Source organism: Cydia amplana, chromosome 18, assembly GCF_948474715.1.
Source record: "Cydia amplana chromosome 18, ilCydAmpl1.1, whole genome shotgun sequence".
Classification (NCBI taxonomy): domain Eukaryota; kingdom Metazoa; phylum Arthropoda; class Insecta; order Lepidoptera; family Tortricidae; genus Cydia; species Cydia amplana.
This window is the reverse complement of record NC_086086.1, coordinates 15,278,501-15,350,589: the sequence shown is the minus strand read 5'-3', so window position 1 is coordinate 15,350,589 and position 72,089 is coordinate 15,278,501. Positions and strand designations below refer to the sequence as shown.

Sequence of the window (72,089 nt, the reverse complement as noted above, 5' to 3'; positions counted from 1 at the left end):
TCTGACAAGATCTTATTTGTAGAGCCATAAGAGCGTGTCACATATTTTTGCGGCTTTCGAAGAGTAACATATATATTATTACATGCGTGCTTGTGAAACGCGCCCATCACCAAGATGATCCTCAAAGTCGTATCAAAACGTTCACACTGTATCAAGTTGTAAACTCTGAATGGGCTCCGGTATTACAATTTTGTTATTTACAAGTTGACCTATTGAGTACGCTGCCAAAAGAGTTGGAAATTTGGCAAGGAGGCTTTTTGACTTAAAAAATTGTTTCTACCATGATGGTGGCGAACAAGCATATATACTTACAGCCTATGGACGCCTGCAACTCAAGGGCGTTTTTTTTGTTGTCCCCTACACTTTTTTTTCAAATTTGGGATTTTTTATGTTATTTCTACTCAGAATCACGAGCTCTTTCTATCCTAATAGGAGAAAAAAAGTGTCCTAAAGTTTTTATTTCCATTACGTCACCATTTTTCATAGACTTTGTATGGCGGTCGCGGAATGGAAAGATCGAAAAATGTATGGAAATTTTGGGACACTTTTTTTCTCCTATTAGGATAGAAAGAGCTCGTGATTCTGAGTAGAAATAACATAAAAAATCCCAAATTTGAAAAAAAAGTGTAGGGGACAACAAAAAAAAACGCCCTCAAGCGCGTTGCTATCCATTTAAGTACCTATACAAGTATTTTATATACTGACAGATGTTAAGAGGTATTAGTTAATATATTATAAGGACAATGGTAAATATACCTTTAAGTAGTTACAAGTAAAATAAAATAAAAGGCTAACTGCGCAGCCATTATGGTTTATATTTTCCCGTGCTAAGGACCTAATACAAGGACCCGTCAAATACTATATCTTTAAATAAACCTGGCTTTAGAAAGTTTCATAATTATAACTAAACGAAGGTCAAGCCTACTGACATGTCAATAAACATTGTCATAGTTGTCATACCCATTGACACATATAAATAGCACAACAAACTTATATCTGCGGGCAACGAAACCTGAAACCAAACTCACCTCAAACAATTCTTTAACTAACCTTCACAGGCCGCGCTTTTCCGACCGCATTTACAACTTTGTTTTCATAAAGTCGCACGGAAATAAAAGAGCGTAAGTGTCAATAGAGAATGTATACTTTTAAGCTATTTTGGAGTAATAGTATGTGGTTCTTTGGGCGAAGCCTCTGGCTGACACGTTGAAAAAAAGGTCAAATGCCACTTGGTGATTATGCGGCTGAATAGAGCTGTGCCTTTTTATACCGGTGTTTAAAAGCTGAAACGAACCTTATTGTGATGAAAATAGAGTTGAATTTTAAATGCGAAAACGTATAATGTAGGTTATGTTCGGTTAATCAGCTTTTTAGGGCAATAGAATTAGGTAATAATTTGTGCTAAATATTAGGTATTAAAGCTGGAACGGTATCGGAAAGAGAAGAGTCGTGGAATGCTGGAATGTATTGGGTCCCATACATTTCACGATTCTTCTCTTTCCACAGACTTTATTTTGAGCCAAATAAACACAAAGAAAAAGTAATTTATTGAGCCCACTTTCCTTTAACGATATCCGGGATTCAAACTTCGAACGTTACTCACAAAGTTTGCGGATTTCTATAGGAATAAAAATTATGAGTCGTACCACAAAAGAACCTACTGCGAAATATTGGCTGAGTGAGCAATGTACGCGTATTGTTGGATTGTATTGGTGATTTTATGGTTCGGTCGACATTAAAGATGTGTATTTAGGTCTTATGACAATGGAATAAGGTGAAAAATGTCTAATATATTTGCCGTCGACTTATTTAATACGCTAGCTATTAACAAGCACATCTTTTGCTACACATCCTCATCTCTGGTGAAAACGCAACCCTATTACGGTATTGATGCAAATTTTATCGATATAGCGATTTATATACTAACAACTCGATTTATTGCAATGCCTTACGTTTAATTTAGACAATACGTTGTCTGCTAGTATCTGTAACTATAAAGGTGACAGTCCATTTCCAACCGCAGCTGCACTACTGTTCATTTTACTATTCAAATTGACAGTAACAGCGACGCGTTCAGTACCAGTAGTGCAGCTGCGGTCAGAAATGGACTGTCACCTTAATTATAACGCATAATAAGTTAGATAGTTCGCTTTAAGGATGACTCAGGCTAGACCAGACCGGGGCCGGGCCGGAGCTTCCGGTGCTTCGTTTTCTATGGAAAGCGACACGTAATCACCGATCAGCCGCCATAAAAAATGACATGTCGGACGCCTCGGCCCGGGTACGGCCCGGTCTAGAGTCAGTCATCCTTTAAGCTACCTACTTTTTATTAATTAGGGTTCCGTACCCAAAGGGTAAAAACGTGACCCTATTACTAAGACTCCGCTGTCCGTCCGTCCGTCCGTCCGTCCGTCCGTCCGTCCGTCCGTCTGTCACCAGGCTGTATCTCGCGAACCGTGATAGCTAGACAGTTGAAATTTTCACAGATGATGTATTTATGTTGCCGCTATAACAACAAATACTAAAAACAGAATAAAATAAAGATTTAAGTGGGGCTCCCATACAACAAACGTGATTTTTGACCGAAGTTAAGCAACGTCGGGCGGGGTCAGTACTTGGATTGGTGACCGTTTTTTTTGCTTATTTTGCTCTATTTTTTGTTGATGGTGCGGAACCCTCCGTGCGCGAGTCCGACTCGCACTTGGCCGGTTTTTTTTAGCAAGCGTCTGCGAGCAATATCATAAATTCTTGTAAGCATCCGTAGCTCATTCGGATCGGTGCACGACGATCCGAAAGGGCGCTAGTTCGAGTCTTGCCGGAAGCAGTTTTTTTTTTTCAATATTTTCTTTAAAATAGGTCACCTTTTTTAATATACCTACCTCAACTGATATAAAAAAATCTAGCGTACAACGTATTTCATGGAATACGGATACTTAAATTTAAATAAAAGCTTTTAATTTCCCCAGCAATGTTTTATTTCTATGACGCAGCCTCAGGTGGTAAAATAAAGCTCTTTGCTCACCCCTAATGGAAAATGGAAATTATTATCGCCATAAACGGGAACAATTGTAATCGGCTTAAAGTGCCGTAAAAATAAGTAATTTAAGCGAGAGATATTTTTTTAGAGTTCTTTAGGTTTCTTTAGATATTATAAAATAGAAGCCTACAAAGTGGGTTTAAAAAAAAACAACGGGTTGCACTCAGGGAGTGCCGGCAGAAGTGAAAACTCAATGACTAGTCCAAAATGCGCTATGTATAATTGAGGTTAACGCCATCTAGCGTTAGCGTTAATTACTTGAAACCCCTAAGCACATCACTGTTAGTACTCTAGTAGAAACTCACTAGATGGCATTTAAATCAATAAAGAAAAACGCAATGACCGTCTTACGGTCACGTGATCGTCTTACGCTGTCTCGAGTTCACTTCAAAAAACAGCAGCTACATTTTTCAGAAAAAAAATTTGACTGGTATATAGGTACAGTCAGCAGCAGAAGTTGCTAAGCGGGTAAGATGTTCGAAATGATCTTGACGCGACTTTATTTTTAAGAGAAAAGAGCTTGTCAAGGTATTGTGAACACCTCGCCCGCTTAGCAACTTCTGCTGCTGACTGTACCTATTGTTTATTTAAGTGTTCCTGCAACGAGAAAGCAAAGAACATTTAAAACAAATAAATTCTAATATGAATTTAATCCGGTTGTAAAATGTGAATTAATAAGTAGCAAAGATTTTGCTGCAAAGTCCTTATTTTGATCCCGAGCTATTTTGAGTGAAACATTCCATAGAATACCGCGCGTAGCGTTAGTACTGAGCGTAGTTTAATAATAAACTAACGTACCTACAGCTAGCAGTAGAATTTACTTAGCTACCTAAGTAATTTATATTTAGGACAATAATTGAAGCAAGTGAATAACATTTAAGACACTTCGACCCCTTACGTAAATCATCATCATCTTCCTCGCGTTGTCCCGGCATTTTGCCACGGCTCATGGGAGCCTGGGGTCCGCTTGGCAACTAATCCCAGTAATTGGCGTGGGCACTAGTTTTTACGAAAGCGACTGCCATCTGACCTTCCAACCCAGAGGGTAAACTAGGCCCGTATTGGGATTAGTCCGGTTTCCTCACGATGTTTTCCTTCACCGAAAAGCGCTTACGTAAATATCCTGAACCTGGTTGTGTAATAATATTGGTGACACTGAACTTAATCGAATGGAAACTACCCCTAATATAATATGAATAATGTTTTATACCCAATTACTCAATACTATTTAGTCTATTTACCTATGCCCCTTCCCCGTAACTTTTCAGTCCGCACTTCGCGTGTTGCCGACCCACGTCACTGGCCGAAAGCCAAAAAATTCTGCTGACTGGCACCTGACCCCCAAAAAGATCTATACAATTCTACGCCTTACGCTGTGGGAATAAGCATCAAAGTGTTTACATTATTATGAGGGTGTATGTAAGGCTTCGCTGTCAGGTGTTCTGGATATCGCGAAGCAAATACCTACGGCTTTACGGGTATCGTGTAACTTGGGATGTTGGCGCCGGTGAATTTTATTTTAGAGTACCTACGCTTGAAGGCATATTTAAGTGAGACTAAAATTATCTCCATACATTTGTACTTATTCTTCGGTGTCACCTTACAACCTAAAACACTCCGGCTCGCTTCAGTTACTAATAGGTCAATTCGTTGTAGGTGCGAGCGAGTTTCATTCTCTCGCCGAATCGGAATAAACCCAACACACCCCCCTATTCTCTGGCAGTGCAGTAGGTACTGTCGTCGTCGGATAGTGAAGTCTTGTTTTGAACTTAACTGCAAGCATGCCAAGCACGTTGGCCAAGAAAGACGACGCTCCGGTGCCAATCTCGCAAATTTTACGCTCATTAGGTTATTAGTTTAGTTAGCTAACTTCGGAGTTAGAACACGTAAGTGTAACATGAATCATGATATTAACAATGATATTATATAACCATAGATAGGTTATACTCATACTTGAGGAGCATAAAAAATACTTCCATATTTATTTGTGTGCCTACGAAGAAATCTCTTATTTTTGATTAATTTTCTCATTCCATCCACCTTTGTCACACTCGTTGTAAAACATAAGGTCGTCTCTTTCTCTTTCGGTGTGCGGGAGCTCGTTAGCACGTGCACATTTCTCGCTTGTCCAGCAGCGACTAAAGGCAACTTGTCCAATTTGTCACAAGTTAAGCTCTTCAATTTTGGAACGCCTATAACCTATCTTGAGTTATAAATCATTGGATATTAACTTTAGGTTATGTTCGATCCCACTTTAATAGGCTACATTCCTACTATTAGTCAAATCAGCTTCTTTTTTAGAACTGTCAAACGATTTGCTAATATGGAATTTATATGAAAACGAATGTAGTGACGTCACGGTAAACTCACCTACTTTTTATATTTCAATCCGATTTATTAAATACAAATTGTGTTTAAAAATAGCTGCTGTCTATATTTTTATAATAAAATAATTATCTGGTGCTTTATTTCGTGCACGGTTTGAAATAATTTATTTTTCTACTCCAGCACTTAAATGTGTCAATTAAATGACTGACAGTGATATCTAAAGCAATGTCATTTGAATGCTTTGTCTATAGGCTCATAAGATGACTGCTAGCAGTCATCTTATGAGTATAATACAACTGCTTTATTTTTTTTAAAGATACAAGTTCCGATCATCTTGATTGAAAGAGGTATGTTTTCATTTACAATAATAACTCTTTTTTTTTTTTAAATAATAACTCAATTTTTTTTAAATAATAACTCTTTTTTTTTAATAATAACTCTTTTTTTTTTAATAATAACTCTTTTTTTTTTTTTTTTTTTTTTTTTTTTTTTTTTTTTTTTTTTTTTTTTTTTTTTTTGCTGCAGCTGTCATAGAAAAAGTAATGTATGCAACAGCTCATAATTGGTTCTTAAAATTCTCGGGTCTTTTTTTACAAAACTCGACTACGTCTCGTTTTGTAACTTCGACCCTTGAATTTTAAGAACCCTTATTATATCACTGTTGCATAAACTACTATATAAGTACAGGAAACATCCTATTATAAGTTCTATATCCTGCATTAAACTCCCCTTCGCCTAGGGTTGCCATATGGAAGAATTAAATGTCCTGATAAAAACCAATCCGGACGAAGAGTGTAAAACCCTGTCATGTCCAGACAAATCCTGACGTATGGCAACCCTACCTTCGCCTCGCCTTCGCCTTTGTACTTCTTATAAATTTTATGTTATTTTTAAATGTCTTTTTGTATAATGAGTTTACTACCACTAAAGTTCTGATTGTTTGATCCATAATTCATACTATAATATCCGTCTGCCTGCCTCTTCATACTTAAGCCGCTGAACCGATTTAGAAAAAGCGGCCAAGTGCGAGTCGGACTCGCCCATGAAGGGTTCCGTATTTAGGCGATTTATGACGTATTAAAAAAAAACTACTTGCTAGATCTTGTTCAAACCAATTTTCGGTGGAAGTTTACATGGTAATGTACATCATATATTTTTTTTAGTTTTATCATTCTCTTATTTTAGAAGTTAGGGGGGGGGGGACACACATTTTACCACTTTGGAAGTGTCTCTCGCGCAAACTATTCAGTTTAGAAAAAAATGATATTAGGAACCTCAATATCATTTTTGAAGACCTATCCATAGATACCCCACACGTATGGGTTTGATGAAAAAAAAATTTTGAGTTTCAGTTCGAAGTATGGGGAACCCCAAAAATTAATTGTTTTTTTTCTATTTTTGTGTGAAAATCTTAATGCGGTTCACAGAATACATCTACTTACCAAGTTTCAACAGTATAGTTCTTATAGTTTCGGAGAAAAGTGGCTGTGACATACGGACGGACAGACAGACGGACAGACAGACATGACGAATCTATAAGGGTTCCTTTTTTTGCCATTTGGCTACGGAACCCTAAAAAAAGATCATTAAGCAAATAGTTTGAGACCCGATCGGCTCAACACGACTGCTGAAAACTCTTCCTTCGAGTAAAGGCAATTTTTCGATTGTATTATTACGTAGAAAATAATAAACTTTTTCTTCTTAAGTATCCTTATGCTTTTTGTACATTACGGTTATGTTATTTTATATGTTTGCCTACGGCAGAAAAGATAAAAGGATAAGTGCTTAATAACATGCTAACCATATGTAGGTAAAACACTAATAAGTCACCACAAAACACAACAAATATAGATTTTATTAAACAAAGAGCAACCCGCAGAGTCTGTGCGGAAAGAGAAGAGTGGCCGTATTTTTATCACTTGTCACCATGCCTGTCACGTTCTAACAAGTATGAAAGTGCGAAAGTGACGGGCATAGTGACAGGCGATAAAAATGGAACCATGCCGCGTGCGCATAGAATAGAATAGAATAGAAATATTTATTTGCTTAAACATGGTAATTGCATACAGATGACATAGGTAGATTTATCCTAGTTTTTCCGACAGATTCTATCAAAAGGGGCCCTAACAGTGAACAAACACACGCAACAAACAACTATCAGATGGTCTCTATCGAGTTACAGTAAATATTTATTTTCCTTGAGCGGCATTCGACTTATAAAAACTTGAGCGTGATTTGAGATCGATTGAAGTGTACTCACAGTCCATCATCATGCTTAATAGTTATATCACTAGAGTGACCCTTACGGTTAAAAGATAATTTAATGTACAAAAGGGAAGCCATTTCGTACCTATATGAAAATTTCATGAGTGTGAAGAGGCAGACTACAAATGAAAAACCTCGACCACTACCAAAACGTACCTAAGGTCTGCAGCAGACTCGAAAATACGAAGAGTTGTATTGAAGAAATATAGTGAGTGTTTATATATTATCTTGACATATTACTGATAGAAATGATAGAAACGCAAAATAGTTCACGCAATCATACCTATTTTATTTCTTAATTAAATTATTCCAAGGACATTTGATTCTGATTTTTGTCGCACTTTTAATATGGTCAATTAATTTGGTCATAACCGTGTTTTATCAATAGTGACAAACCGCGGTATTCGGAAAACAAGATCCGTTCTAGACTAGAGAACGATACGATATGTACTAGATACTTCGATCAACACGGGCTTCCGACACGTCGGAAGGGATAGGCCCAAGCGATATCTTAACATACGAATCATTCTGCCATTTTTCGCGGGGGGGAACGTACACACAGTCGCACTTCTCACACACTTACGTACAAAATCCAATCTGTAATGACGACACAAATACATAGAAAATAACACACTACACAGAAAAATCTTGCACACCTCGATCTGTTTTTTGTGTACGGACGAGTCACAAGTGTCACAACACGCACACTAACACATTTTCGTCAAAGAATGTTATTGTTTTCTGAGAGATGAGAAGTCGGATTTGTCGCTCGACCGATCCGCAATTTGTACCTACTGGGCGAGCAAAATCGATAAATCCAGCAATTACAAGAGACTAAAATATAATAATTGTGTTTAAATGTAATTAAACGTATGATATGTACAAATAATATTACATGTGAAATGTAACACCTTCTTTTTGTAAATTTCATGTCCCCGACCTCTTTTTACAACAAAAAAACCGAGCAATTAGGCATTTTTTCTGCTGCTGCGTTCACTCGCGCGACTGGACTCGTTCTAGTTAAAAATCTGAGCTCAACTAGTTTTATTACCCGCGCTAAATCAGTTGATCTTGTACCTAGGCAGAGGGGAAATAGTGCGAATGCCTCACCCTAATCCCTAATCCCTTCCGTGTGAATTCAGGAAAGGGGGGTGTAAAAATTAACGGGGAAATTTTTTATTTCGTTAGGTTTGCAGATGACATAGCAGCAATAGCTGAAAATTCTATAGAACTAGAGCAGCTGGTATCAGAAATGGATCACATATTTACAGAATTTGGACTTAAGATCAATATCAATAAAACAAAAACATTAATTACATCAGTTTTGATTGACAGATATGATTTGAACAAATACAAAAGAGAACCTATAAAAATCAGAAACACAGAAATTGAACAAAAAAGTAAAAAAAAAAAAGGTTTAAATATTTAGGTAGCATTATAACATGTAACTCCAGGTGTACTTCGGATATCATCACACGTATAGCCATAGCTAAAAAAGCTTTCAACACCAAAAAACACCTATTCAAAACGAAGATATCCCGAAATATAAGAAAGCGATTTATCAAGACCTACGTCTGGAGTATAGCGTTATACGGAAGCGAGACGTGTACATTAACCCAGCGTGATAGGGACAGATTGAACGCTTTTGAAATGTGGACATGGAGAAGAATGGAAGGTATAAGCTGGAAAGAGAGGAAAACAAATACGGAAGTATTGGATTTGGTAGGGGAAAAGAGATCCTTGCTGAAAACGATTGAGAACAGAAGGGGAAGCATGTTGGGGCACCTGATACGGCACGATACTTACATAAAGACTATAAGAATAGAAAAAAAGAGAGGCAGAGGAAGGCCGCTACGTGCGTTTTTGGACCAAGCCAACGAGGAGATCAACGTAGTGACGTATCAGGAGCTCAAAACAGTGGCAGAGAGAAGAACAGAATGGCGATTACTCCACCGACAAGAGCCAGGCTCTTAAAATTGTGATGATGATGAATCCCTTCCGTGTTGATCGAAGACTAGATACGTTGTAGTTTAGATTTCAACTAGTTCTCTTTTGCAGCTCAATTCGGGCATCAAATGTCACTTTTACGTTAAAATATCGTAATAATATCTTGTGGAAATCGTTCAAGAGTATCTCCAGAATCGCACAAATGTCAAATTTGACAGGCAAGATCTTAAACATATCGTTGTCGTATCTTGGTGATGTCTAATAGATATCTAATAGATGTCTAGTTCAAAATCCGAATCGGGCCCAAAGTGTTAAACGTCCTATAAAAAACAATATCAAATCAAAAACCAATTGTTTTAATTTAGAAAGTCTCTAGCTCTCCTGAACTGTAGTGATGGCGTTAGCATCAAAATCAGGACACTGCGGGCCTGGCCGCGAGCCAATAAGGACATTTTGGATACGGGCAATGGCCGGTTTTCGTGTGGGATTTACAGTCCGTTAACTTTCAGAATGACCTTCGGTTTTCGGGTAAAATCGGACGTTATCACGTTTTTAAATAGAAAATTACAGCGTCTTACTGATTTAGTTGCAAACCAACAACCAAACCAAAGAGTGCAGTCGTCTTTTCAACCATAAACTATAGAGTCTGTGTGGAAAAAACCGGCCAAGTGCGAGTCAGACTCGCGCACGGAGGGTTCCGCATCATCAACAAAAAATAGAGCAAAAAAATCATGTTTGTTGTATGGGAGCCCCCCTTAAATATTTATTTTATTTTATTTTTGGTATTTGTTGTTATAGCGGCAACATCATTTGTGAAAATTTCAACTGTCTATCTATCGCGGTTCATGAGATACAGCCTGGTGACAGACGGACGGATGGACGGACAGTGAAGTCTTAGTAATATGGTCCCGTTTTTTACCCTTTGGGTACGGAACCCTAAAAATCACGTTTGTTGTATGGGAGCCCCACTTAAATCTTTATTTTATTCTGTTTTTAGTACATATTTGTTGTTATAGCGGCAACAGAAATACATCATCTGTGAAAATTTCAACTGTCTAGCTATCACGGTTCGTGAGATACAGCCTGGTGACAGACGGACAGACGGACGGAAGGACACTCGGACAGAGGAGTCTTAGTAATAGGGTCCCGTTTTTACCCTTTGGGTACGGAACCCTAAAAAAAGAGTCGTGAAATGTAAGGGAGCCCATACATTTCACGACTCTTCTCTTTCCGCATAGACTCTATAGAGTAGTTAATTCCACCATAACTAGTAGGTAAATATTTAATTTCATACATAAAATCTTGGTTTTTCTAATAATTATCTGATGCTTTATTTCATGCATTGTGTGAAATAATTTATTTTAATATCTGGGTGACCGAGCTTCGCTCGGAAACGAGGGCATGGCATGAGTGGTGGGGATAACTGACAGAACGGGATAGTCTTATGTATCTTTCACTAGGAGTAGCAGAGAAAGCGCTATTATTGTTTGTCTTTGTCACAGTCTCATATTTTTTTATTCCCCACCGTAGTTTATGGTGGGATACAAACAATGCGTAAACGTCAAATTGGTGTGAAACATATGAACAGTGCAAAGATTATCAGGAAAAATATTGAAATCAGTGTTTCGTGTGCATGTAGTAGTACTTAAAAATTCAACAAATATGGTGAATTGCTCAGTTTTGCGCTGTACAAGTGACTGCCGGCAAAAACAGGACAACGTAACATTTCACAGGTAAATACAGTATTTTATACTTCGGTCACATTATCATGCTTAGTAACAGCATCCTACAATCTATATCAATTAAAATCTGAGTAGAAAAAGCATTTACAGTAAATAATAACTCGGGTAAAAAAATTAACCTATAAATATTTCCTGATAAATTACCGACCAAATTACGTACGCATATTGGCAATAAGCCGTCACCCTTTTAATAACGTGTATTCAATTTAGTCGCATTGCTATTATTCGAGGGATACCAGCCCGTGATGCATAAAATTACCCCAAAATTCGGGTATTTTGTATTTTAATAACATTTTTATAAATAATTTTGCTGTAGAACTGGACATATACGAACAATAAAATTGAACTGTGTTTAAATTAGAATGTAAATTATATTAACGTTATAGGGGGTTTTGCCACGACTCAGAGAATCTAATTCTATGATATGCTGCAGGCACTAATTCTTAATTTTGAAATAAGAGTGACAGATTACAAAATGAATATTTCGTTTATTACCTCCAGATTTCCACAAGATGCAGGCACGCGTGCTAAATGGATTTTAGCAACCGGAAGGAGAAACTGGGCACCGACGCAAAACTGCCAGATATGCTCAAAGCATATTACGAAAACCTACCTTTTCTATTTCTTCCTGTGGCACACAGTATGCTAATATGTATAATGAATGAATCGCTTAATGATATAGACATTTTTGTTCATAGTTTGTCCGTTTTCAAGAACAAAGTTCGGCATATTTTGTTTACTAGTAATTGAAAAATTGTTTCAAGTAAATATTTTGCATTGTTTTCTTACTTTATTTGCGTGTTGTACTCACAACTATACCTACTGGTAATTTATAATTAAGTAACCTATTTACTTTTCATTGTAATAGTCAACTTAGTAACGTATGAAACTTTAGGCCTATTTTTAGTAATTTTTGTAAGACTTATTTGTAAAAGGCTGTTTGTTTTCTACATAAAAAAAAAGAAAAAAGAAAATTGGCCCATTGATATTTTATTTATCGCTGCGTCTTACGTAGGCAGGCGAACTACTCGCGAACGTGATTAAAATTACCCCAATATTTGATAATATTGGGGTAATTTTTACCTATATGGTATCCCCGGGTTTGTGACGTCATCTATTTCTATCCCTTACGGGGGCACGCGGTAGGCCACATCTATAGAAATACTACCATCTATGCTCGGAAAACATATAAAAACTCGAAAATGCGTGTTTTACCAGAGATAAGACCTAGCTAGATCGATTTTTCGCCCCCAAAAACCCCCATATAGTAAATTTCATCGAAATCGTTAGAGCCGTTTCCGAGATCCCCGAAATATATATATATATATATATATAAATAATAATATATAAATAAACAAGAATTGCTCGTTTAAAGGTATTTGATAGATAGATTTACTTACAGTCAAATATCCTATTCATCGCCCGAAGCTTCTACAGTGTTGCCAGTAACCGTAAAACACGCTCGGTCGCTCGCATATTACCGTTAACTTCCAATAACAACACTATTTGTATTCGGGCCATAGAGAACAGACCATTTCGGTACTTACTTGCAAATACTCCTATATCTGTATGACTAGTTTCGAGAAATTGGACCATATTTATGGAGTAGTAGAGTTATTTTTGTTATAAAGGTCTTGTGGTAATATGATGTGCTAGTTTTAGAGATTTGTGTATTGATGTAGTAAGGTTCGGGATATGAGCTGGATATGAGTACCTAACCCTTTCATAATACAGTGCATATAAAATTTCATGTTGGAAATTACTTAGGTCGGCAAGACTAAGTGTAAGGCCTGAGTGGACGCTCGAAGCGGAGCGTTCGGCGGGGCGTGCTCCCAAGTGATTTGAGCAGCGTGCACTAAGGCCGCTACTATACGTTTGCATTTGTTTAACATGCACGCCGCACGCTACGCCCCGCTGCACGCCCAACTCGAGCGTCCACTCAGGCCTTACACTAAGGGCCCGGTTACACCAAACCATCTGTAACTCCTATACCTACCTCCGCCAATTTGAAAAATTCCCAAAAATTGAATCGAGAAAAATATTCTATACAACTATCTTACCTAAACCAAATTTAACGAGAATCGGTTGAAAAATGCGGTCTATAGACGAGAATATCCGGACATAAGAAAGAATTTTCACCCAAATTGAAACAGAGACCTTTACTTTCGGTCAATCAATTAGGAAGGTACCTGGTTGCGCAACCGGTGAGATACCCTCCATAATAGAGCTGCACCCCTAGCACATGATTGGCGCGACAGTATCTCGCGGCGAGATAGACTACCCGTCTTTTTCTAAATATGTTAATAAAAGAGGGATGGGTAGTTAGTCTATCTCGCCGCGAGATACTGTCGCGCCAATCATGTGCTAGCCCGGCTGGTATAGGTACAATTTGTTGGTGACCGGCGAGTGGTTGCGCCGCCCTGGTGTCCCGGTGAGATATGGCGTTATTAAGAGCGTGCGAATTCAAATCCGGGGGTCTCGGGTTCGAAGTTTAAACCCCGGCATGTATCTATGAGTCTTTTCGAACTTATGTACGATACATTTAATATTCACCAGTCGCTTTTACGGTGAAGGAACGCATCGTGAGGAAACTGGACTAATCCCAATAAGGTCTAGTTTCCCCTCTGAGTTGGGAGGTCAGTGACAGTCGCTTTCGTAAAAAGTAGTGCCTACGCCAATTCTTGGGCTTAGTTGCCAAAGCAGATCCCAGCCTCCCATGAGCCGTTGCAAAATCTGGATTGCCAGACTTATCCACTGAAATTACGCAGCTCACAACTCACAAAATTACGCTCATACTTAAACTTAAAACTGTCTTTAAACGGCGACATAAACAAGTTATGAACACAAGCGCGCAGGTAAGTGAACCATAACCGCCGGATTTACATTTTACGACGCGACTCACATACTTGGATGCGCTGATGCGACTGTCTTTACTCTTTGGAATGTCTTTGGAAAATGCCGTCGTTGCTTCGACATTTTACTGCATAAGTATTGGTATTTTGAAAACCCTCGACAACATTTTCATCTTCACCACTAGATAGTTGGCAGTCCTCAGCTGTGCGTTTCTCCGGAACTTTCTGCCTCGCACGGCTAAACTCTGGAATGAACTGTCGTGTCGCCCGCAGTTCCAAACCGGTACGACCTTCAAACCTTCAAAAAAAGAACGTACCCCCATCTTTAAGGGGCCCACTGATTAACAGTCCGCCGGACGGTATCGGCCTGTCAGTTAGATCAAAAATTTGACAGTTCCGAACAACTGACAGGCCGATACCTACCGTCCGGCGGACTGTTAATCAGTGGGCCACTTTAAAGTCTGACAAGGCATGTGGACATAGGTCCACGACGGTAAGTTTTTACTTACCATCAAGCGATTATTCGTACGTTTGCCTTGTATATATAGGTATATTTTTTTAATAACATAAATCTAGACTTCAGAATTCTGTAGAATCGCTCAAAGACTCGAAGGCTTGAGACTGGCATCCTTTAGTAGGTAAGTACCTACCTATTATGTAAATGCCATTTTCATATTAAACGCGGACTTGTCTCACGAGAGTTTACGTCCCACGAGACGACGCGACGGATTAATTAAATAAAGTGTACCTACAAAGTGACATAATAGCGACTTTACAGTATTTGCTATAGACCTAACTATACTTTAATCACTGAAGCACTTACATAATTTAGATTGTATCAGCTAACGACTTGAAATTTCATTAGGTTCAAACATTGCTTAGTCGTGTAAATGGTTAGTGAAAACTACTTCTGATATACACGCAATAAGTAGGTATACTGGGTCAACCAAATCTTGTCAGTAAATAGGAACAAAAAAACTATACTCATCCTTTTCTTTTGGGTGCTAGTACTAGTGTTAGAAAAAGATAGTATGATTCTCTCTATGTTTGAAATCAAACAGACCTTTGACGGCTTTGACACACTATAGATCTACCTACTACATATTATACATCCATATCCATATGTATATCAAGGCCTTTGATGATAATCTATACAAGATTAATAAAGTCAAGTTCACATGTCATGTACATTAATTAATTTATATTAATAAACCCGTTATAACCATGTTATTACCATGAGTAAAATGATGCTACAGGCGCCATCTATTGGTCATCATAGGTAAACTTAAAATTTATTCGAGACTATCATTCCAATTGTAGTGTACTTGAAAAGGTGACATAATTATATTTTCTATTAGGTATTATTGAGTGTAGTTGTAAGTTTCACAGAAGTATAATTCGTATAATTATTGATTGAATAATTATAATCGTAATAATGAGCGTGGTATTTTATTTGTTACTGGCAACAATTTTCATTCTGACTCTGACAGAGTGACAGAAGGCCACAGTGTTGCCAGATCGTACCTTTTAGTACGGTTTTACGTACTATTTTTTGACCTTGCGTACCTTTTTTGTACGCAGCGTACATCGTACTAAAACCGTACCTTTTGATGTACAATTGTTTATCAACTTTTTTTTCGTTATATTGGTTCAGGATGGTTTGTTCAGGGCAAAATATCTAATCTGACAACAATAGCCACCATAAAAAAGTACCATGTACTATAGAAAATACACGTTTCTTTAGTTGCAGTCGGCAGTTGTGTCTTTCTTACCTGTGATTTGCTAATAGTAATAGTAATATCGTTTATTGCAAACCATGGTATAATAGATGTTACAATGGATAAAGATGACATGGCACCCTGATAGGTTATTGGCAATTATCCATAAAACTACATTAAATAATTTATGTGTAATATTATTCATATTGCTTTGTGATTGCTTCTAATGCAGTTGCTCGAGGAATAATAAAAACGCTAAAAGAAGTTAAAAAAATGATAAAGAATTTGTTCTCGGGCTGTCAGGTACCTAAATTCTACTTTTATTATTAAAAGGGAAGTTACATAATTATTGTTACTTATCTGCCAACTTGTTTATCTTACCAATCTTATTCAAATGCATTTCTTTTTAATTTATATACTTATGTACATTTGCATATCCAGTAGAAAGTTACTTATACTTGGTCAAGCAGATCTTGTCAGTAGAAAAAGGCGGCAAATTTGAAAAATGTAGGCGCGAATGGATATCGTCTCATAGAAAATTTGAATTGCGCGCCTTATTTTACTGACAAGATTTGCTCGACCAGCTATAGTCATCTGAGTGTATTTCGTTTCATTTGGCATTATTATCCAGATTACAAAACTCAGGTAGTCAAAATTCAGCCAGCCATTTATAGCCGGTCAAACAACTTAGTCAATATAAAATGGCGCGAAATTTAAGTTTTCTATTGGACCATAACCTTTCGCACTATTTTTTTTTAGATTTGCCGCTTTTTTCAACTGACGGAAATGGCTTGACAAATTTTATTTTTCATGTACCTATATCAATGCAAACAAAATTGGTTAACTATGACGTGTACACTACACTTATAGTTGGTCAAACCAATTTGTCAGTCAGTAACAATCAGGAAAACTATACTCATCCACCCACCATACCCCCCACCCACATAGAAATATTGTTTCTCTAAGAAAATTTTACTAATAAAAAAAACCGTACCTTTTTTATCAAAATCGTACCTTTTTTGACGTACGACTGTACATAAGCTGGAAGCGCTCTGGCAACACTGGACGGCCAGCCTGCTTTCCGTCAGCGTATTTATTATTGCAAATAATCCTTGGCTCTTGAAAATATCTTTATTTTGTGTCATAATTACATTCAAAATAACATTTTGTTACTAAAATGTTTAATAAATTCCTTGTGTCATAGTGGTGATTGTGAAAGAAATGGTCGGACTCCATTGCTGTGCGGACAATGTCGATTTATGGATCTGTATACAACAGGACAAAACGAAAGTGAATAAAATAGTGTAGCGTGTCGATTTCGGTGTTAATTGTTCCTAGTTACCAAGGTTCTTGTAGCCAAAATGGCACAAACTGTACGCCGGGCGATTGAAGGGAGATATCCTTCCTGCTATATTCCGAAAAGACTAAAAGAACGCAAAGCAAAAGCTGGAATGTTAAGGTAAATAAATGAAATAATAACTTGCTGCCATTGAAATGTCCGCAACTTTAAAAAAAAAACCTTTTTAATTTACTACGTTCCTATTTAGGCCAAGGAATTGATAATGTTAATTTGTTCTCGTCACTCACGCATTAATTTCGTGGTGTTTTATCTTGAGGTTGACCTAAAAAACGTTCAGAGAATGTAGGTTTTTTTTGCTATTCATGAACTCAAACAAATTGTTTGTACAGGTCATTGCTCTGCCTGTTTATTTATTTAGTTAATAATGTCTAATGGATATAATTAGATATAAAATGAAAGCCATGACTAATATACTGTACACCAAACATTAATTTGGTCTGAAGAAGAAGCCAGATTTGATTAACATTTTTAAATGCCATGTTAAACACATAAAATGAATACTTTATTTATTCTATTAATGCATTCATAATTTTAATTAGTTTGCCATGGCAAATTTAGCTTTCATTACACAGTATATAGAATAAAGACATTATAATCATCCTTTTCATCAAGTAGTAGCATGTTCAAATATTTAGTATAGATATACAGGGTATTTCCTGTAACAGGAGCATTAATTAAATTGTAGGTTGTACTCCTCAAACTGACCAACATTTGTTCAGCAACTTTTGAAAATAACTCACGTTTTGATTTTTATCTAAGACGCAGACTTTAAAGTTTATTCTAAGACGCAATGTATTGCAAATTTTGTTATGTTTAAAGCGTGACAAGCAACGTCAAACACACTGATGTCAGCGTACATTGAAGGCAATACTTATTTTGTATGAAAAAGAGGAAGTCTAAAGGATTCATAATTTTTAAAAGTTGCTGAACAAATGTTGGTCAGTTTGAGGAGTACAGCCTTTAGTTGTATTTATTGCTCCTCTTACAGGAAGCACCCTGTATACCACATTATTATATTTCTCTTTGGACCAAATTACATTATCTTTTTTAGTGGCTAGTGCAGTCTAAGCACGAAAATGTATATAACAGAAAATTCATTGTAAATGAATAATTAATAATAATAATTATAAGAGGTCAGACAATAGTCTTAAGTCAATTAAGTTTTTCAAATTTATGTTTGTTTTAAACATCTTTTACTATTTTATGCTGATATTTTAACATGTATTTTAGATGACACTATTTACTGGAAACAATCTTTCACATTCTGAGGGATTTATTCAAGATTTTCATATAATTTAAGGCCTCTTTGAGAGGCCTTCACCTAAGGGGTTCTTGCTTATAGACTAAGTAACTAAAATACTAACAACCAAATAAATAAATTAACTAATATCTAACTAACCAAACATACATCCATGTAACATATTTGTAGCAGGAAATAAAAGGCTTTTTATTTTTTATTTTATTTTATTTTATTTCATATAATTGCAGGGTAAGCCGCCCAGACAAGCCGGAAGACTTTGTGTGTTATTCGGACAGCGACAGCGAGGAGGAGACTCCATTCCAGCAGCACCGCATACTCACTACCTCATACAACTTTGTGGACTATGTCCGCTCTAGAGAAATACAGGCCCCGGAGGTATGAATGTACTAACTGATTAATTCTTAAACTTATATCGACCGAGATATGGCTCGTGATTACGTTTTCTATTGTTCGGGAGATCGAAAACAATACAAAAGGTAATCACGGTCCATATCTCGGTTGATATAAGTCTAGTGAAACTAATTGTGAATCATTCGAAACTGTTATCAATTAATTAGTATTTTTGTGTTTAATATCCAAATCGTATTGGACTTGCGAGGCCTATAGCCCTAATTTTGTGGTTACCCCTGACCAGTGTCATGTATACACAATTTCACTTCCAATATGCATCAAAAAACGTCATAAAAGACCTAAAAATGTATACACAGTAACACTTTCAAAAAAGGCCAAATAAAACCTAAAGATGCATGCATAGTTTCACTTTCAACATGGATCAAAAAAGACCTAAAAAATTCGACTTAGTAAATCCATCCTGTATTTAAAACCGACTTTTAAAAAGGGATAACACTGAATAAAAATCTGTACCTATGTAGTTACAATTTCGTTTTACTTAGGGAATGCTCCCGGTACTGAGTTTGTATGGCGAGAACCGTGAATTCCGGTACAGTATTTGTATAGAAAACCGGTACCAGAAGATCTCCCTAGTTTTACTATTCAACTTTACATTTATCCAAATAAGTATTTATAGAAGTGACACTGCTGCAGTTTATTGCCATACATAGCTATGCATTTTTATCAGCATTATCTAATCTTGGTGGATGAACTCTGGCTGTCCTTGACTTAATCTTAATGCGCCAAAAATTTAAGAATTCGCGGAATACTCTATAGGCAGATTAAACAAAAGTCACCTCCTTCACGATTTTCGTAAACATCTCTTCTAAATGCATACTTAGAATCCAGAATACGATTTGACTGTTTTAGTTTATAGTCTATGGGGGGACGGGTCGAAAAAAGATGATGATGGCCCGCCAATCATCATTGATATTTGTTCACATCTTGAGTTCTATGGGACCGATCGGTTCGTGTGAGGTGTCGTTTGAAAGAATATTAAACACAAGTACTTTTATTGTTTGTTGTCTGAGTTCAGGTTTCAAACTTGGTTGTCGTTTCAGGCGCGATAATATGGCGTCCTGGGTACTTAAGGGGTTAAACAACATGAAATTAATGAAACATCTATATTACAGCCTAGATCCGTGGATCCCCTCTACGCCACCCGCCACATGCTCACTCGGGATCTATTCCGAGAGACCCCACTCAACCTGGGCAATATGAACAAGGTGTTCTGTTCACAATGGCTCTCAGACCGACAGGTTGTCTTCGGGACCAAATGCAACAAGGTATGGAACAACTAAAGTTAGGGTAGTATTTGACGCATCGTCTAAGTTTAAACTAAGCATAGATCCATAGATCCCCTGTGTGCTACATCTTAACTCGGGATCTATACAGAGACCCCTCTCAACTGGACAACATGAACAAGGTGTTCTGTTCACAGTGGCTCTCAGACCGACAGGTTGTCTTCGGGACCAAATGTAACAAGGTATGTATGTAACTACTAGTATTTGACACATCGTCTAAGTTTAAACTAAGCATAGATCCATAGATCCCCTCTGTGATATGTTTAAACTAAGTATAGATCCATAGAACTTAACTCAGGACTCGGGATCTATACAGAGACCCCTCTCAACCTGGGCAATATGAACAAGGTGTTCTGTTCACAATGGCTCTCAGACCGACAGGTTTTCTTCGGAACCAAATGCAACAAGGTACCACTAATGTTAGGGTAGTATTTGATTTCACACTCTCGTCGAGAAATCTCGATCTCCACCAAGCTTAGAATAAATTTAAAAGTGGAAAAATTACTGTCTTGAGTAAAATTCACGACCTCTGGATCTCGATCTCCATCTAAAGAGATCTTACAGATAGATTTTTAGCTCGAAATCTTGAATCCCCCATCTTGGTTTCAAGATTGCATTCCCTAATATAACATCCACGCCACACTCTGTCATTGCAAAAATCTATTCAGTGTTTTCTTGGTTTGACTATCATTGAGGAAACATCGTACAGCATGGAGATCTCCTTGTTGTTATACGTTTTTTTATGTACGATTTATATTTGATTAATGATGAGGAAATTGATATTCCGATGTACATACTTCTTTTGTGTTTTTTATTTATTTATTTGACATTTAGATTTTATTCTAGAAACATTCTAGACTAGTATTTTTTATAAAAAAAAATTCATGTTTGACGATCCTTTTGTGAAATTCTTAATTTAATTTCATTTGTGTTTAATTTGATTTGTATAATAATCCAATATTCTTATGGAATAATAACATCAATAAATTGCTCTGATAATTAGCTTAAGATAATTTATAAGTATGTTACGATTCATAAGTGCTTGTTGCTAGGCCTACATAAATAAAGTATATTTTGACTATTGACTATTTGACGAGTGTGTGTTTAACTTTTATATCCATTAAAATCCATTTTGTTTGCAGTTGAAAGTATACGACGTCCGCACGCGGTCTTTAGACGACATACCTACGTTACGGCCGAGAGCGCCCTGGGCCGGGGCCGAGCACCAAACCGGCATACACGCGCTACAGATCAATCCCTCTAGGTGAGGTATTACAGTAATATAGTCTGACTTGGCCAATCTAGTTATCGCCACTAGAAAACTTAAACATCAAACATGATATGAATATCTTATAATACATGTCAAAAAATACAATAATAAAAAACCTTAAAAACTACTACATTTAACACAAGACCATAAAACTAAAAGCTAGGTACTAATACTAGGTAACTAATCTCTTATCTCTTAATATCTTATAATATGAATATCTATTTGAAACAAGCCATATTGGGGAAAAGACGAAATATATCCATACTAATATTATAAATGCGAAAGTGTGTCTGTCTGTTACCTCTTCACGCTTAATCTGCTTTAACCGATTTAGTTAAAATTTGGCATAGAGATAGTTTTGAGTCCCGGGGAAGGAAGTAGGATGGTTTTTATTCATTCATTTATTTATTCACAAGCAATATTTACATCGCATTGGAAATCATCCCTAAAGAGGGTAAAACTGGGGTTGAAATTGAGATAGTAAATGAATTGCCTGTTAATTGATGTAAGCAATTAAGCATTATATGTTCAATTTGAAGATTTATCCAATACTTACTCTAACTGCTGTTACTAATTCCATGCTGACGAAGTCGTGGGCAAAAGCGTTCTGCTCGGCGTGTACCATGTGTATATCATGTTATAGACATGGGCGTATTTACCCTAGGGCCAAGAAGCCATGTCCCGGGGCGGCAATACAGGGGTTTTTTCCTTATATGAAATACATTACCATCACTTAATGGGGCGCCAAATTTTTAGGGTTCCGTACCCAAAGGGTAAAAACGGGACCCTATTACTAAGACTCCGCTGTCCGTCCGTCTGTCACCAGGCTGTATCTCACGAACCGTGATAGCTAGACAGTTGAAATTTTCACAGATGATGTATTTCTGTTGCCGCTATAACAACAAATACTAAAAACAGAATAAAATAAAGATTTAAGTGGGGCTCCCATACAACAAACGTGATTTTTGACCGAGGTTAAGCAACGTCGGGCGGGGTCAGTACTTGGATGGGTGACCGTTTTTTTGCTTGTTTTGCTCTATTTTTTGTTGATGGTGCGGAACCCTCCGTGCGCGAGTCCGACTCGCACTTGGCCGGTTTTTATTATTATACGCCTCTGGTTATAGAACACTGCTAGCGACGGGAGCGCAGAATTCCTGCGAGCTCGCCATCTACAGCTTGCCTACTTTAGACCCCGTGTGCGTCGGTGAAGCGCACAAAGATTGGGTAAGTGCAATACAAATTTTATTTACTTAGGGTAATATATATGAAGGCTTAAAATTGAAGCATTTACGTAAACATCAAAAGGCGTCGGTCCAGTGTTACATTTTACACTGTGCTATTTCTGCTGCTGACTGTAAATAGGGTATTTGACATATTTTGAATTTTATAATTAAATGTAACTAGATTAAATAGATAGAAAATGAGCAATTTAACACAACACATTGAAAATTTTAAAAATATATTTTTTAATTTTCTCATTTACCCCCCCAAAAATGGCCTCCATATTTAAAATTAATTTATTTACGTTACACGTCCATCTTTGGGTCACAAACTTACATATGTGTGCCAAATTTCAACTTAATATAAGGGTTCCGTTTTTTCATTTTGAGGTACGGAACCCTAAAAATGTCAAATATTCATATTCATATATATTCATATATATTTATTCATAATAATTCGTATTATATGTCACAATATTATTTACAAGAAATTATTTACAAAATAGGATTTGTAACATTTTACATTATAACATAATATAAAATTAAATTAAAATCTAAGTTTAGGTACTTATTTTGTACTCCATAAACTCATTAAAGCTATAAAAAGTGTGCTCGATAAGCCATCGTTTCAGTGGCATTTTAAAGCTAGTTAATGACGGCGCATTCGTGACATGACTCGGCAGTCGGTTGTACACAGTCGGCCCCATCACGTGGGTTAGTTTCGCTGACTTGGCTAACCTATGCTTTACACCCAAGAGTCTGTGGGCATTCCGCAAGTTACGACCGTGTACGTCAGCTCCTCTCACGTATTCATTAAGGTGGCATCGCACATAGACAGCCACTATAGCCTATTGCGCGATGTGTTTAGCCACCGGTCCCCCCCCCAGATCCTGGACATGTGCTGGCTGGACGACGAGTTCCTGGTGACGGGGTCGCGCGACTCCAAGCTGGCGCTGTGGCGCGCGCCGCCCGCGCCGCCCGAGCCCGCGCCGCAGCACGCCTACATCGCGCCACTAGCCACCAGGGAGTGCCGCTCCGGTAACCACCACCACCCAAGCGTGTTGCTTTTATATATCAGATCAGCCACTCTCGAAGTGTGCTCCGCGGACCCCTAAGGGTCTCCCCATACTTATCGACGCGGATTCGGCGAAAGCCGATAGTAAACAGCATAAACAGGTAAGGTTCGGTTCGGCTCCGTTCGGCCGTCGACGGCCGACGCGTCGGCGTCTTTTTCGCTCTTATTGCGTGGACATAAAGTTTCATTTCTATTGGCATTGCCGATTCCGCGTCGATAAGTTTGGGGAGACCCTAAGGCTCCGCAAAGCCTCTGTTTCGGCTCCGCAAAAATACTTATAATAATTAGAAAAAAGACCGGAAGACGCAGCGTGCTAGATGGACCGACGATCTGGTTAAAGTCGCACGAAACCGTTGGTTGAGGGCAGCGAATGACCGCTCGTTGTGGAGATCCTTAGGGGAGGCCTTAGTCCGGCAGTGGACGTCTTTCGGCTGAGATGATGATGAATTAGAAAAAAACCGGCTCGTCTATAGGTCCACAGTGACGAAAGATGTTTTTAAATTTGAAACTCTATCAATTATTTCGCAGTCCTAACTAACAAGACTTATTTCCTACCTAATTACCAACAAAGAAACAGTTTTGTAACAATTTGAATATAAACACACTCTTTAATGACGAATATGATGATGATACGATAATGACAGCTTATCATGTATGACGGCACAGTTGGTCTATTTTGCTTACGCTCACAGTATCATTACTTTAGGCCTTCATTTGTGGGATTCAGCTGATACTTGCACAGTATAGATTTTGTAAAGAAAGGCGTATTAATAAGCGTATCTACTGGCAGGCGCGTCACTACAAGAAAATGCGGCCCACACCAATTTTGGTGTCTAGCAGCAGTAGTTGCCGCACACCGCTACTTAACGGACGCCTGCCTGCTGGCGCTTGCGCTTATATCTCTGATTTGTTAGAGGGTAAACCTTCTGTACCTAGTACTATTGCGTGTGTGAGAGTGTGCGGGTTTTATTTATTTAAAAACCTTATTGCACAAACATACAAATAATGTACCTTAGGTTTTTTATAGTAGTTTATGCAACAGTGATATAATAAGACTACGACTACTCGACTACGTCTCGTTTTGTAACTTCGACCCTTGAATTTTAAGAACCAATTATGAGCTGTTGCATACATTACTTTTTCTATGACAGCTGCAGCAAAAAAAAAGAGTTATTATTAAAAAAAAAGAGTTATTATTTAAAAAAAAAAAGAGTTATTATTGTAAATGAAAACATACCTCTTTCAATCAAGATGATCGGAACTTGTATCTTTAAAAAAAATAAAGCAGTTGTATTATACTCATAAGATGACTGCTAGCAGTCATCTTATGAGCCTATAGACAAATCATTCAAATGACATTGCTTTAGATATCACTGTCAGTCATTTAATTGACACATTTAAGTGCTGGAGTAGAAAAAATAATTAATTATATATTCGTTCTTATTCAGGCCAAAAAGTCCGCGCGCTAACGTTCAACCCTCGTTGGCGCGAGATCGCCGCTCTGACCCTCAACGGGTACATCCACGTGTTCAACGCAGAGACCTTCAAGCAGACCCTCTCTAGGAAACTGCCTTCTTGCCAGGACCTCGTCTGCCTTGCCACTCAGGTAAAAGATAAAGATAAAAGATAGTTTATTCAAGTAGGCATAATTACAATGCGCTTATGAACGTCAAATAAAGCTAGGTAGACCGGCTCCAACCCTACACCTCTGCCCCGAGAAGATTTCAATCCCCCCTCAATTGGAGGAGGGTATCCCATTGTGGGACCGGCAACAAACTCGGCGGGACACATCTTTTCAAAAATAATTACATCTTATAATAAACAAGCATTACGAGAAAATAAGGAGAAAAAAAAATACAATTTAAATTACTATAGAATTCATGCGATTATACACATAAGGTGTAATAGAAATTTGATTTAGAAAATATACATATGTACATAGCTGTTTCAGAAAACATATCAAATTCTTACAAAAGGAAAAGAAAATAAAGTTATTAAAAGAAATGGGAAAACATATTATATAAATCTGATTGATTATTATGAATTACCCCCTCACCCTCAAAAGGAGGTTCTATATTTAATAATCTGTATATCTATATATTCATTATTCATATTTTTATTGATAAAAGTAATTACACGTCAAGATTTGTTACATACAATTGGATTACATTTAACTAACTATAGTATCTATATAGCCATTTATTTCCGATCCTTCGGTACAACGGTTTTTAAATTGATATTATCATAGAGAGCGGATTTGAAGTAGCGATTTATTTATTATCACACACTTATTTATTATCATCATAATTTTTGCCCAATGTTTACAAAAGCTTCCAAAAAGGTTTTTACTTTTTTGTTCCGATAAGTTACATTATTTTTGTGTGTAGAAAAAATAATAAATTATACCAGTCATATCCATACTAATATTGAGATCGCTACTTCAAATCCGCTCTCTAATTATCATATATTTTTTGTAAACTACAATACTCGTATGTCCCGCACTTCGGTGTGCCTTTGGTCACAGACAAGACATCCTCTAGACTGAGCATAGTAACGCTACCCCCTCTGCCACTCATACGGTAGTTTTACTCCATCTTCGAGTCAATCCCGTGCCGTGATTGGTCCGTGTCTTTGAACGGACCAATCACGGCACGGGATTCGCTCACCTCGTCCCCCCGCACCCCCGTATTTTTGGCAGCATCGGTTTCATGAAATAATTGCTCTAAACTCAGTCTAGAGGATTCCTAGTCTATGGCCTTTGGTATAGGCCTCCTCCAACCTTCTCCGCTGTAATCTGTAATATTGTTATACGTTTCAGGAAAGCGGAATTTACGCGATAGGCTGCAAATCCTACACGTTACTGTTGGACTGCCGCACTCTGCAGTCCGTCAGGAAGATAACTTCGCGGTACAACGGCTGTGGGATCAGATCTGCCAGCTTTAGAGGCAACATGCTCACTATCGGCACCGGACTAGGTAACTACCCTACACTGTCAAACTATATACACTAAAGACTACTGTCAAATCTCTCTCTCTCACTCTCTCTCTCTCTCTCTCTCTCTCTCTCTCTCTCTCTCTCTCTCTCTCTCTCTCTCTCTGGCCAAAATGGCAAAAGAGAAAAAAAAAGTTTTTCTCAAAAATGGACGGCAAAGTCGAAGTTGCCGGTTAAAAAATAGGTAGCGAAGTGCGTAGTTTATGGTCAGTCAAAAAATTAAAAAGTTAAAAACATTGCAGTCTCGATTTCGGGACTGAGACCTTATATATCTCTAAGTAATTGTATTACGTTAGTTTGATTTGGTAGTTGTAATTGTATTTAATAATTGTTGATGTATAAATAATAATAATTATTTTGCTTGTATGTAAATTCAATGTTGACGTGTAAAAGTGCCCTTGTGGCCTATTTGCTGAATAAATGTTGAAGTTGAAGAAGCATACAAATTCCATTATTTATAGAGTTCCAAACTTTTTAAAAGTTGAAATGGCCATATCAAATGAAGGCATAGGTCCATTAAACAGCCAAACAGATGATCAGTACTTATTATTATAATGTTGGTACCGCGACTATTTAGGTGTCTCAAATAGGTTGGCGTGTTTTCAGCAGAAAAACACATTTCTAATTTTTTTAAAGGCGGTAAAGCAAATCTTTTTAATGGTTTTACTTTTTTCTGTGAAAATTATTAGAACCTTGCTTCTGTAAAATATTTCTATTTCTTGCACCATTTTTGAGAAAAGCACTATATATGACTCGGCTGGAAGGCTACTTGCTGGCTTCGGATCCAACTAAACGGACTCCCAAGGTCGTCCGTTTAAAACGAATCCTCAGCCTGCAAGTAGCTACTTCCGAACCTCGACAATAATGTACTATTAAAAGACGCGAGTGTGGCGAAGGGAAGGGGGGGGGGGGGGGAAATACGCTTGAAAACTTCAACGAAGAGCGCCAAAGCCCGATTTCGCTCTACCCTGATCAAGGGCTCGGGCTGGCACTGGGGTATCAGCGTAATTCGTCCCATTCGTTTTTCGTTCATTTCTTATGTCCGTCTCATTCTGTGTTCGTCACTCATTCTTTATTCGTCTCGATCGCTATGTCCCTATCGTCTTAAGTACAATTATGTAACCTGTCTCTTTCTTAACAAGTCTTTTTCGTTTTTCGTCACGGTCTTCCTAGGACTATGTCTTTGTTTGAGTCTCTCTTTTTTGGTATCATTCGCACTTTATCTTTAGTCACTTTCGTTATTCGTCTCACTCTTTTTTTGTCTTTAATGGTAACTCGTTCCGTTCTTTTTTGGGCACGTTCGCTAATCGTCCCGTACTAGTAGGTCTTAGTTGCTATTCATATGTCCTCCGGCCGGTTTCATATTCAAATGAACTGTCAGAATTCAAAGTGTTATTTTAAATGTCAAGACTACTACGAAATTACATGAAATTATGACGATCACTCGGTCAATAAGATATAATTAAAAAAAAATAAGATTGACGGAAAAAGATAGTTACAAATAGTGACCGAGACGCAAAACGAATGTAACTTAGAATTAGACTGAAAATGAATGAGACTAATCACGAATGTGACTAATAACGAATGCATGAAAAAAAATGAGACGAATAAGTGAATGAGACAAAAATCGAAAGGGAATAAGAAAGAATGAGTCCTAGGAAGACCGTGACGAAAAACGAAAAAGACTTGTTAAGAAAGAGACAGGTTACATAATTGTACTTAAGACGATAGGGACATATAGCGATCGAGACGAATAAAGAATGAGTGACGAACACAGAATGAGACGGACATAAGAAATGAACGAAAAACGAATGGGACAAATTACGCTGATACCGGCACTGGGTGTAGGCATCCTTAATTTTGCGCCACTCGTCACGGTTCTGTGCAACCTGGACTACTTCCCCGCAGTGCTTTTGATGTCGTCGTCCCAACTGTCAAATTTATAAGATACATGTAACCAATACCAGGTGGCCTAGCCAAAGTGACAATCGCTATCACTTCGCCATCGAATCACTTTGTGTCTCTATCACCCTTCCATATTAGTGTGTGTGACAGTTGCGTTTCGTTCGCTACGGAGCGTTAGCGATTGACATGTTGTCTATTACGGGGCCTGGCGTGGCTCACTCCGCGATTTCGTCGCGTCGTTACAAGTACATGCGGCCCACACCAATGTTGGTGTCTAGCCATAGCAGTTGCCGCGCACCGCTACGGAACGGACGCTCGCGCTTGCGCCACCTAGCAGTCATATCTGTCGTAATAGACGCGTTTTGTTAGAGAGTGAACCTTCTGTATATAGTTTGTAGCTTTCTAGTAGAGCCCGAAGGCTTATCCTATTGTCTATTGTTAAGTAAAACCGCTCGTGCCACGTGCCACAACCACCTGCATAAAAAATCGCTCGTTCACTTTACCCAGGTAATTGAATTACAACTCCTATGGAAATTGCAATAAGATTCAAAATGAACTAATGGATAAATATTTTGTTACGATGTATGTGGACAGTACTTCGGTTACTGAGTGCCGGCGAGTTGAACGCTACAGAACCAGTCTAAAATGTGTCATCGAGATGCGTAACAAAGACACGTTATCGGAGAGCGCACCTACACTGGTTTTTTGAGCGTTGGACTAGCCCACGCTCAGGTGCCAAATAGAATAATTAGGACCCTTTTTTGCAGGTAAGTAGCACGTGCGGTTTTACTGAACAATAGACAATATGATAAGCCTTCGGGCTCTACTAGAAAGCTACAAACTATACCTATTGTTTATTTTGTGCTTCAAAGTTACAAAATTGTTACGCAGGGATTAGCATTTAGGAAAATAACCACAAGTCACAATATTATTTCCATTTGCAGGTTTGCTAATGTTCTACGACATGCGAGCGGCGAAGTATTTAGAGAGCCACATACACTCCTCCAAAACTGTCACGCTCAGGGCTTCCAGAGGATATGTGGTAAGTTGTCTAGTAATATAACTAGCGACCCGCCCCGGCTTCGCACGGGTTAACAAATTATACACAAACCTTCCTCAAGAATCACTCTATCGATAGTTGAAAACCGTAGTAGTTTTTGAGTTTATCGCGAACATACAAACACAGACAGTCGCGACGGGGGACTTTGTTTTATAAGGTGTAGTGATAAATGTAGCAAGACAAAGCTTGGCCATCATTTTTCACATTAAATAAAGTCGTAAGTATTAAAAAAAGGATATATTAGGCAGCCGAGAGAAGGCTTCGGGATAGGCGAAAGATCAAAAATCAGTCTCGTCTTGTGTCAAAAAGCGAGGCCGAAAGCCGAGCTCGGCCTAGGGTCAAGGCCACAACTTCCAATCTCGGTGTGGTCCCGTGCGTGGCCAAATGCCGAGTTGCAGTAAAGCTTGGAATAAAACCATGGTCAAGGGTGAGCGAGGCCGAAGGCCGGGTTCCGTATAAGGCTGGAGGCCTAAGTCACCGATCGCGCCTTGTTTCCGTGTGAGGCCGAAATTGTGACATCTGTATCCAATGGGGTTGGCCGGTCGAAGTATTTAGCAGATGGCGCCATCATAGCTTACCCTGTCAATCCCTAGAATTGTGTAATTTTTTGTTTTTTTAATGTCCTGGATGCCAGTTTAAGCCAAATCTCATAGAAAAAGGCCATCTATGCAAACCTTTGACAGTTGCCAACCCCATTTTGTAAGCCAGCAAAATTAACTTTTCACACCTCCTATTTAGAAAAGAGCTTTTTCACACCACCTATTCGGAAAAGAGCTTTTTCTTCCCTGCTAGGAGGGATCAAAGTGGCACTTTTGCTCCCTGCTAGGAGGGATCAAAGTAACAGTTTTCTGTTCTAGCACACTATTTTTACATTTTTTTTGCATAATATTTTTTTAGCTTAAATAATCTGTTAAAGCATCAGATTGTGTCAACACGTAAAATTTTTTTATTTTCCTCATAGTCGATGTGAAAAGCAGTATGTGTCACACGGTATCAAAATTATTTCGTCTTGGGCGTTAACACTTGAATCCCTCATTACGCTCAGGATTCAATGTACGGCCTTGACGGAAATATCAGAAATCAGAAATATTTATTGTATAAACTGTGTAGGTACAGGAAGTATAACTAGGTACATTTTTTGGCGAGTATCAACAGTTTTACCCTTTTCGGGCGTACAATTTATTTTATCTTAAACTAAGTTTCAATAATTATCCTATCTTAAACTAAATTTTAATACACATTTAGGTTTACGGAGTTATAAAATTCTTTTAAGTTATAAAAGACTTTGTCTATTAAAAAGTTTTTTAAGCATCTTTTAAAAGTATTTCCTTCTAGACTTTTAAGCTCGTTAGGCAGATGATATGAATGTGCTTTTTTTATATATATAGGTGCTAACTCTCGGAAGTACCATATTATATTTATATTGCGATCTAACATTATCTATATCACATTATATATCATTTTGATCCCTTGTAACACAAGCTACTATTTTTTTTCAGTTTCCAGATGAAGAAGCTGATGGCTTCAACCAAGTAAAATACGTGCCCGCCATCTATACGCACTGCTATGACACTTCTGGCACTCGTATATTCACTGCGGGCGGGCCACTGCCAGCTCCGCTTATAGGCAACTACGCTGGCATCTGGCAGTGATACCATAGAGAAACATAGTAAGACAAGAGTGCTCACTCCATACATCAGTTCAGACTAGTGTTGAGTCGCTCACTCGTGAGGCACCTCATTTGTACCACTCATTTTGTTAATTTGTCGCAGTACTTCGTACCGCAAAAATGTCTTACTTCACTCCTCTATTCATTTTACTTGATTCTAAAATTATCTTTCTCCTAAAAGTTCTATTCTTAACCTCCAGAATTGCACTCCAATTAAATGTTACTATTTATTTATTTTTAGAGGAAGTGATGAATACATAAATATGTATATACATTAAATATTTTTGTCGCCGTTGGAATTAATGGAATAGTCGACGCTGAAAATATGCTAGTACCTCACCTCATTTGAAGTAAGACATTGTAACACCTCATTTTAGAAAATGAGGTACTCATACAAACTCATTTTAAATTGATGTCCTACCCATCACTAGTTCAGACTACTAATTTCAGTGTCTACATCTAGCATCGAGTAGCGGAACTATCAGTACTGCTACTTGACAATAGATGTAGCACCGACAGGAAAGTCTTATCTCAACAGCATAAGACTTTCCGGTCGGTGCTACATCTATTGTCAAGTAGCAGTACTGATAGTTCCGCTACTCGATGCTAGATGCTAATAGTCTTTTTGGTACTAAAACTGATGTATGGAGTGAGCACTCTATGTATTTTTTTCTCTATGGTGATACTTACTCTAATTATGATGGAAATGGGCATTGGCATATTTCTTTACCGTCTCATTTCAAACATAGAGAGAATCATATTATCTTTGTCTTACACTATAGTTCGTTTTTTTAGCATTAGAAAGAAGGTAAGCGATCTTGATATGTCTTTTAATTGAAAAACACTTTTTAAATATCAGTAACTTATACTTATGAAAGCAGAAGAATATAAATGATCGTATTAGATTCATAATTGTTACATATTTGCCGTAACTTATTTTTAAAATGTGTTTTTCAATTAAAAGACACATCAAGATTGTTTACCTTATTTCTAATGCTAAAAAAACGAAGTATAGTACTAGCACTCAAAAGAAAATGAGTATTGTTCTTATTTAATGACATATTTGGGTTGAACAACTATACAGGGTGGATTTCCTTTTTGGGTCAGTGAGAGCAGCTATCAGATCCCGTGCTGCTACGAGAAAACGGTCTTAGAAGACCTTCCTTCGATTTCAAATTAGTGTGTATTACCGTAAGTTGACCCCAAAGAAACTATTGATACTGGATAGAAATGGAACCGATTGGCATACAAAAATAGCATGTGAAAAATAAAAGTTTTCATTCTCATACAAATTGTATGGGAAAAGTTTTTCTCGATTTGTGGCTGTGGCCGGAATTTTTTTTTTGGTTCCATACAAGCTTTTGATCCTCAATAGGAATGGGATCGATTGGTATAAAAAAAAAAGTTTGTCGTAAATGACCTTTTTCTCGCACCCTGTATGTTTTTTCCAAAATCTGTAAAAGCCAATCTTCATTAATTTGAAATCGAAGGAAGGTCTTCTAAGACCGTTTTCTCGTAGCAGCACGGGATCTGGTAGCTGCCCTCACTGACCCAAAAAGAAAATCCACTCTGTATATTAAATTGCGTTAGCATCTGACAGTGATATTAGTTACACCACGATATTGCATAGTCTCAAATTATAATAACATGATGAATGGGCATCGGCATATTTCTTTGATAAAATAATTTCACTATATTATAGTTTGTAGCTTTCTAATAGACCCCGAAGGCTAATCCTATTGTCTATTGTTAAGAAAAACCGCTCGTGCCACGTGCCACAACCACCTGCATAAAAAATCGGTACTTCGGTTACTGAGTGCCGGCGAGTCGAACGCTACAGAACCAGTCTAAAATGTGTCATCGAGATGCGTAACAAAGGCGCGTTATCGGAGAGCGCACCTACACTGGTTTTTTGAGCGTTGGCCTAGCCCGCGCTCAGGTGCCAAATAGAATAATTAGGACCCTTCTTTGCAGGTAAGTAGCACGTGCGGTTTTACTGAACAATAGACAATAGGATAAGCCTTCGGGCTCTACTAGAAAGCTACAAACTATACCTGCACTGATGTTTTGTTTCATTTTGACAATGTCATAAGTCAATACGGTGTTAGTTTCCGCTTTATTATATATAATATAATTATCTTTACAGTACATATGGTGCTACTTTCCCGCACTAGTGCGTAAATAAGCACTTTTCGTTGCTATGTCAAATATTTAAAGGGGCATATGTACTGTAAAACGTTGTTCGATACACGTGCGAATAGGTAATTCGCAACTCGTGTCGATTTAAAACACTCCCTTCGGTCGTGTTTTAATTTATCGCCACTCGTTTCGAATTTCCTCTTTTTCGCACTTGTATCGAAAATAACTATTACAGTACATATGGTGCTACTTTACCGCACTAGTGCGATAATTAGCACATTACGCAACTATGACGAAAATTTAAAGGACCATGTACTGTAAAACGTTGTAGTTGTACGATACATGTGCGAATAGGTAATTTGCGAGTTTCGCGACTCGTGTCGATTTAAAACACTCCCTTTGGTCATGTTTTAATTTATCGAGACTTATGCGAATCTCCTATTTTTCGCACTTGTATCGTAATGTACAGTCAGCTGCAGAGAAAAGGTACCACGCCTGCATACAAACTTCTATGCAGGGGTGGTACCTTTTCTCTGCAGCTGACTGTACCTACTATTATGTACATAAATGAAAAGTTCTATATTTGGGTGACTGTCCAGATTTGTCCCAAATAATAATTCAAGTTTGTGAAGCCATTGCCCCAAAATGAACATTATAATAAATATTAGGAAATATTAGCGTAATTTATATTTAATACTTACGGCATAATGTATTGGTCTAAGAGCTAGCCACGTAAATAGGTATGCAATTTCATCACCTGGCACTACTTTTCCCCCAAATAAAACGCCTGGCATTGTTATATTTGAATTAAATACATAATTAGCTATTATATCACACCAAACACAGAGCTCTATAAATTGCACACCTTCAATTGATTTTACAACCACTTTGTTGCCCATCCACTCCCACACCCACCGCTAGACAGCTGCCAGGCGCCCGGATTAATTAATAATGATAGTTTGGCATACTAACTAGAGGGATTTCGTTGCTCTATAAATTGCATACCTATTGCCGTGGCTAGCTCTCCGGCTATATTAGAGGAACTATGTCAGAAAAAAAATGTGATTATCAATATCATCCCGTTTTCTTAGATTGATTTGAAAGGGACTACAATACAATGTTGTCACTTGTCACGTTTTAATTTCTACAATTTCTTGTCGGATTGTAAAAGTGGTAACACACTATCGCACCGCACCGCGACCTTGGAGCGTCGCAACCATAAGTGAGAGCGAGAAACAGATAGCTCTTTCTCGCTCTCACTTATCCACCACTTTAAAAATAGCGTAAGGTAGGTAAGGTTGTGGTTTGACTGTTTTTACGGTAATTTCGTACTCGATATCCATGTACATTGGACACTACAATAAAAGACTTATTATGCCGGAATGCAGTTGTTTTATTCCACAAGTAATAACTAACGCCCATTTAAAAAAAACCAAGTGATGTCTGCTTGGAATCTAGAGTACCTACCTACTTATCTTTAAAGGGGCCCACTCATTAACAGTCCGTCAGACGATATCGGCCTGTCAGTTGTTCGGAACTGTCAACTTTTTGTTCTAACTGACAGGCCGATATCGTCCAGCGGACTGTTAATCAGTGGGCCCCTTAACACGTTCACTGTTCCGTGTCCCACATATGGGTCACGGCAAGTCTATTAAGGCCGTAAGGTTGACTGTTAACAGTTGGGACTAGAGATGCACCGGATATCCGGTTACTATCCGGTATCCGGCCGTTATTTTAGTATCCGGCCGGATACCGGATAGTGACCTACTATCCGGCCGGATACCGGATAGTATAATTAACACATTTTGGGGTAAAAAATGGAATCTAAAAAACAGTCACGGTCTTAATGCTAACGACACAGTAGATAGAAATGAATACGTAACCAATGTCACACAATACACTTATTTGTTTACACAAAAATACGCGCGCGCACTTGTAACTATAAACGAACTTACTACGTAATGACATGATAAAACTCGTTACGATCCTAGAAATGTGTCCGCGCGAACGTTTACTACGAAACAGGTCGAAACTTGCACTACGCGCACCTGCAAAACTCAAAATATAGGTATAGTTCCGCCGGCCGAATATCCGGCGGCCGGATACCGGATATTCGGCCAGTGTCCAGGCCGGATATCCGGTATCCGGCCAAACAACTATCCGTTGCATCTCTAGTTGGGACAGTGAACGTGTTAAATAAATCTGGATTTCCGTACATAATGTATGTAAATTTTATGACGGTAATGTGAATCTCAAGTAGGTACAGTCGCCATCAGATATATCGAAGCGGCCAAAGTGCTCACAAATATCTGAACACGCCTCTATTATCAAGGCGATAGTGTGTTCAGATATTTTTGAGCACCTCGGCCGCTCCATATATCTGATGGCGACTGTACAAATAACCCTAAACCAACAATTTTAATTTAAGTTCTTTTAAAAATTTGCAAACGTATGTACAAAGTTCGGTAAATTCACAAAAGCTTTGGAATGGGACCCCTATTTTCAGTAGAGATGCACCAGATATCCGGTTACTATCCGGTATCCGGCCGTTATTTTAGTATCCGGCCGGATACCGGATAGTGACCTACTATCCGGCCGGATACCGGATAGTAAAATTAACACATTTTGGGGTAAAAAATGGAATCGAAAAAACAGTCACGGTCATAATGCTAACGACACAGTAGATAGAAATGAATACGTAACCAATGTCACACAATACACTTATTTGTTTAGACAAAAATACGCGCGCGCACTTGTAAGTATAAACGAACTTACTACGTAATGACATGATAAAACTCGCTACGATCCTAGAAATGTGTTCGCGCGAACGTTCACTACGAAACAGGTCGAAACCTGCACGTGCACTTGCAAAACTCAAAATATAGGTATTGTTCCGCCGGCCGAATATCCGGCGGCCGGATACCGGATATTGGCCAGTGTCCAGGCCGGACATCCGGTATCCGGCCAAACAACTATCCGTTGCTTCTCTAATTTTCAGATGCTTATTTTGTACATTTAGGTACAATCGCCATCAGATATATCGGAGCGGTCGACGAGGTCATAATATCTGAACACGCACTGTAACGCCTTGACAATAGAGGCGTGTTCAGATATTTGTGAGCACCTTGGCCGATCCGATATATCTGGTGACTGTACAAACTTCGGTAAATGCACAAAAGCTTCGGAATGGAACACCTCTTTTCAGATGCTTAATTTGTACATTTGGGTACGTAGAGCGGGAAAATGAAACCAACAAAATAAGAAAGCATTAAAAATATTTTTATTGATCAAATGAAGGCCACATAGCAAATAAATCATGTACTTAGTAACAATTGTGATTTTAAATTATCAAAATGCAAAAAGTAAAAGCATAGGATGCTTCAAAATAGTTTGACCACAGACCATCCCATGACATTGTACAGTCAGCAGCAAAAGTTGCTAAGTGGGCGAGGTGTTCAAAATTACCTTGACACGCCCTTATTCTCTAAACAATAAAGTCGCGTCAAGGTCATTATGAACACCCGGCCCGCTTAGCAACTTCTGCTGACTGTACAAGTCTATGAATAAAGTACTACTTTTCACGACGAAAATGCTTCAAGTATGGGAGTTGGCATACTCACAGCGCCAAGAACTATTTTCTAAACCCTACCGCGATATAGTTTCATTGCTTTTACCTTAAATTCTTTAATTCTTAGCTGGTGCAACTCAGCTGAAACGTCGGAATTTAAAGTAAAAACAATGAAACTATATCGCGGTAGACCTGTTTGTGTAATTAAATGTGTACAAAACCATAGAGAAAAAAATACATAGAGTGCTCACTCCATACATCAGTTTTAGTACCAAAAAGACTATTAGCATCTAGCATCGAGTAGCGGAACTATCAGTACTGCTACTTGACAATAGATGTCGCCACCGACCGGAAAGTCTTATGCTGTTGAGATAAGACTTTCCGGTCGGTGCTACATCTATTGTCAAGTAGCAGTACTGATAGTTCCGCTACTCGATGCTAGATGTAGACACTGAAATTAATAGTCTGAACTGATGTATGGAGTGAGCACTCTTGTCTTACTATGTTTCTCTATGACAAAACGGGACAGTTTAAAGCGTATATTAGTACCATTGAGCCCGGGGGAGCTTGCCAGCCAAAAAACGACCTTAAGGTTTTAAATTGAGAATTGAATACTGATTTTGTTTTTCATTACTGAGTCGTCACGTCCGTGAGGCTCCAGGATCCTTAATTGTAATTGTAAAAAATCATGGGATACTTCCGAAACCAAGACATGAATGATTGGTTCACACCAGGGATGTTGCGGATGCAGATTTTTTGACATCCGCGGATGCGGATGCGGATGCGGATTTTTAAAGGCTCACATCCGCGGATGCGGATGCGGATGTCAAGATTAGGTACTTAGAAAACGTCAAATATTACATTTTTAGTATTTTTTTATTTAAAAAAAACCAAACGTTTAGTATTTGAGCAAGAATATAGGTGCGTTATATTTAATAAACAGTAACTTCGCCGACTTTTCTGGATCTAGACGATTTCGTTATAGGTAATGACGAAATTACCTAGCACTTACGCCGCCGCTAAGACGTTCCTGTACCGACTTGTTCGACATCCGCATCCGCATAAGCTCCGCATCGATTTTATGCGGATGCGGATGCGGATGTTGAAAATAATGCGGATGTTCCGCGGTTGCGGATGTTCGCAACATCCCTGGTTCACACTTGTGATTACAGCACTAGTAAACAGAGACCTTCCACGTACGACGTGTTGCCTTGTCACACTTACGTACGAACTTACAAGCGCGACAGAGAGGCAACACGTCGAACGTTTCGCGGTAGGCCCTCAGACTATTAGTCTAATAGTAGATTTGTAGGACAATATTAGGTTTTGTCTGTAGGTTCAGGAACGACCCAACCAACAGGGAGAGATGAGCCGTCGGTGCTGATATTCTGGTCCCATTGCGCCCTGAAAAAATAAACGTAGATTTGAGTCTCACTGAAATAAGTAGCGTAGCGACCATACCCGCCATAGCATTATTGTAATTTACACAACCGCAAAAAAAAACAAGTATAATAAAACAAGTGAGTGTAAACCGTAAAATTATTCAATGTTAGTATGTCTCACAACAGTTTAAATTCGAAGTATAATAATGTTATGTCATGATTGGCATAACTAGAAAAGTGTAAAAAGCTAAAAGTGTGCATTATCAAAATAGCAAATCAACATGCGATTTTCATAATTGTTTTATATTTGGATACAGGTCATTCTTTACAAAACTGATAGAATCAGCGCCATCATAGCTTGCCCTGTCAATCCCTAGAATTGTGTCAATTTTTTTTAAATGCCTTGGATGCCCTTTAAGACGATTGGAAGGCCCAATGCCCTTGAGCGTCAGGGCGGAGCTAAGCGCTCTGTACCCGCACCACCCGCTTACCCCGCTGGCTGCGGTCGTACGTGAATTTTGTATCGCTGCACCGCCACGAGGTTCAAAGAATAAGATATAGCCCAGAGGCGTGCAGTTGGCGCTATACTCGTATACCTTTTGTTTGCAGCCGTGCGATTGCCAAGTCATTATAATGTATTACAAATTAAAGATATATATTTGATACAGTTTTAACACCCCCTGGCACTGATTAAAATAAAATAACCGACTTGGTTTCACATTATACATCTCAAAACTTTTTTGTAGTAGAAGCGTTGCGAGACTTGCACCTTTTTACATGTAATGTTTTTGATGGGATCTCATCTCTTTTTGTAGACAGTCCTTCTTTTCGGGTACTCATACTATGTATACACATATCATAAAGAAACACATCTTCATTCATACTCACATCGTACATCGTAGTGTACCTTTACTTTACTACCTACTATTTGTAGGAACTGCAACAGTAACTTTGTAATAGCAAATATTTATATGGGATTACAAACTTACTTATGCAGTTCTTAGATCTTTAAAACGTGACTGATATTGCAATATTTTTAGGTTTTAAAATTAAATTTAAAAACTACTTATATTTAAAATTTGAAGCTTGTGGATATACTAGAAGTACCTTAGAATTATGATGATCGTAGGTGAGTGAGTGAGTGTGTCAGTGTCGAAAATAAGGAACTTTGACGTACAATAATTCTTAAACTACTACTTAGTTCAAATTGAATGTTTTTTAAGAATATATCTTAAGCATGTTTAGCCCTATATATTACTGAAAATTCAGGGTTTTAGCTTCAGCCAGCACAAAATTACAGGACGTCGAAAATGGCCTGAATCGCTTCTAGAAAAGGATGGTACGGCCTCTTTTTTTGCTCGACTTCGCAGATTTACTTAATAAACTAACATCATTTTAATGGGTAACAATCCTAAAAATGTAATGGTTTCTGAATCAGACTATATAGTATATACCTACAACATAAATTGCCAATGTTGATCAATTTTTTTTTAGAAATTGAACTTTATTAATAACGTTAAATTTTAATGGCAATATGTCGGCGCATGTTCGAAAACATTTTTTATATATTTCAAATGAAGCTTTCTCAAACATAAGTGGAAATATTGTCATTACGTTCGTAATAATAGGCTGCGAAACACCGTGTTGCGCGCGCTAAAGCGCGTCACAACCAAATCAACATTCTGCAGTTATTTAATCTTTGGCCACAATAACTCCAATTTTATTGCACCTCGGCTCAGAACAAGCATGCAGAATACAAGGAAGGCACGGAGCGACGAGCGACACAGCCTCCTCGTCTCAAAGCTAGCACACGACTGCCAGCCACGCCTTTTTCGAGCTACATACGCACAAAATGTTGAAAAATATTCGATTTCTTAAAAAAAAAAATATTTTTTAACATTATTCTACGTTGCATTTGTAGTATCTGTTAAAACAATTATTCTAGTTTAAAAATAACTTTAATCGAATAAACCGTTTACTAGAAATAGGTAAAGTTAGTCGCAGAACGGCCTGTCGTAATGTTCCTTTTTTGTAAAAACTATAAGTCATAGGGAACAAGTCAAACGTTGGAAATATTGTACATAAAACGTAAAATCATATATATTTTTTTCATATTTTTTTTTTGAACCGTTAAGAAGATATAGACTCTAGAATGTTAGAGTTTTCGGCCAAAAACGGCGTCTAGCGCCTTAAGCCAAATCTCATAGAAAAAGGGGCAAGCTATGATGGCGCCATCTATGCACACCTTTGACAGTTGCCAACCCCATTCAAGATTTTGTAATTTCGTTGTCATTAGAAGCCTGTCTGAAGATGTCTTACTGTATTTTTCTTTAGCCTTACATTTAGTACTCATTATAACTAACTATTACGGCTCAGCGACCCAAAGAGGATCTTGGCCTCCGAAACGAGAGCACACGATTTTTCCCGATCCTGCGCCGTTTCCTGCCAATTATCGGCTTGGAGCTGACACAGATCCGCTTCCACACTGTACTCATTACACTTAAGACAATTCTAACGAGCTCAAACTCAATGAGATTGGCAAGTTTCATAAATTAGATATTATTGTCCACTTCAGGTCTCCATCAGACCAGTTTCATAGTACAGATGTAGTGCATTATTGTTTTCCATCGTATTTTCTCGGAAACGTTCGTATTTGTTAACCTTTTGGACGCCAATGACCGATATATCCGCACCGTAGGTTCAACGCCAAAGACCGATTAATCGGTCACAGACCACAGAGCAACATAGACCTAAAGTCTATTTTTTATTCGGTAGACTGAAATGACATTTCATAGTATGAACATCATGTGTCATTTCATACTATGAAATGTCATTTTATCTACCGAATAAAAAAATAGACTTTACGTGCATATGAATAAAGTTAAATTTCAGTTTTGACACTTCGGTGACGTGGCGTCAGCGTGACAGCTTTTGTGTTTGACACGGCGTCGAAAAGCTTAAAGGCTTCGTCACACAGGCGCGTTTTCCGAGGGGGGCCCGCCGCTTTTACATATAAAACGCTCACGCACCGTTTACTCCCCGCCCGGAAAACGCGTCTGTGTGACGAAGCCTTAATTGCTAGTTCCGTCAGTGTCAGTACTTTTCGTACTGACACTGAGGCTAGGTTTACACGGCGTTAATTTTTCCCGTATACCGTATACGGGATTTTATCGAATACCGTAGTGACAGCAAAATTTGTATAGAGACGTTCAAAATCGTTCAGACGGCTAGACGGCTTTCCCGCATAGACGCCGTGTGAGCGACTTTGAACGTTTCCTTACAAATTTGGCTGCCACTACGGTATTCGATAAAATCCCGTATACGGTATACGGAAAAAAACCGGCCAAGTGCGAGTCGGACTCGCGCACGGAGGGTTCCGCACCATCAACAAAAAATAGAGCAAAACAAGCAAAAAAACGGTCACCCATCCAAGTACTGATCACGCCCGACGTTGCTTAACTTCGGTCAAAAATCACGTTTGTTGTATGGGAGCCCCACTTAAATCTTTATTTTATTCTGTTTTTAGTATTTGTTGTTATAGCGGCAACAGAAGTACATCATCTGTGAAATTTTCAACTGTCTAGCTATCACGGTTCGTGAGATACAGCCTGGTGACAGACGGACGGACGGACGGACGGACGGAGGGACGGACAGCGGAGTCTTAGTAATAGGGTCCCGTTTTTACCCTTTGGGTACGGAACCCTAAAAACTACGCCGTGTGAACCTAGCCTGACTGAAATAGCAAGACACGTTCGTAAGTTTCCGTGAAAATTCGAAAGGAAAACAATTATGCACTACATCTGTATCAGCATAATTTTTAAAACATAAAAATTATGCCACCCGCACCACCGCACCACGCCGCTTTTAATTAGTTTAATATTTTGTGTTTGTTTGTATTTGTATCTACTTTTTGTCACTAACTTAGATTTATAAGTTTTGTTTAGCCTTAAGTACTAACAATAATATGGATTTTTTTTTATTCGAAATAAAAATATTGAATTGAATTGAATAAAACCATACCTGACAGCCAGAAATCCGCCGACATTTCCTTCAAAATCGAACTGCGGTTCCCCATCGAACATGACATGCCTCCACGTCTTCAGTGTCTCCACAACACTCTCTATTTTACCAACAACCGGTAGCGATTCCTTCAGCTGGTCCCGGAGGAGTCGCTCTTCTAGTTCGTAGTTAGACAGCTTGCCTTTCCAAAGGAATATTAGCTTTTCTGTTTAACAAAGGGGAAAATCAGATTAACCAACACCAGATATCTGGGGGCACGGCAGTGCCCCAGCCAAGTCGAGCGCGAAGCAAACACTGCCGTACCATCCTTTACTGGAACCATTTCGCCGCATTTTCAGGCCCCTATTTGAGAACCTCTGGATAAGACCAGAACGCAGAGATTTTCGTCATCCAGTAAGCTATAATCACATACTTAAAATACAAAATTTCAAGTCTGTAGGTCATTTAGTTCCGAAGTTAAGCGAAAGCAAAGTTTCGCATTTATGACATTCATTCACTCATGATCATCAGAATAGAATTAGTACTTCCCATAAACTCAGAGAGCTGAAATTTGGTACAGAATTAGGGTTTAATGGCCACATAAAGGGTAAACCTAAAAATATTGCAATATCAGTCACGTTTTAAAGATCTAAGAACTGCATAAGTAAGTTTGTAATCCCATATAAATATATGATATTACAAAGTTACTGTTGCAGTTCCTACAAATAGTAGGTAAAGTAAAGGTACACTACGATGTACGATGTGAGTATGAATGAAGATATGTTTAGTTATAATATGTGTATACATAGTATGGGTATGAGTACCCGAAAAGAAGGACTGCCTACAAAAAGAGATGAGATCCCATCAAAAACATTACATGTAAAAAGGTGCAAGTCTCGCAACGCTTTTACTACAAAAAAGGTTTTGAGATGTAATGTGAAACCAAGTCGGTTATTTTAATCAGTGCCAGGAGGTGTTCAAACCGTATCAATAAGATATCTTTAACTTGTAATACATATAATGACTTGGCAATCGCACATAATGCTTTATTCGTACCGTACTCGTAAATATGTGTAATGCTCAAACTGCAATTAGCGCTAGCGTTATGTTCAATTAGAATTATTTTTAATAGGTGACAATGATCCTTTTGTCATTATGCAGCCGTGCGATGGCCAAGTCATTATATGTATTACAAATTAAAGATATCTTATTGATACGGTTTTAACACCTCCTGGCATTGATTAAAATAACCGACTTGGTTTCACATTACATCTCAAAACTTTTTTGTAGTAAAAGCGTTGCGAGACTTGCACCTTTTTACATGTAATGTTTTTGATGGGATGTAGTTTTGACCGTAAGCACAAAACAATATGTAGTGTAGTTGTGATAACAGTGATATTTTGAACTGTTTGAATTTTGTACACATGTATTTAACATCCAAATGAATGATTGATCCAAGTTTCTTGGACGTATTTTCATTATTTAGCTTAAATATGGCAAAATAAAATCTAAAAGAAAATATTTTTTATGTAGCAGTGTGTGTTTTTTGTATTTTTTTATGTCAGTAGCAAAGAGTAAAGTATCAGTAGCAATGTAAAGCAAACTAAAGTGTGGTATCCCTAGGAAAGGAATCAAAAACAGCAATGTACATCGAACAACGATGAAATGTAAACAAAACAGTTCCACAGATAAGCCTTATTCTACTAACAAGATTTGCTTGACCAAGTTTAGTATTACAGGATTACTTTTCATTACTTTCGGTAAAAACCATTCGGAAAGCCTAAAAAATGTGAGTCCATTTGTTCATTCCCTTGTCTCTAAATTTCAAGATCTGTACCAAAAGGTAACATAGCATATGTGTCACATACCAATATTATTGTTAAACTCCGCCTCATCATTCTCCGAGCAGTGCTCCCCGCGACCCTTGGCAGTGTTCTGGCGAGCTTTCCGCAGCCTCACCAGGGCCTCCAGCTTAACAATACACTTCTTGGCATCATGCTTCTTCCGGAGAGTGTCTCGGAGAATGCAGTCCGCAGCTAGTTTAGCTTCTTGATCCTGAAAAGTAGTTTGAAAGATACTTATTTACTGAATTTTTGTTTTATGTTAATCTATTAAGTCAACTTTTCACTTGTGGACTTTTGGAGACTTGCTCAAAAAATTGCATGAAAAATTGTATGACCAATCATGAAATTCGTTTATGACGGCAATACTTCTGAGTTGGATATTTTCTATGTATTTAAGTATTTATCTATTATATATTGTTGTCTAGTACCAAACATCAACATTTATTCAGCAAGTAGGCCACAAGGGCCCACGTCAAAGGCAAAGGGGCGGGCAAAGGGGTTACATGGAATTTACATACAAGCAAAAAAAAACACATCAACAATTATAATTATTATAAAATACACCTAAACCGCAAATATCAATTGTAACTAAAGTATTACAATTACAGAGATGTATAAAGCTTCTAAATGTTTGTGGGTACATTTAGAAACTTTATACATCTCTAACAAGCCTTATTTAGTTTACTGTGAGAGTTTGTTTTGTGTAAGATTGTCTCATAATAAAGCATAAAAAAAGTATCATATTAGATTCTTAAGATAGAAGATAAAAGTTCTTACCAGTTTAACTTTTTTGATATCATCCTGAATTTTCTGCAGATTCTCATCTATTTTCCGGGATCTTTCTTCCCTTTCTTTGATCATCTCTTCCTTTTCCTTCTTCCTTTCTGTATTCAACCGTTTCAATCTCAACCGCTTAGCAGATCTCTTGGCTAATGCTTTCCTCATATCTTCCAAACAAAAATCATCCAGAAGAGACAATATCTCGTCAACTTTTAACTGACTTTCGTTCATCTGTCTTACTGAAGAACTCCATTCTTCTTCTGACAATGTCTTTAAGTTTTCAGCCAGTATTTTTTGCTTTTCTTTTAATTTATTTACAGTTAGCACTAGAGCCCGAATTTTTTCCCTTATTTCGGTTATAGACACTGCTTTTTTAGAAACTTTGGTGTTCAATTTTTCAAATTGTTTTACAAATTGTTCATCAGTGACTGCCAGGGGCATGTAGAAGCTGAGGGGAGGGGGTGGTGGTGGAATATTTTGGAATGTTGAATTCCGGTTATCAAAATTTTCTTTATAATAAGCCATGATTGTAACGATTATATTAAATAATTAAAAATAGTTAGGTATGCGTTTAAGAAGCTGCTACGAGTTGGCACTCGGCGTCTTTTAGCACTTGCTGAGCCGTGAGGTAGTCCTGGTGGTCCTTGAGGTCTGCCTCTGTTTCTAGAGTATTCTTTAGATCTGCGAATGCTTTTGCCAATCTGAAAATTCATTAAACTTGTATATAATTTTTCATTAATCTTAATTTAATTTGAACACTAATTAATTTCCTATAGTAAAATAAGAAAGCATTTTACTGACGCCTTAGAATTTCGAACGAAAAGTCAACTTTACATTACAGTTTTTAATTCAAAGTTCAATACTGTTATATGGTGAGCAAAAAAATGTTGTTGAAATGAAAACATTACAAAACCTAAAGATGTATCAAATAAAATACAACGGAATTAGTCAGTATACCTAGTCATAGAGGATGACTAATACATTTAGTTTCTTTGTTCCAGTAAACAAACTAGACAAAGATGCTACAAACATAACCTCAAAACCTTCTGTTCCGTTGTTGCAAAATTACCGCGTAAATACGCCCCAAAGCTTAAAAAAAAACATTAAAACAATACTTTTTACTAGCAAATTACTTTTTTTTACACATACCGTCTTTGACAGTCAGGGACCATCATAAGGCACTCCTGCAGAACCTCCTCTTGTTTTCGGATGTTGTGTTCGTTCTGGCCCTCGTCTTTAATCTTTTGTACCCTGTTCTTTTGTTGCTCGGCCTCCTTTTCATAAACCACTTTCTCCTTAGCAATGCGCTTTACGACGCCGGTCTTGATTTTAATTTGCCGAATTCGAGGGTCTGCCATCGTGCGCAAAAATCGCTTCGTTTGTTTTTTTTTTTTATCAATGACAGTGACAGTCGGCGTCAGTCATTGATCTAGTTATTTTCTATAGATATGCTATACGCGTGAGTGACATACGCAATGTCGCAATGCGACAAAATAAAAACCCGTTTTAACATTCCCGACCTTAAACGAATAACGCATAGACAGATAGTCCCCATACAGCCCTTGCTACACGGTCGCCGACAAGCCTTCTAACCGTCTGACCTTGGTCAGTTTTGGTCAAATTTTGTTGGAAACAACTGTCTACACGGTCGGGACGGACCAAGGCCACGCGGTCTGAAGGCTTGTCGACGACCGTGTAGCAAGGGCTTACGGCTGACCTGTCAAAAGTGAAGCCGAAACTCGATCGATGTGTGCGTGCGAGGCTCGTGTTTTACGCTCAGCAACACACGCATATATGCAAAAACGTGTTGCCAGTATATAGATTATTTCTCTCAAACTGGGGTATTTTAATCACATCCTTAACACTTGGTTATTAATAATTTATATGTGTGTAGATTTGATTTTGTAGCAAAAGTTTTTTAAGTTCCTTTTAAGGATTTTTTGCATATTTGTACTTTGTGAAATACGTTTTCAATAAAAAAACGGATACATTTTGTCTATTTTTATTTAAAATGTGCATAAAATAATTAAAATAATACATAAATTTAAATAAAATAATGAAATATAGCTGGTCAACCAAATCTTGTCAGTAAAAAAAGGCGCGAAATTCAAATTTTTTATAGGACGATATCCCTTCGCGCCTACATTTTTCAAATTTGCCGCCTTTTTCTACTGTCAAGATCTGGTTGACCAAGTATAGTTAAAAATATATTTTTTTTATGCAATTATACAAGGAACTTCAATTCGTTCGTGTTTATTTTAGAATGTATAGCCTGACCAGTAATATATGATAATTGTCAAGAGGGCGCTGTTATTCTCATGTATAGGGTGACAATTCAGTGTAGTATGAAAAAATTAGTTCCAGTGAAATTCCGCAACATGGCGCACCCTCAATATGGTTCACCTATAAACGTCATGTCTCATTTTGAGAAAAAAAATCACTACACTGGCAACATTTATAAGAAATGGCGGCTGAAGAAACGTAGGATTTTTGTATTTACGATTACGTAAAAATATCACATTAAACTCGATACTTACGCGTGAAATGTAATGTCAGTCTGTTTGTTTTTATAATATGATGCGTTGTGACACCCATTCACTGCACAAACAACCATCTTTCCTGTGTTTTTGATTTTTAAACGGACACACAAACGTGACGTCGCACTTGAAATGGCTTCACATGGTATGTACGAACACTCCATCTGTGCCTTAAGCCGGCTTCCGACGGCCCGTGTTTATTACAGGCCAGGCCGGATCGCGCCACGCCTGTGGATGCCTGTGCGGTTGATTAAGCCGGCTTCCCACGGCCCGTTTTTTCTCAGATCTGACCGCGCCTCTACAGGCCGACAGATCGTGGGAACGGTCGCATCCGACGAGGCCTGTGCGCTGTCCCAGGTGAAATGAACCGACGCAGGCGCGCCCCTACAGGCACCGTCGCGCCGCGCCGCGACGCGCCTTTGAAGTTACCGACTCCCGACGGATCGGACGGGTGACGACAGGCTTCGTCGGATGCGACCGTTCCCACGATCTTCGGCCTGTAGAGGCGCGGTCAGATCTGTGAAAAAACGGGCCGTGGGAAGCCGGCTTTATAAATCTATGTTCCCGACAACATACCAAAAATAACAGATGATCAAGCAGATCTTGTCAGCAAATTTGAAAAATTTAGGTGCGAAGGGATATCGTCTCATAGAAAAATTGAATTTTGCGCCTTTTTCTACTGACAAGATTTGCTTGACCATCTATAAGTTCTAATCATACTCGTTCGGTCATCTGGCTTAGTAATGTACCTAAAGGTAGTATATATCAGGGTATGTGGGGTTGAAGTAGGGTAACTATAAATACGGAATCCTACATTGAGCATGGCCCGACATGCTCTTGTCCGGTTTTTTATCTTATAAACTCCCTTATCAAAACGAGATGCGATCCCCTAGTGTAGTAGCGAGGATTGTCTTCATAAATAACTTCACACGGACGGACAGGTATTGAGAACGGTTTCCGCCCTCATGATGGACGGCATAATAACACACGCTAACAACTTAACTGAGATATTTTAATGATTTCCTGCTGGGATCCCATTTTAACAATTTGATAGTGCTTAATGAGGTTGTTGAGAAAATAAATAGAACCACGCTACTATAATTTGTAAAATACACAGCAAACATATATATATATTGCATCTTCCATGCTTTGAAGTTGTACTTCCGGTAATCAGATGTCTAAGCCGAAGGGATCAAGTCTTCCAGATTTGGGGACACTTGGTAAAAAGATTTTAAGCGGCAATATTTCGAGGGTAGTATCTACATTAATTTATTCACTTTATCTACAGAAAATTAATATATGAAGATATCAAACACATATTAATCCATAATCTTATACTTTTAAAAAACAATGTAATCGTATTATCCATAAAACAACATAAAATAGGGAATCAATTTTTGAACCAAAAAAAAAGTTAAAAAAATTTTAGCGTCAGATACAGCAATTTTAAATTTTTTACCCATCTCTGGTCGTTATTGTTTACTATAATAAATAAGTTTAGAAATTTACTGCTCACGTTTCGAGGACGGTGTTTGAGCTGCATAATCCTAAAATCCTTTCTATGGACCGTCGGTTCTATAGTACATAAGGTCGGAAAGCCATTGAAATAGCATTTCATCCATAAAAACAAATATCGCCGGTTGAAAACCAAATATCGTTATAAGTGTTGTTTGTCGACCGAGTAACATCCCCTGTGTGTAAAACGTTTAACTTGATAAACAAGACCAAGTGCGGGTAGTTCGTAAAATGTTGATGTCAACTTTAGTTAGTCTTTTCAAAGGCCACGGGGATAATTCCGTTTTCGGAGTTCGGAGTCGGTTGTATAATTAAAAACTGAATTATACGCCATTAAATCCCGTTTTAATAAACAATAATGAGTCAAAAACCTTGAAAGTTTAAATCAGTGTTTCTCTGGTCGTACTTTTGCGGCATGATTTACTAAAGAAAAGAAAATATTTATGCTAGCTCTATGAATCATTTTGTAAGTAAATTTATTACAATGTATACTTGATCGCTTTGGAGGTGACATGATCCCGGAATCATATCTCCCCTGAAGAAAAAGACAAAGTCTCCCCATACATAGTAAGATTATAAAACGTGCCGTACTCGAAACGTGTGTTCGCGTATATCAATGTAATCCAAGTTAATTATCACTTCAATAAACAACAAATAAAATAAGCACACTTACTAACATCATTTCCATCTCATATTATAAAATAAATCCAGTTAAAGCTTACCGAAAATTGAATATAGTACGCAGAAAATCTTTCACCGTCCGCCATTTTTGAACCACTGACTTTTCCAATACAGTGCCTTGACAGAACGTGAAGTTAGGAACGAATGAATGAGTGTTACCAGTGCAAAAAAATGTATCTCGTTTGGTTTGATTAAAAATGAAGTTTACCAAGTGTCCTCTAGGGATCGACCCTCCCCACCCTCACCTACATTTCAATAAACGGTTTCTTGTTATAAAATCCAATATATAAAAAAAAAGTTTGTGGGTACACCCAAACCATTATTATAGTTTAAGGTAATGTGAGAGTAGTCCTCTTATGGAAAAATCATAGATATAATTAAATAAAACTTTATTGTTACTCAAAAACACTATACGATATAAATTCTTATTCTATTTTGATAGCACACGCAATGCAAGTGTCATAAAAGTTTGACGTTTAAAAATACATACCTACGGTAACACTTGCACTGCGTGTGCTATCAAAATCGTTGCAGACTTTTCTTGGTCTATTAGGAATAGAATCTTAAACTGTAAAAGATTCTACTAACACAAACTATAATTATTTTAATTTTTTAGTGTTCCGTACAGAAATTTATTCACGGAACTGACGGAACATGGGATCAGATGGGGTCTTTTTAAATTAGTTTTGTAGAATGAAGTAGGGCAGCACGTCGATAGGCGCCGGATAGTCCAGGGTGGCGGGTCCCTCGTACACCGCGCCGTCGGCGTCACGCCACGTCCCGCGCGGCAGGTAGACTGCGCGGGACACCGCTCCCTGCTCCAGCACGGGTGCTACCAGGATCTTCTCACCCAGGAGGAACTCTGGAAACATATTAAAATTTAAAATACATAAAACATTTTTTCTACTCCAGCACTTAAAGTGATATCTAAAGCAATGTCATTTGAATGATTTGTCTATAGGTGGTCTATAGGCTCATAAGATGACTGCTAGCAGTCATCTTATGAGTATAATACAACTGCTTTATTTTTTTTAAAGATACAACTTCCGATCATCTTGATTGAAAGAGGTATGTTTTCATTTACAATAATAACTTCTCTATGTTTTGCTGTGTGCATAATAAATATAAAAATTCATACAAAGTAACCCATTTTCTTAGTCTCAACTGTTTTGTGTCGGGTGCAGCTGTCATACAAAAAGTAATGTATGCAACAGCTTATAATATTATATATATAACCCTTATTATATCACTGTTGCATAAACTACTATAAAACTTTCACGAGTTTCCCATATAGAAAATGGGGTCTCTCAATTATTTTTGCTTTTATTTTTACGCCTTAGGGAAAGCGAATAGCGACATCTAGGTACCAATTAACCAACCAACCGAACCACTGCACTGATTCGATCGGCCTCGAAAGGTTCGAAATTCGAATCTTGCTCGATGCAGTGAATTTTAGGTAAATTAAATCTGACGTCTCTACATTTGTTTTGTGTCTAAAATTTAATTTAGATACATTTAATTGTAGGTACAGTACGGATGTCTACCGTCTCCAATTCTCCCTCAATTGCTCAAAGGTTAACTGGAAGGGATTCCTTAAAGGGATAAGTTCGCCTTTGTACTAATTACGAATTTTATTTTTCCTGTTTTGTTCTGATTTTTGTACAATAAAGTGTTTTACTACTACTACTACTACTTAATTGTCATTTCGCGAACCTATTGTACTAAAATGATATTTAGTACAAAATTTGTAATCGTGAGAGAATCCAAAGAAAATCAACGTGACGTTGTAAGAAAGAAATACATTTATCCTTGAAGGTTCAAACGGTAAAAAAAAGTTAAAAACTCCATCAACTGCACTCGTAATGTCAGGCCGAGTTACATTAATTATGCTGTTTTTGTAAATATATCTCCTATTGTCCATGTCCGCCATGGGAACAACTGCCACTTCTGATCGCTTAACTTGTGAAACAAACAGCATATGCGATTCACAAACCTTTCACAATTCACAGCAAACCAGAGGGGCTACCGCGAAAACCGATTTTCGCAAATTGCGGGCATCTTTCTCTTTTACTCCAATGAAGGCGTAATTAGAGAGACAGAGACAGATACCTACCCGCAATTTGCGAACTTCGATTTTCGCGGTTATAGCCAAATCGAAGTTCGCAAATTGCGGGCTTTCTTTCTTTTTTTTTCTGTCACGCCCTCATTGGAGTAAAAGAGAAAGATCCCCGCAATTTGCGAATTTCGATTTTCGCGGTAGCCCCTCAGAGCCCGAACCAATTTTAACAGCTTGTTACGGATTTGAAGCGCTGGTGGCCTAGCGTAAGAAGCGTGCGACTTTCAATCCGGAGGTCGTAGGTTCAAACCCCGGCTTGTATCAATGAGTTTTTCGGAACTTACATACGAAATATCATTCGATATTTACCAGTCGCTTTTCGGTGAAGGGAAACATCGGGGATTAGTTGCCAAGCGGACCCCATATTGTAGCAGGTGACTTTTTTTTTTCGATGTGGCGCGCGCACAGCTCTTGTGAGCAAGGACCCCGCTAAAAGGATACGGGCGAGCGTTGCTCATATGCATATCTGTCGCCAGTTTTCCTTTAGTCGCCTTATACGACACCCACGGGACGAGATGGGGTGGTGCTATTCTTTTCTGATGCCGGCACCACACGGCACGTTGCAGGTGACTTAGTACCTAAATACATTATTTTTCTTTAAAGATTGGTTAGTTGTAAAACTAACAGTAGCTTTGTGAATCGCCCTGTTGTCAGAGGCGCTATCTAATAGTCTAGTAATGAGGGCATTAGTCAGTGCCACTTCTAGGTAATCGAGCGATTAGTCTGAAGTATGGCAGTAAAATGTACATCAATAATCCCTGAAGTATTTTGAATACGCTACAGGCAAATGAGGTAAGTGCCGAAAGTGGCCCGACAGGGTCAAGGACAGGGAACCAATGTAAGATTTTAATTATAATTTAAAAAAAGTAGTTTGAAGAACCTCTATAACCACACCACCAGTACAGAAACCCGCTAATAGAAACTTCAATAGGAAACAAAATATTGTTCCGTATTATACGCCACTTTGCACAGCTTGTCGAATGTACACGATTTTTTCAGGGTTGACAACGAGTCTACGACCTTACTATACAAATGTATTACCAACCCAGGTATAGCAAGGGATGTCTCATCCGTCGAGCCACCAGATGGGCGCGTTCACAGGAGTACCATCTCTGACAGACGTCTCCATAGCTGCCACGATACCATCGGCATAGTCAACGAGTCTACCTTACTATACAAATGTATTACCTACCATCCCAGGTAGCAAGGGCTGTCTCGTCCGTAGGGTCGAGCCACCAGATGGGAGCGTTCACAGGGGTACCATCTCTGACAGACGCCTCCATAGCTGCCACGATGTCATCGGCATAGTCAACGAGTCTACCTTACTATACAAATGTATTACCATCCCAAGTAGCAAGGGCTGTCTCGTCCGTAGGGTCGAGCCACCAGATGGGCGCGTTCACAGGGGTACCATCTCTGACAGACGCCTCCATAGCTGCCACAATTTCATCGGCATAGTCGGCATGAAGCTGGGTGTACTTCCTGCAGATTTCCACCGTCTGTAAACAAATGATTAAGGTAAACGACCCAGTGCAGTGAAGCCTTACTCTAGTACCCATTTGTCGTCTCTATTGCCATGGTACCTTAGCCACGTGCCAATCGTTTACGGTCCGTAGCGAACTTGTAGCGAACGAAACGCAACTGTCTCTGTCGCACTAATATGGAAGGGGGGCGCGACCACATTTTAAGGGGGGCGCGGGGCCTCGGGAAATTTGAACACGATTACCCAATAGTTCTCTGTTTCCTTGCATCGAAGCGAAGGGGAACTTAAATTTAAGCAGCAGGGGGCATGCCTAAAAAAGTTTGGGAACCCCTGCTTTAGAGACACTTTCTGCTGAGAGCAGTGGCTGAGAGAGATAGATAACATATACCTGGTCTATCTCAATTTTTGTATTTTGAATGGCCGTTTCTTGTCACAACATGATGCAATCATTTATCAGAACTTATCGGACCCTTGAGATATCGCATTGGCAAACAAAACTCTTATAGAAATCTTATGGACATGTCAACGTCATTCGAGCTATCAGGAAAACTCCTGTATTTAAATAACATGGTGAAATAGGTCGAGGGTCGAGGACGATATCCAGTTTTTTAAACGACTTAAGAGCCCATCAATGTACAGTTGTACACACTAGCGCCACTGCTAAATAATCGTGATTATTTAAATTTAACGAAAGATATTTTAAAAAAGGGGGCCGTTACGTACTGTATCTTGTATTAAAGTACCTTTTGAATACATCAAACTAGTTTCAATGTTGCTGGATTCGTCAATCTATAAACTCAAAATAAAAACAGCCGTTTTAACTTTGGACGCATAGATTGACGAATCCAGCAACATAGAAACTAGTATGATGCATTCAAAAGGTGATTTAATACAAGATACAGTACGTAGCGGCCCCTTATTTTAAAAATATTTCGTTAAATTTAAATAATCACGATTATATAGCAGTGGCGCTAGTGTGCACGTTGATGGGTTCTTAATATGGTGAAATGAGACGAGGGACTCGAGGGTCGAGGACGATAGTATCCAATTTTTAAACGACTTTCTATCGCGCGAATTATTATTTTAAAGTGACGCAAACTGATGGTGTCCGACATATTTTTGCTCGCCATCGGTATTTAGATTGCCATCACAGCTAGTGTTCATTACCTCATCATCATGGTCCCAGGGTACGAAGGAGTACTGCAGAGCCGGCATGAACACGTTGGCTTGCAGCCAACGAATGAACAGCTCCTTGCTTGGCTTCTCGTTGTATCTAAACAAACGTAAAATATAAATAGTTATACCGTAAAATGGGGTGAGTAGGGTCAAAACTGAAATTCAAACCTCGATAACATTTTATTTTTACATATGAAAACTGAATGGTGTAAATAATAAGTGTTCCGGACGTCTGTATTTTAGTTTTTATTTTATTTTGGGTAGTTCCATTTCATAACTTTGACGATAAAGAGGAAAACCCACCACACCCCGTAGTGCCTCGTATTTGGGGTGAGTGGGGTTTCATACAAAGGTGATTTTGGAAGATTGTTGGATCGATTTTTTTTTATTATGCGTATTACTATAGGTCCATTTTAAATCGGAATACATTATTTTTGTAGCAGTAGCCTTAAAATCCCTTCTCACCCCCCTCTCAAACCTTCTCTCCCCATTCATAACCCACCTCTCCCCGCGAAACCTACTCACCCCGTTTTACGGTACTTAACAAAATAATGTAGTACACGCCACTACTTCGCCAATTCTTGGAATTAGTTACGAAGCGGACCCCAGGCTCCCATGAGCCGTGGCAGTGCCGGGATAATGCGAGGAAGATGATGATGATGACTTAAAGAAAAATTGAAAAATGTTTTATTTTTAAATACAAAAGCTTTTTAGGGAGTTCTGAAAATGAGTTGCGACTTGTTGTTAGAATTCTAACCATTCAGGTTCAAAAACAAGAGTGTGGTAACTAATTTTATGAGTCGTGACCGTGCCCAGCTCATAGACTGATAATTTCATGATATGTCATCTTAGCACTCTATCTAGGTTAGCTGGTTTGGTTAGTTAGTTCATGATGTGGCGATCCGATCATTTCATTAAATAATTGTCACATCATGAAATATGAAATATGCATAACTTTTAAAATGCACCAAAGTTCCTTACCCGTTCCCTCCGATCATATCAGGCAATACCAGCGTATAACCGTTCAGGTTCATAGACAGGAGTGTGGTAACAAGAGTCGCCAGGCCGTTGTTGAAGTCCCACAGCGTGTCTTTGTCCACCATCCGGACGAATACAGGCAGGTCTTGGGTCCTGTGGTCACCAGAAACGGGGATTAAAAAGGGTTGTGCAACAGAGATGGTTACAAAGGGACAAGAGTTTGCCTGTGCAAAGTGAGTCCGTCTTACTTCCAAAGACAAAGTGTGAAAGCTAACTCTGTATCGGTTTGGCAAGACACAGAGTGTGAGAGTGCCACCATAAACGTAGAATTCCCATGAAAATACGACGTTTATAGCATTTCGGACCGATACGACCTTCAAGAAAAAGAGCGCACTCCCATCTTAAATTCCGGCAACGCGTGCGACCCCTCTGGTGTTGCAGGTGTCCATGGGCTACAGTAATTGCTTACCAAAAGTCCATAGGTCTGCACGTTTGCCTCCTATATCATAAAAACTTTTACGTTTTTCGCTACGAAGTCTGTACAGCAGTGGTTCCTAACCTTTTCAGTCCGGTCACCCCTATGACTGACTAGGGAACCTGATTTTACCCCTCCTCCTAATGGTAATAAAAAAATAAAACGTGTACGTTTGTTGTATTGTTATATTAGGTTAGCTTATTACCCCCGTAAAATACCAGTTTTACCCCTACGGGGGTAATTACCCCCAGGTTAGGAACCACTGCTATACAGCAACAGCATAGACGGACTAAAAAACTGTATGATACTGATATTCCATTTTAGTATGACTGTACCTCATCCCGGATCGTACTTCGATTGCGGGTCCGAACTTGGCCACTTCTCTGACGTAGGTCTGCACGATGTGTCCCGGGTGAAGGTCGATGTCGCCATTTTGTACAGGGATCTACCACAAATACAAGTGTACGTTAACAGTGGAGGACCCTCAAGTCTCAACACGGGCCGTAGCTACGAGTATAAGATACCTAACAATTGTTGGGTATCTTATACTCGTAGAGTAAAATATATTGGGATGCCAGATGCAATAGAAAGTGTAATTATTATTTCTATTACATAATTTAAATTAAGGTTCATTGGTACGAGATATTTGCAATTAAAAAACGGCTAATAAAGTTTCTTCTTTCATTTTATCCTTCTCTATATGCCTTAGGTACCTACTAGTAACTTGCGAAGACCACGCATTGAGTAACAATAACCCAAATCCTATAGCTTAACCATGGAAAATTGTATAATTGCATAATGCCTGCAAAAACTACACCGAAAAATCTTACGCAGGGTCTTAATCTGTACTTAAATAAAGCTGAAACTTACTTGAGGAGACCAGCTGGACTCTCCAGCATCAAACTTCAGCGTGTCAATATCGTAGGTATCGAGAAGGTCTTGGAGCCGGCCGCTGTACCACACAGCTGCCTCCGGATTGGTGAAGTCAATGTAACCGGGAAGAGAGCCGTTATTGTTCCACCAGGTCGAATCAGGGCTACCTTCTTCGTTAAGTACAAAGTAGCCTTTCTCCAGAGCCTCAGAATACCAAGGATCGCAGTCCTTGTTAATAAAAGGATGCACCCACAAAGCAACTCTAAAACCCAACCCTTTAATATCCTGGATAAGTTTCTTAAGGTCAGGCAATTTCGTCTCATCAACGGTTAAGGATCCGTAGCAGATTTCCCAGAGATCATCGATTTCGAACTGAGCGTTAGGGAATCCGCTATCATTAATCTCGTTGGCGAAAGCCCAGAGACTGTCCTGGTCGATTTCTCTGGAGTATCTCGCCCAGGTAGACCAGACCGGGTACTGGATCATGCGATAGTCAGGTATGCCTGATGGTTTGCCTAGATAGGTATCGACAGCGTGTTGATGAGCTACTTTGGCGTTCTCGAATAGCCAGATGTCGTATTTGAGGACGTTGTGAGTGCGTCTAGTGGAGTAAGGAGCGGTGACTTCAGCGATGAAGCATATATGGTTGTCTAGGCTGTTGTGGTAGTCCACGAAGAGGGGTGCTTCGGGGTGAACGTAGAAGTAGTGTCCGGCGGAGTTGAGCCAGTAGCGTTCGGAGACGGCGGCGTTGTCGTCCTCTTTGGAGATGATGGAATACTTATTCAGGTTGGCGTGCTGGAGGGGCCAGTATTGCTCCTTCTGTTCGGGACCGGCGTACCATTGTTTGTTTCCTGTGAATAGTAAGATTGGTTTTATTAAACGTGTAGATAGTATACAATAAAATAATAAATTGTTTTATCAAGGAACTTGACAATGACATGGTCCTCTTGCTGCTAATAATGTAAAACATGGTAAATATTTCGATTAGTTGAAATTTCCCGCAGACGAAATGGCACCTTACTTAAATCAGCATGCAGGGGGTCATCTATTGGGCTTAGCATGTCGGACACTAGAACTTTTACATAATCCGTCTTAAAACTTGTTTTATTTTAAACTAAAAATACTTAGATACTTAATCATCTTGTTCGAGATGTGTCTGCAAAAAGTCAAGTGTTTGTTGGTTATTTAATCTGATACGGCTTGTTGCTAACCGTATCTCATGGAGGTACTCATGATAATAATAAATACCCTTTCAAATAAATCACCTGTCAAGATATTTAAATGGGAATAAAATTGAGAGTTCTTTGCAATTTTTGAGAACAATTTTTGTTTGAAAAAACGTCACTTTTGACACTGACATATCTAATCCACATCGTATCTAGACGTAATATTCGACATATCTTAAAGTTCGAATCGGGCCGTGTCTAGCGCCTACCGCGAACCACGTTCGACGTGTTGCCTCTCTGTCGCACTTGTAAATTCGTACGTAAGTGTGACAGGGAGGTAACACGTCGAACGTGGTTCGCGGTAGGCTTTCCCCAACGGACGAACCGATTTGAGTCCGTTTTGATTTGAAAGTGTTGTCTATCGTGATGGTTTTTAAATGGGTTTCAATTAACGGCAAAATGGGTTTCAATCAATGGGCGGCTGTTTTAATTATGTTTGATTATTTAAATTTAAAAATTTATTTCAGTTAATTAACTTACCAAAGTTGAAGCAGTCCTCAAACACCCTGTCACTAGGTCCGTCCCAGGTCACAGTGATCTTGTAACCGCCGCTGCCCTCGTCGAAGGTTGAGGTCACGTCAAAGGTCACGGAGTCATCGACGACGACGTTGCGACCTAAGATGCCCAGGACGTCCAACACTCCTGCATCTGAAAAAAAAAAACAAGGAGTGCAAACTGAGTGGATGCTCGAGCGACGGCGACCAGCGGAGCGTCCATCGTAGGGTCTCCATGAAATGCAAACATTATCCTCCTAAGGTCCAAGGTCCTACCCATAATACTTATTTTCTTATTCAGACCAGCTCCTACAACAATTGTGTGGTCATAGCGTACCAGGACTTAATAGAAAACCCATCATTTTGTTTTCAAATTTTGCGCTTATCGAAATTGGTGTGTACGAACTTCTAAAGGACTGTTTTGTTTTGTCTGTGAGCCCTTTAACAAGTTCGTAAAAAAAAATCAAAGTGCTGTACAAGGTGCTGTATAAGTACAATAAAATTAAAAAAAGTCTTTTAAGTACTTGGGTCTGAATGAGTAGCTGGAACCCGTGGAGCGCAAGAATAGTATGGAGTTACCATCACACGTGTCTTGGTAGGGCGCTCCACGGGTTAAACTACTTACCGTCAACGATGGTGAGATGGAAGCCACCATCGGCATGTTCTTTGACCAGCAGATTCCTGGTGTTTTGGGCGCGCGGCGCAGCGCACAGCACTGTCGTCACTCCTGTTGAAAAAAAATATTGTTAGGCCTTGGTATCTGGTTCTCATTGTTCGCTGCATACAGTCTAAGAGTCAACCCATTCACTGCCAGTGCGAGCTACACGCTACGCTTATAGAAGATAACGAGTTTGTTCCGGTTTGTAGCGAAAAGCGCCTTCTAACAGAGAAGCCGCCGAGTCACACTGGCAGTGAGTGTGTTAGTAGGAGAGGTATAAAATCTAAGAGAAATACGTGCCTTGAATACGGGCAGCTAAAGTAGATTGTAAAAAGTGGATGTTTAACCTCCTGAGATTACAATGTACATATTCGTGCAATCTAATTTGAACCTTTCATGAACCAAATAAAGAAGCATTTCTTTTGTTTCATTGCTTTATAAAACATAAGAAATTCGTTCCAATTTACTTATAGAATAAGGTTCAAATTAAAAATATGAAAATTTATATGCTGGAGGTAATAACGCCGTGGCGCCATCTAGTTCAGCTGTCGATTCCGGGCACGACTTCTTCTAAAAGTTTGGTAAGGAATTTGATTGTCCTGCTCGGAAAGTCCACTTTTTATATTTACCTACTTACCTACGTACGTTATAAAAAAATCCAAAAATTTTGTATCATAAGGTTGCCTACCTGCCAACAAAAGGAACAGCTTCATTTTCAAAGACCCACGCTAAACTGTACTAAAGATGTCAAAGCCTCCGCCCAATATATCATCTCACATATCCCAATCTGTCCGGGCGATAAGCTTATCACGTCGATAGCATATCCCATGACGGGATAGGAGTGATGGCGGAATTTTTTATCTTTATCTAATTGCAGTGCTGACAGGTCCTTCGCACTATTAGTAGGTATACCTAAGTACATGCGTGTCATTGCGTGTAACTACATAGGAGGCTAATCCAAACTTACATTGTGATTTCAAAATGATATCGATGGGTCTCTATTGTTTCCCGAAAAGTTTTAAGTCTTTACCCAATGTACCTATTGTTTGCCCACATTTTCGGTAGTCATAGGTAATTTATTTGGTTCAGAAAAGCGTCACTTTTCAGGATTGCCATAAAACAAACCTAACCTAACCTATAGGATAACCTTACGAAAATCCTGAAAAGTTAACGGTTTCAGTTTTATGACTAATGATAATCTGACAAACAATACATTATGACTAAAATTTTATGGGAAACAATAGGACCCCGATATCGATATGTCAGTGGCGTAGCAACAACCGTTTAAACTTAAAAAATTACCTAAGTATGAAAATGATGACGTGACTTTTCGTCGTGTTTTAAACTTTTTTAACTACTAGCTAGCATTTGTCGATAAACTACTTATTGCCTGCGACCCTAATAACCAGAAACAAATATCTACAAATTATTATGATTTATTATTACCTAGCTGTAAATATCTACAAAGATTCAAGGTAATTCATGACAAAGCACTTAGCTCCATGATACAGTCCCATCGAGAGCTGTTTATCTGAAGAGGCGATATGGTATCTATATTGGCTTCTAGCTGGGTTCTGCCACTTTTGTCAGTCTTCTGCAAAAGATGGCGGCGCTCAGGATACTGTTGAGTAAGATTTATAAAATGTATAAATAATTAACACTAATTATTTATTGATATTAAAATTTACTAACCAATTAATTGATTAACTTTTATCTTAGGATTGCTGGCCTTTTCTTAACTATGGCACAGTTCATACTCGGGGTACAGACAACATCAAAAGTAGCTAGTAACTGAATAGTTTTTCAAACAGAGAAAAATCTTCCAGTTTGCGTTCCAAAATCTCTGTTCCACACTACTTATTTTAAATATATAGACATAATCGTATTATATGTAGTTTTACATAATATATACTTATGACGCGTTGTCTTATCTGCTTAGTCTCTTAATGCTGACTATACCTTGACGGTTAGTTTTATTTTTCTTTGCACGAAAATCAATTTAACTTAAGATAGTTTAGGGTCGCTTTTTTAATTTTAGTACTGTCAAAGTATGTAGAATATGAAATAGGTAAATAGTCACTTGATATACTTTGTTCTTAAAGGTCTTGATGGGTTATCTATTTATTGCATTTAAGAATACCTATGTAAAGTGTTTTTGTAAACACTTGATTGTAGTTGTAGGCGTTGGAAAGAGTATTAATAATGGTTCAAAACGGGTTCAAAACCCGTCAAGAATCAATATCTACCGCCAGTGAGTCACTGAGTGTACCTACACTACCTACCGACTAATCATTCATCAATGAGTATTTTCAAAATGTTTTGTAGGAGAAATAGCACCTACCTATAGTTTTATCAGAATAAAAAAATAATTATCTCTTATTGCCAAGACATAAAGTTTATAGTTATCTTTTTTGCTTGTTGAAATCCGTTAGGTTTTGATAATGATATGATACGATCACTCGCGGTGATTGATGACATTGATCTGCAGGAGGTCGTATCACTAAGTGTAAGGCCTGAGTGGACGCTCGAAGCGGAGCGTTCGGCGGGGCGTGCAGCGTGGCGTCGGGCTTACAAGTAATTTGAGCAGCGTGCACTAAGGCCGCTACTATACGCTTGCATTTGTTTAACATGCACGCCGCACGCCCCGCCCCGCTGCACGCCCAACTCGAGCGTCCACTCAGGCCTTACACTAACTTATCATGACAATACTTATTATACTGAGTTATCGGCATCAGATACCTACAACTTTATATTGTTTGGCGTCGAGACCCTTGGCCCGTGTGGTACGAGCGCCCGCGCCTTTTTAGATCTTAAAGAGGATGGACGTTACCGACGACCGTAGAGCTGGCAGCTTCCTCGATCAACAAATTAGTATTGCGATACAGCGAGGAAATGCTGCCAGCATGCAGCATAAGACCACGAAGCAATCATTTGCTTCAATATATATTAAAAAAAAAAAAAAATAGATATTCGATCCGAAGCCAGATTAGAACAGACCGTCCGTGCATACTTCAAGTCGCGCTAGATGTATAGAGTCTGAGCAGGTCTGTTGTGGAGATCAAGGGCATTTGACCAGCAATGGGACATTTTAATAGGTTAAGAAGAAGAGAATGTTAACCTTAATAGTAACTAGTATTTTGTGTCGGCAGCGGTGGCAGCGCTGGGTGCGCACGCGCACTCCGCCACGCTGACAACGCGGCAGGAAGATGTCACGCTCTCACTGGAGCCCCAACTCACTGGAGGATTCTCCTTGGCGATCATCAAAGGTAAACAACTCGTCCCTTGTTAATTTTAAGTCCTATAGCATATAGGGTACAATAAGATATTGCCACCCTAAAATTACAACTCTCGCCGCCCAAATACACAAAAACATAAGCCAGTCTACCCCGTGTGTCAATAAGTACCTACCATTAAAATCAAGGAGTAGGGTCACCTCTAGACAAGACACTGTAACTTTATGGCTAGCCGATTTCACAAGCACACATACTCACTTATCGGGTTTGAGTCATTCACCGCTCAGCTCTCGCCTAATGTAACTCATTTGTCTTAGGGTGGAATCACACCTGTCAGCATCGAGCCGCATTTTATATATGAGAAATTGCTCGTTAGTATGAAGATGCGTACGCATGCTTTCAGCTTTCCGATGCGTACGCATCTTCATACTAACGAGCGATTTCTCATATATAAAATGCGGCTCGATGCTGACAGATGTGATTTCACCCTTAATATACCGTAAAACCGGGGTGAGTAGGTTTCGCGGGGAGAGGTGGGTTATGAATGGCTCCCCATTCAGAAGGTTTGAGAGGGGGTTGAGAAGGGATTTTAAGGCTAATGCTACAAAAATAATGTATTCCAATTTAAAATGGAGCTATAGTAATACGCATAATAAATAAAAATCGATCCAACAATCTTCCAAAATCACCTTTGTATGAAAACCCCTCTCACCTCAAATACGAGGCACTACGGGGTGAGGTGGGTTTTCCTCTTTATCGTCAAAGTTATGAAATGGAACTACCCAAAATAAAATAAAAAGTAAAATACAAACATCCGGAACACTTATTATATACACCATTCAGTTTTCATATGTAAAAATAAAATGTTATCGAGGTTTGAATTTCAGTTTTGACCCTACTCACCCCATTTTACGGTAGTGAGTTAATATGATAATAATGCATAACTTAGAGTTTTTGGAATGATAACTTTCTTTCAATTAATTTTAAAAACTTTCAATTTTGATGTAGGTACCTACTTTCAACCGTTTTCGCAGTTAATACCGCATTTACAGACGATGAGACCATCTTCCAAGCGTCCATCGGCCGCACCCTGATGTCCACGTACGTGTCATCCAAGGAGATAGAAGGCGGCATGCAGCTGTCCTTACCAGGGGCTGAGCTGTCAGTCCACACCGTGGTTGATGAGGCAGCGGGGGCCAGAGGAGTCAAGATAGTTTGGGACGCTAATGAACAGACCAGGCTGGAAGACTGCTTTGATTTCAGTAAGACCTTGCTTTGTTCTACGCGATCCTCGAGATGGAAGTATATCGCCAGCCAAGTTTTCTTTACGTTACCTCTTGATGTACTTTTACTGTCGACTCTACCGTAAATTCAACGGTTCTAAATCTAATTTAATTAACAAAAACAAAACATGAAAATCACTACTTTATGTAAGGTAAACGTACTAGTGCTCGACATGGTAATGCCCAATAGATGACACCCTGCTGTCACCTCTATCGACAATGACTTAAGTTTCAAGATGACATGTACTGGGACCGCGTCGAGCACCAGTACGTTTACCTTACATATAAAATCTATAATCTATTTCTATATCGACTTAAAAAGCCAAATAATCTGTTTCTTTATTCAGGTACGAAACACTGGTACGGTGGCCCAATGGAGCTCATCCAAACATATCCGATAGAGAAGTCCACCCAAGTCTACGCTCCCTACTACACTAGGGAAAAAGACAACGGAGCAATCATGGAGAGATACTGGCTCAACTCCGCCGGAGAATACATCTACGTCCACCCTCAAGTCCCTCTATTCATCGACTACAATAATATTACTAGTAACCACATGTGTTTTGGAGCTCAAATCGCTGCACCATACTCGACAAAGAGGAACCATACTGAGCTCTCGTACGACCTCTGGTTCCTTTCTGATGTAAAAGCGGCTCATCAGCATGCCTTGAAGAACTATTTAGGCTGGCCATCTGGGGTACCGGATTTCAGAATGATCCAGCACCCTATCTGGTCCACATGGGCTCAGTTCGCAAGAGACATAGATGAGACTAACCTTATGAAGTACGCTGAAGAGATAAATAGTAGAGGTTTTGCCAATGCGCAGCTAGAAATCGACGATCTTTGGGAAGTTTGCTATGGGTCATTGACAGTGGACGTGAAGAAGTTCAGTGATATGAAGAAATTTGTGCAGGATATTAAGGCGATGGGATACCGCGCTACTATTTGGATACATCCCTTCATTAATCAGAATTGTGAGCCGTGGTATTCTGATGCTTTGGCTGCGGGGTGAGTTACCTTAAAACTTAAGATAATAAGTTTAAATCTCTCTTCAAGTTTAGGCTTTATATGACTACTTTTAGACATATTTTAGTGCCGACTCCATACAAATGAGATCAAAAAACCCATGGACGTCCTTGCCCCAAGGCTCCCATCTAAGATAACACAACTGACCCTCTAAGATTCTGATCCTCGCTTTTCTATGTGTGAACCCTGGAATCCTGAAATACCATAACTGCTTTCTTTCTAGCTATCTGGTTTTGAACGAAGACGGCAGTCCGGATACCTCTTGGTGGAACAACAACGGATCGGTCGCTGCTTATATCGACTTCACCAATCCCACCGCAGCCGAATGGTGGTACCAACGTGTGAAATTGCTTGTGGATACCTATGATATCGACAGTCTGAAATTCGACGCTGGAGAAGCTAGCTTTTCTCCTCAGGTAACAATTGTTGTGAAGATTCATACATCAACTTTATCAAAATTTTACTCCTAGAAAGTGTCCAGCGGAAGGAAAGCAACCACTTAAAAGGCCGTTCCGCCAGACTTTAAGAGGGGCAGGGAAGATCATTCTTTGTTCCTCTTAGCACCAAGTGCCCGACCAAATGGCCCCTTTACTACTTGGAGAATACAAAATGCGCTTTTATGTTTTAATTAACTTTTATTGAAGTTTTGAATTAAATAAAATTACAGTGATCGCGGGACGTGTCGGTTAGTTCGGATCGAGAACGAAGAGGGAGAGTTGCCATATAATTTTTTAAGGCAACTACAAATGTGTTGCTATATAATAAAAATACTTAAGCTAAGTTTACACTCTATACTTGGTCAACCAGATCTTGACAGTAGAAAAAGGCGGCAAATTTGAAAAATGTAGGCGCGAAGGGATATCGTCCCATAGAAAATTTGAATTTCGCGCCTTTTTTTACTGACAAGATTTGGTTGACCAGCTATATATGTTTTGTATTAAACACTACTTCATATTCCTAATACAGGTGCCAGTCCAGACCGGAGACGTGGACCTCCACCCGCACCACATCACGCAGGCGTACGTGAGGACCTGCGCGCGATTCGGCAACATGATCGAAGTACGCACGGGCTTCCAGTAAGTATTTATCACTGACCCGTTTGCTAAATAGTGCTTGTATCGGGCCTTACATTAATTCATAAATTTAATTACATTAATTCACATATATTAATATAAATTATAGGTAATATAGGTTAGGTTACCTAACTAAATCTCATCCAAAACTTTTTTCAGAACCCAGAATCTCCCGATCTTCGTGCGCATGGTGGACCGAGATTCCATCTGGGGCCTCACCAACGGTCTCTCCACCGTTATCACGACTACGTTCCAGATGAACTTGAACGGCTACACAATGGTGCTGCCTGACATGATTGGTGGCAACGGGTAAGACGAATAATAAAAATAGATATGTTTTCTCAGGAACCTGAAGCTCCTACTAGGTACATGGTCAGCAACGACTGCAACGAGGCTTCCGACAACTTCGCAGTTTTCGATCGTGTAGCTAGGTGGTTGGCAATTGGCAACCAAATTGTATTGTACCAATGACCGGTACCGTCGGCAGCTTGATTGCTTACGGGCTTAGGTGGATCATACCCCTTAAAACTAGCATACATATTGCATAATCTAAAACTATAACTCGGTATTAGGGAGCCGGCTACGGAGCAGCCAAATTTGACACCCTTTGGCCAAATCTTTTCTTTACCGAAAATCACTAGTCCGCCCTACACGAGCGTTCCTTTGCCTGTTTGAGGAACTGCCACCATTTGCACTATTAATAATCCTAATACCATAGAGAAAAAAATACATAGAGTGCTCACTCCATACATCAGTTCAGACTATTAATTTCAGTGTCTACATCTAGCATCGAGTAGCGGAACTATCAGTACTGCTACTTGACAATAGATGTAGCACCGACCGGAAAGTCTTATCTCAACAGCATAAGACTTTCCGGTCGGATTTCATGTAGCAACATCTATTGTCAAGTAGCAGTACTGATAGTTCCGCTACTCGATGCTAGATGCTATTAGTCTTTTTGGTACTAAAACTGATGTATGGAGTGAGCACTCTATGTATTTTTTTCTCTATGCTAATACTGATAATGAAAATGATAAATGAAAATTAAGCAATTTCTTATATTCCCGTAGGTTCAACTTGGGAAACCCTGACTCTGGTCTGCCAACGAAGCAGCTGTTCATCAGATGGGTGCAGGCCAACACGTTCCTGCCAGCCATGCAGTTCTCCTTCGTACCCTGGGGCTTCGATAACGAGGTCAGTCTCCACTCCCACAGCTCCGGGCGTATAGTTTGTAGCTTTCTAATAGACCCCGAAGGCTAATCCTATTGTCTATTGTTAAGTAAAACCGCTCGTGCCACGTGCCACAACCACCTGCATAAAAAATCGGTACTTCGGTTACTGAGTGCCGGCGAGTCGAACGCTACAGAACCAGTCTAAAATGTGTCATCGAGATGCGTAACAAAGGCGCGTTATCGGAGAGCGCACCTACACTGGTTTTTTGAGCGTTGGACTAGCCCGCGCTCGGGTGCCAAATAGAATAACTAGGACCCTTTTTTGCAAGTAAGTAGCACGTGCGGTTTTACTGAACAATAGACAATAGGATTAGCCTTCGGGGTCTATTAGAAAGCTACAAACTATACTCTGATCTACCGACACTTCTTGCCAGCCGTAGCCTGATAGCAGTTCGTAACCTGCCGGCCTAGTTAAGGTGACAATCGCTATCGTTACGACAACGAAACGCTTTGTGTTTCTATCACTCTTACATATTCTCTCTCTCTCTCTCTCTCTTTAGCCCTTTTCTACCCTTCGGGTGTAGGCCTCCTTCATTCTTCTCCATTCGTCACGGTTCTGTGCAACCTGGAGCCATCTCATCCCCGCAGCCCTTTTGGTGTCGTCTTCCCAACGCATATTGGGTCTACTTGGAGGACGTTCTTCCCCCCATGGTCGCCACTCGAGTATTCTTTTACTCCACGAGTCGGTCTTTCGTGCCATATGACCAGCCCATTCCCACTTCAAACTGGCTACGCGTTTTACAACATCCGTGACCTTGCTCTGCTGTCTCAGCCACTCATTCGTTTTACGGTCTCAATGTGATCCCCACCAGTTTTCTCTCTAGCGCGCGCTGGACAACGCTTAGTTTACGTAATATGCCTTTGGTGAAAGGCATATTACTTACATATTAGTGCGACAGTAATAGTTGCGTTTCGATCGCTACGGAGCGTAAGGGCCCGGCCACATGTCAGCGGTGCGGCGCCGCCGCCGCCGCGCGGTGCGGCACCGCAGAAATCTGCGGCACCGCAAACCGCTGTGCGGCGACGCCCGCCGCAACGCAAAATTTTGCGGTGCCGCGCTGCAGTAGTTTTTCTTTTATACGTCATAAATCGCCTAAATACGGAACCCTTCATGGGCGAGTCCGACTCGCACTTGGCCGCTTTTTTTCTAAACTGAATAGTTTGCGCGAGAGACACTTCCAAAGTGGTAAAATGTGTGTCCCCCCCCCCTGTAACTTCTAAAATAAGAGAATGATAAAACTAAAAAAAATATATGATGTACATTACCATGTAAACTTCCACCGAAAATTGGTTTGAACGAGATCTAGTTAGTAGTTTTTTTTTATACGTCATAAATCGCCTAAATACGGAACCCTTCATGGGCGAGTCCGACTCGCACTTGGCCGCTTTTTAGGGTTCCGTAGCCAAATGGCAAAAAACGGAACCCTTATAGATTCGTCATGTCTGTCTGTCTGTCTGTCCGTCTGTCTGTCCGTCTGTCTGTCCGTCTGTCTGTCCGTCCGTATGTCACAGCCACTTTTCTCCGAAACTATAAGAACTATACTGTTGAAACTTGGTAAGTAGATGTATTCTGTGAACCGCATTAAGAATTTCACACAAAAATAGAAAAAAAACAATAAATTTTTGGGGTTCCCCATACTTCGAACTGAAACTCAAAATTTTTTTTTCATCAAACCCATACGTGTGGGGTATCTATGGATAGGTCTTCAAAAATGATATTGAGGTTTCTAATATCATTTTTTTCTAAACAGAATAGTTTGCGCGAGAGACACTTCCAAAGTGGTAAAATGTGTGTCCCCCCCCCCCCAACTTCTAAAATAAGAGAATGATAAAACTAAAAAATATATATGATGTACATTACCATGTAAACTTCCACCGAAAATTGGTTTGAACGAGATCTAGCAAGTAGTTTTTTTTTAATACGTCATAAATCGCCTAAATACGGAACCCTTCATGGGCGAGTCCGACTCGCACTTGGCCGCTTTTTTTTTATTTAATGGTGCTTCGGGTCAAATTGTTTCAAATGTCCCTATATCTTCCCATATCTTCGTATAATGAATGAAGATGCAAATCATTTCAAAAGAAAATACCGGCGCGGCACCGCAGAAATCTGCGGCGCCGCACGCCGCTCGGCGGCACCGCGCGCGGCGAAACTCACCGCTTTGCGGCACCGCGCGCGGCGCCGCGCACCGCTTTGCGGCGCCGCAGCGCGGCACCGCAAAATTTTGCGTTGCGGCGGGCGTCGCCGCAGAGCGGTTTGCGGTGCCGCAGATTTCTGCGGTGCCGCGCCGCGTGGCGGCGGCGGCGCCGCACCGCTGACATGTGGCCGGGCCCTACCTTTGCGCCTACATTTAGAATGAACGTCTGCGGCACAAAAAGTGGCCTATAGGTAGATTATGTATGACTGCATGTATAAGCCATTGTATTAAAATGAAGGCAAATCGTTACATCAGCAAACTTTAATACCGATTTACAGAATCGTAAAAACTTTGATTATGCTAATTATCATAATTAAATATGCATTGATAAAAAATACGTATTGTGTCTGCTCTGCGTAGTTTGTTAATTAGTTTTATAGTTAGTCATTGACAAAGTATTAAAAAGCTAACTAAAGAAGTTTGCTTTAAAAGGTTCCATGGCCAAAATGACGAACAAAATAGACCACTTTGTCGAACTGGTATAAATTGTGCTGTTCAATTGTACCCGTTTGGGTACCTACACCTGGGTTACGGCGTTTGATTAGATTTCCTACTGTACGTAACTCTACCTAACAGCTAATACCTATAGTAAGAATCTACTCATAGTGATGGCTCGAGAGGGATGTCGACGCCGTCCTTATAACCAGCGCCACGGATTGCCGCGGCATTATGCTGAGTTGGGGTCCTATTTTAGCGTCCAATGTTTTTTTTATGCCTGTATGTTTTCATTTCTATTATGTAATATGTTGTGGCGTTAAAGATGTATTTTCCTTCTTTCTTTCTTCTTTAACTAGGAGACAAATCATACTTATTATATTTCATTTCCAGACATCAGAAATAAGCTTGAAGTACACGAAACTTCACGCCGAGTACGCCACGCACATCCAAGCCGCCATGAATGCTTCAGTTATAGACGGACGCCCCGTTAACGGCCCGCTGTGGTGGATCGCGCCCAATGACGCCCAAGCACTCACTATCTGGGACCGTGAGTAACTTTACCATTTATTCCTGTACAATTGCCTTTAGCCACCTACTAACAATCATCATTATATGAGTCAGTGCTGAAAGTCGATCTCTTCAAAAAAACGACACTGCTCGCGCCACGTCTCGGCCGAGCAGCCAAAAGCCTAAATCATCTACCTCGTCTGTTCATAAGTTTTGAGACGACACAAAATTTCATAAAAGTAACGAAAGCCTATTAAATATTTTTCGAAATGTGTCATATTATTGTATCTCCTTGGATTTCACGTGCCTAGAAATCCCGGTCTTTTGATAGGCTTGCGTGGGGATATAGATCCAACACGTAGAGGAAAAATACTACCTTATGAAATGCATTCAAAACAATTTTCCTTTTCAGAATACCTCCTAGGAGAAGACATCATAGTCGCGCCGATCCTCGTTGAAAACGCGACGTCTCGCGACATCTACCTACCCGAAGGCGAATGGCTAGAAAAGGGTGACAACAGCATAGTGCACACTGGGCCTAGTTGGATCAGGGGGCATAGTGTGCCTATAGATGATCTAGCGTTCTTTGTACGCAAAACTGAGCCAGACGCGGCAAGCCATAGCCAAGTGTCGGTCATTTTGCTCGCTGTTGTTCTGATGCTTGGACTGTTGTACCATTGATCATCATAAATTATTAAAAATTTGTTTGTATATTTGGTGATTATTTTGTAAATAATTAGGGATATTTATTGGTAAAGTTAAGAAATAAAATGATTTGTGGATTTTTCTGTTTTTCCTAAACGATTTTACAGATGTAGGTAAGTAGGTACCTACCAATAAAAGTGCGGCTTCCTGGGACACTCTTATGAAAAGACGAGAAGCAAAGGAAAGCCTAGAACTAGAATTATATCTCTTAGCCACGTCAAAAAGAATGCGTTGTATCATTATTCTACCGACAAGAGTTATGATGATGATGATATGGTATACAATCCTATAGGTACATTTAGGTTACCATACTTTCGTCATGGACTTCCGCGGTAAAATAAAAGCGACCATTGTATATGCTTCTAATTATTTCTAGGGTACATTCTAGCCTAAACCCTGTGATTAAGACCTAGATGACAAATGTCCTGAGTAGCGGAAGAAGTCAACTACTGTCAGAATGTTAACGTACCGCTGTTTTTGTCCCATTGTTAGAACTAAGCGCCGTAGTAATGCTTTTAATGTATCTTGACGTGTGTTAAGAAGATTGTTCAATGGTACAGGAAGAAAAAGTGCCTGTGAGACTCCTAGAGGGCCCTTTTTTTCGAAAAACACTAGACAACTTTTGTTTTTCTATGTATGTATGAATAAAGAACGGATCAATTTTTTACAAAAATTGACATCGTCAAAAAATATTTTACCATACTTTTTAGGGTTCCGTACCCAAAGGGTAAAAACGGGACCCTATTACTAAGACTCCGCTGTCCGTCCGTCCGTCTGTCACCAGGCTGTATCTCACGAACCGTGATAGCTAGACAGTTGAAATTTACACAGATGATGTATTTCTGTTGCCGCTATAACAACAAATACTAAAAACAGAATAAAATAAAGATTTAAGTAGCTAAGGGGCTAAGCTATTTAAGGGGCTCCCATACAACAAACGTGATTTTTGACCGAAGTTAAGCAACGTCGGGCGGGGTCAGTACTTGGATGGGTGACCGTTTTTTAGCTTGTTTTGCTCTATTTTTTGTTGATGGTGCGGAACCCTCCGTGCGCGAGTCCGACTTGCACTTGGCCGG

General features: G+C 39.1%; 5 protein-coding genes across 5 annotated transcripts; 2 read left to right on the top strand and 3 right to left on the bottom strand.

Moving 5' to 3' along the window:
- The first annotated feature begins 16,959 nt into the window (after positions 1-16,959).
- Positions 16,960-31,377, top strand: LOC134656324 (DDB1- and CUL4-associated factor 12 homolog). Its single transcript, XM_063511837.1, has 10 exons — positions 16,960-17,348; positions 18,738-18,885; positions 20,034-20,186; positions 21,347-21,468; positions 22,599-22,698; positions 23,582-23,732; positions 25,218-25,375; positions 26,588-26,744; positions 29,610-29,707; positions 31,225-31,377. Exons 1-10 carry the CDS (start codon positions 17,251-17,253, stop codon positions 31,375-31,377), a joined length of 1,338 nt encoding a protein of 445 aa, XP_063367907.1. The 5' UTR covers positions 16,960-17,250.
- Positions 31,378-38,389: 7,012 nt separating this feature from the next.
- LOC134656516 (meiosis-specific nuclear structural protein 1-like) lies at positions 38,390-45,631 on the bottom strand. The gene is made up of 4 exons (XM_063512077.1): positions 45,104-45,631; positions 44,351-44,537; positions 42,504-42,708; positions 38,390-38,505 (listed from the first exon to the last, which is right to left on the bottom strand). Exons 1-4 carry the CDS (start codon positions 45,629-45,631, stop codon positions 38,421-38,423), a joined length of 1,005 nt encoding a protein of 334 aa, XP_063368147.1. The 3' UTR covers positions 38,390-38,420.
- LOC134656517 (tubulin-specific chaperone A) lies at positions 45,590-46,507 on the bottom strand. The gene is made up of 2 exons (XM_063512078.1): positions 46,256-46,507; positions 45,590-45,807 (listed from the first exon to the last, which is right to left on the bottom strand). Exons 1-2 carry the CDS (start codon positions 46,462-46,464, stop codon positions 45,678-45,680), a joined length of 339 nt encoding a protein of 112 aa, XP_063368148.1. The 5' UTR covers positions 46,465-46,507; the 3' UTR covers positions 45,590-45,677.
- A 4,012-nt stretch (positions 46,508-50,519) lies between these two features.
- LOC134656317 (myogenesis-regulating glycosidase-like) lies at positions 50,520-60,041 on the bottom strand. The gene is made up of 9 exons (XM_063511828.1): positions 60,007-60,041; positions 59,286-59,387; positions 58,647-58,814; positions 56,938-57,791; positions 56,403-56,512; positions 55,596-55,745; positions 54,606-54,711; positions 53,298-53,454; positions 50,520-50,701 (listed from the first exon to the last, which is right to left on the bottom strand). The coding sequence occupies exons 1-9, from the start codon at positions 60,029-60,031 to the stop codon at positions 50,520-50,522; spliced, it is 1,854 nt and encodes a 617-aa protein (XP_063367898.1). The 5' UTR covers positions 60,032-60,041.
- Positions 60,042-60,861: 820 nt separating this feature from the next.
- On the top strand, positions 60,862-71,016 carry LOC134656316 (myogenesis-regulating glycosidase-like). Its single transcript, XM_063511827.1, has 10 exons — positions 60,862-60,946; positions 62,468-62,584; positions 63,604-63,813; positions 64,182-64,842; positions 65,084-65,276; positions 65,827-65,936; positions 66,093-66,242; positions 67,004-67,127; positions 70,192-70,348; positions 70,721-71,016. Exons 1-10 carry the CDS (start codon positions 60,922-60,924, stop codon positions 70,987-70,989), a joined length of 2,016 nt encoding a protein of 671 aa, XP_063367897.1. The 5' UTR covers positions 60,862-60,921; the 3' UTR covers positions 70,990-71,016.
- The last annotated feature ends 1,073 nt before the right edge of the window (positions 71,017-72,089 follow it).

Coding starts and splice junctions, on each gene's coding strand:
- LOC134656324 (XM_063511837.1), top strand. CDS start 17,251: ATGGCACAAACTGTACGCCGGGCGATTGAAGGGAGATATCCTTCCTGC. Junction 20,187..21,346: donor TCGGGACCAAATGCAACAAG/GTATGGAACAAC, acceptor TTTTGTTTGCAG/TTGAAAGTATACGACGTCCG. Junction 21,469..22,598: donor CTACAGATCAATCCCTCTAG/GTGAGGTATTAC, acceptor CTCTGGTTATAG/AACACTGCTAGCGACGGGAG.
- LOC134656516 (XM_063512077.1), bottom strand. CDS start 45,631: ATGGCTTATTATAAAGAAAATTTTGATAACCGGAATTCAACATTCCAA. Junction 44,538..45,103: donor ATATCAAAAAAGTTAAACTG/GTAAGAACTTTT, acceptor ACTACTTTTCAG/GATCAAGAAGCTAAACTAGC. Junction 38,506..42,503: donor GGCGGATTTCTGGCTGTCAG/GTATGGTTTTAT, acceptor TTATTTTTTCAG/GGCGCAATGGGACCAGAATA.
- LOC134656517 (XM_063512078.1), bottom strand. CDS start 46,464: ATGGCAGACCCTCGAATTCGGCAAATTAAAATCAAGACCGGCGTCGTA. Junction 45,808..46,255: donor GTCCCTGACTGTCAAAGACG/GTATGTGTAAAA, acceptor ATGAATTTTCAG/ATTGGCAAAAGCATTCGCAG.
- LOC134656317 (XM_063511828.1), bottom strand. CDS start 60,031: ATGAAGCTGTTCCTTTTGTTGGCAG. Junction 57,792..58,646: donor TGAGGACTGCTTCAACTTTG/GTAAGTTAATTA, acceptor TACTATTCACAG/GAAACAAACAATGGTACGCC. Junction 54,712..55,595: donor GATATGATCGGAGGGAACGG/GTAAGGAACTTT, acceptor ACGTTTGTTTAG/ATACAACGAGAAGCCAAGCA.
- LOC134656316 (XM_063511827.1), top strand. CDS start 60,922: ATGGCGGCGCTCAGGATACTGTTGA. Junction 65,277..65,826: donor AAGCTAGCTTTTCTCCTCAG/GTAACAATTGTT, acceptor TTCCTAATACAG/GTGCCAGTCCAGACCGGAGA. Junction 67,128..70,191: donor CCTGGGGCTTCGATAACGAG/GTCAGTCTCCAC, acceptor TTTCATTTCCAG/ACATCAGAAATAAGCTTGAA.